Source organism: Denticeps clupeoides, chromosome 9 (genome assembly GCF_900700375.1).
Source record: "Denticeps clupeoides chromosome 9, fDenClu1.1, whole genome shotgun sequence".
Lineage (NCBI taxonomy): Eukaryota > Metazoa > Chordata > Actinopteri > Clupeiformes > Denticipitidae > Denticeps > Denticeps clupeoides.
This window is the reverse complement of record NC_041715.1, coordinates 19,449,236-19,521,056: the sequence shown is the minus strand read 5'-3', so window position 1 is coordinate 19,521,056 and position 71,821 is coordinate 19,449,236. Positions and strand designations below refer to the sequence as shown.

The window sequence follows — 71,821 nt, the reverse complement described above, 5'->3', positions numbered from 1 at the left end:
AGAAGTAAAAAAAAAAAACTTGATAAAAAGGCATCCAATAATTTATAGTATTTATATGAATCACTTGAACACAGGAAAATCCTTTCTGATGAAAATCCATGCCATAATCTGGCTGCTGATACAGAGCCAGAGTAGCACCTTCTCATGTTACAGTTCTCTTCAGATCAAGGCTTGGGTCGACTGCAAACATTAAAGTCTTCACACTAAAATCAGATTACGTCATGGCCACAAACCCTGTGGCATCCGTATGAAGATGGGGGAGGAAAAATGACTCCTCCTGGGTCCCGCCGTGCAAAAATTAGGCATTAAATCACCTTCAAAACCGGGATGTCCTCAATATTCAGTAGATTCAAATACAGAGTTCCACCAATTAGATCACTTGGTTCCGACAAGTTCCTGGTCCACCAAAAAAGGTGATCACAGGGCCATGTGCTTCTCGGGTGCCTGTTTGTGAGCGAGGTAGAGGAAGAGGATGCTGGACAGTGCGCTGACGAGGAAAATGACGTCAAACCAGCGGTGGTAGAAGTTGAACTGCAGTTCACCAAGAACCTCAGTGACGATGGTGCGGTACTCCAGTGGCATACTCATCCTCATGAGCAATACCGACGAAACAAAATACATTCCCTGCAGTCAGAGAGCGAGAGAGAAACACATCACAACCACTATATAATCTGATATCTTCTCACGCTTCTTCACTGTTCTCACCATGATTTGAGCGAGGACCAGGACAATGACATTGGAAGACTTGCTACTGGAAATGGCATAAAAAAACTGCAAAGGAAAAAAAAAAGGCTGGTTTTCTAGGTGTGGTTTTAAAATGTAAGCAATGACAGTCAATGTTGAAACCCACACAAAATGAACAGAACCCATCAAAATCAACGTTTCTGGTTTCAAGTCTGTTATCTTGTTAGTGAGCTACGCACCTTAGTGAGAGTAATCAAAAGACCCCGTATGGATGTGACAATGATGATGCCCACCAGGATGAAGGAAATATGCTGAGACCAAAACTTCACCTGGAGAGGAAATTAAGGGGACACACATAGACCATTTATCCAACAAAAGATCTAACAGACATTAAAAGCTTCCAATTTATGAGGCCTTTACAGGCTCCAAAAATACACAGCAGAGAGCACCACTGAAAAGAGACGTGTACTGTTCTTTAATCAACCATTTAAGAAGAGCCCACAACTTCTATATAGGGTTTAGGTCAGATGAGGAAGGAAACCATGTCATTATTCTGTCATTTTTAAGGGCTTTACTAGCTATACTATTCACAAGCAGTGAAGTACCTGAATGGAGCATTGTCCTACATAAAAAAACATGGTATTCTTAAAAGATGCAGACTTAACCATTTTCAAATAAAGTGGGCTCATGATTAATAAGAGCAGCCAATTTTTGCTTCAACAATTTTTGATGGTCCCCCCCAGTCACACCCTAATTTATTTGCTGCATTTCTTCGAAAGAGGAACTTATTTTTTCATGATTTTTTTGGCATAAAGAACTGCCTAAAAATTATGCACACCTAGATATTGAATCTGACCCACTGCAGCCACAATACATATCACCTAATCACCTACATTGGAGTTGGAATATATGCATGAAAACAAAATAATCACTTGCCCAATCATTTGTGTGTGTATTTGTGTGTGAGAATTCTTTGCAAGTCCCCAGTTATTTGTGTGCTTACGTCGAACTGAATGCCCAGGTAGTTTACAGTGATCTCGATCCCTCGTGTGACTGGGTCAGTCTTCCCTACGCGGTCAAACACAATGTTGATTGTGGCCTGAAGAGGACAACAGGAGAAAAGGTTTATCTCACAGCGAAAGTGAAATGATTGTCATAGTGAAGCACTCCAGCACGGCACATGGTGACAACAAAATGTGCATTTAACAATCACCCATGAAAGGCGCCCGTGGAGCAGTGTGTGGGGATGATGCTTTGATCGAGTGGACCTTAATGGTATCTTGGCGGTTCGGGATTTGAACCAGCAACCTTCTGATTACGGGTCCGTTTCCTTACACAGTAGGCCACCATGACCCAGTATCTTTTACAAATAAAAGTCAACTCACCATGAAGATTTTCCATACACAGTAGATGGAGAAAAAGTAGCCTAGGAAATTGAAGTACTTCCCCTGAAATGTCTTTGAGTACTCAATCCGCTCCTTCAGAAAGAAAGAAATTTTAAAAATGAAATAAATAGTAATATCAGTAATTCACATCATTTATTACTACTGTAATATTTTACTTTTGTAGCCTGAAGGTCCACAGTTTCCAGGAAAAGCTGTCGGCTGAGTTCCTCCAGGGCGTCCACCTCCTGCTGAATCAGAGAGAGATCTGGGGGGGATCCAGTTAAAGAATCATGTCCTGTTACTCTTTCAGTCTTATTAAAGAAATTACAGTCATCCAACATGAGTAGAGGATACTCTCGCTGCTGGATGGAGCAGATGTGACGCTCTTGATCATGCCCCAGAAGCCTGTCTGTTTGTTCTGGTCCTCTCCACGTTGGTACATCTGCCTCCTTGTCATGGCGATCCTGCAAGAGTCACAAAAGCATTCAGTGAAGTGTAAATAAAATGCCATTACCAAGAAACACACACAACAATGAGGGGAAAAAATCCCCAACTACCACGACAAACACAACCATAAAAATGACACACGGTAGTCATAATGAGAGCAACATTCAATGCAGACACTGAAACTACAAGCCACACTTGATTCTTGAACACAATTTCCCTATTCAGTGACTCCGAGGAGAATAAAAATGTGCAGTACAAATGAAGTGGTATCTGACAATAATCATTTATTAATAGGGTGGTGGTAGCCTAGTGGGTAAGACCCAGGTTCAATCCCCACTTAGTACGGAGCAGGACACTTAACCCTGAGTGTCTCCAGGGGGGACTGTCCCTGTCACTACTGATTGTAAATCACTCTGGATAAGGGCGTCTGATAAATAATGTAAAAGTACATTTTAATGAGTCAGTTTGGTAAAATGATCATTTTATCAGCCTGTAAAAATACATATATACCTAGTGGGGAATACCGAATCCCAAACTGCCAAGGTGCCACTGAGCAAAGTACAGTCTCCACACACTGCTCCCCAGTGCCTTTCTTGGCTGCCCACTGATCCCACAAGGGAGGGGTTAAAAGCAGTGGAAACATTTCACTGTGCGCACTGGGTGCTGTACTGTATCACATGTGACAACTTTCACTAAATATTTATTTATTAAACCATCTGAGAAGACACTCCTTTAAGAGGATTATTTTGCCTAATAACTCATTTAAGTTCACATGTACACAACATACAACAGGTGAATTATTCATAATTCTGCACTTCCTCTATCATTTCAGTCACCTTTTCTTCTTGCTGACTATCATATCCATGGTCTGCAGTAGTCTTCTCTCCAGAGCCAAAATGTCGCTATCGGTCACATTTCTGTGGGAGGGAGCATTACACTTCTAAAATGTGTGGCCAAATTATGCAATTAATACAATAAACTCATGTGCCATTAGGATAAATGTTTTAAATGCCACCTATTTCAAAATCAGACAAGTAAAACAATCCATTTGTACATAGAGCTGTCAATACATCGCTCATAACATTCTGACGGCCTGGTCTCTGCAGAACTTACCGGAGAAAGTAAGACATGTACGTGTACGGACAGTTGACGGCACCAAAGCCTGACAGCAGAGCCATGAGCGTGACCCCGATGACACCCACTCGACTGATCAACTGCTCAATAGACAGGATTCCTGAGAAATGTGAAATGAGAATGTGAGCTCCTCCGCAGCTCAATACTAAATTCTAATCTTTTTACTGTGAGGATTTTACCTCTGTACATTTTGTGCATAATAAATAGATACAGCATTTTTCAGAAACCTGCCACATTTTTCTCAAGTGCTTGGAAAATCCATCTAGTCGGTATTATAATCTTTCATATCATGATCATCAATATTAAAACTTGTTGTATTGCCTAGATAACAACTGTAATGCAAAGTCTGTTGATGGTGTGATTTTTTTCATGAGGCCAACAGAACAAAAGTTATTGTGCAAATAAATATAAGCAAAAAAATAAAACAACAGTGAAAGTGAAGTAATCGTCATTGTGAGACACTGCAGCACAGCACACGGTGACTCAATGAAATCCAATGTCCTCTGCTTTTTAACCCATCAGACCAGCAACCTTCTCATTTATGAGTTTGTTTCCTTACCCGCTTGGCCACCACTGTAATAAATAACTATGACAGGTCTATAAAAGTGACTTATATAACTTGATCTAATTATTGTAGAAAACCTTATGTATTTACTATTAAAAATTAGTCCATGTCAGATAAAGTTAGGCTTGAATCTAAATTTCCATGTAAAAGCATTTTGAAAACGATTGTTTTGATGATGGTACAAATGGGACGAGTATTTCTCGTATACTGTATTTTCATGGGGTTTTGTCCTTCTTCATTAGTAATGGAATATGCACTTAAAAAATAGACAAAGAAGGTAACAAAATGTGCTCTCACCGTGTTTAGGGCTGAGGATCGGGAAGGGATCGCCCAGTTTCCAGAAGAAGTACATGAAGGTGAACCAGACCACACAGGCAAAAAGCAGCCGCTGTCTCTGTACTAAACACACCGGTTCAGAGCTGGGTTAAGTGTGTGCGTGTGTTCAGTACATGGTGAAATTCCACCATTCTGGACAAGATACTTACAAAGACGGATGTTGCTGACCACAAAGTAGCCAATGTAGAAAGGCACTACAAAAATGAGAACTAGCAGGATCACATAGAGGTTGAGCTTCCAGTGGAAATACCTGGACCTGCGTCAGGAAACAAACGGCAGAGCAGTCAACCCTGGGCCTTACCAAGAACACCACGAATTTCATTCATTCGCGGCCCTCACGTGCTGCTGAGAGCACCCAGGATCTCGAAGATGATCAGCTCGAACATGGTGCAGCAGAGGGCAAACGTGACCGAGAACACCACCTGGACCACATACTGGCGGACCTGCGCGGGAAACACGAGCATCGCGTTTAGAAGCCTTCTAATCAGAAGCGCCGCAGAGCCGTCGCGCCGTACCTCGTAGTCCTTGAACAACTGTCGCACGAAGAAGAGCCACCCGCAGCCGAAGAACAGCACCTGCAAGGCGGAGCGCGGGGGGGCAGGTTACAGCGGTGCGGGCCGGAGATCGCGGCGTTGCGCCAACACTTACCTGCGAGGTGAACATTATGACCGAGTCCAGGAAAAAAGACATGCCGGCAGGCGGCGGTTCACATCAGCTGGACAGAGGCGGGAGGGAGAAAAGTCGGCATCGGCGCTGCGAAAAACGTCACCGGAGCCGACGCTTCCGGCGCGCTGTTATGACGCAACACCAAAACAACGCCATAGTCCGTCGCATGTGTATGACGTTTCAAACTGCTTGTACATGTCTATCCAAATTACATAAAAATAACGAAATAGAATTTTGTATTTGAAATACATGTGTGAGAAATAATGCCCATTTATTATACTATAATGCTACATTGTCAGTTTACTGTTGCTGATTCACAAAATAGTCAATATGATTGATATGGTCTCTAGTTATTCATTTTGTGACAAAGACAAGGAGTATACTGCATAAAACATTGGATTCCTGTACAGATAGATCACATAATGGGTTCATTTATCTCCACAGAATTTAGTTCAAAGAGAAATAGTCGATTTATTAAATAGGAGTCCACATTACATAAAAGAAAATGTTGTTATGTTTCTACAACTCACACATTTGTAATGATGCTATAAGTATTGACAAAGTATGCAAAGATTTGAACTTTCCCTGACTCATACATGTATGGCAGCATTATGGCAGACTTTTGAGTTAATTTATAAATAAAGAAATAAATTCGACTCGTCTAAGTATTCAATTAAACACTTTGTTCATTTGATTTGTTGTATTCTTTTCCTGCTGCTTATTGGATGTAGTCCCTTTACCCAGCAACAGAGGACACTATAAGTTTATACATTCACATTTTTTCCTTGGTTTTTCCCGTTTTGCTTTTCCAGACATTTTCCAGAATTGCAAATGATTTCCTGTTGTGCTTACACTGTCCTGCTGAAAACACAGTCTGAATTTAAGTGACTGTAACTATAATAATGGCAGAACATTACAGCCACTAAGAGGTGAAATGAACCTCTTTGATGATCTTGTTACTGTGGTACCTGGTATTGGGTGTCGTAAATTAGGAAGCAAGTCAACATATTGTTTTTGCAGTTGACATGTTGGAAGCAAAAAAACTAGTCAATCTGAAAATTTGACAGACTCTGAAAATAACCAAATTGCCATGTCTAGATTACTGGGTCATAGTCGCCTCCAAAATGGTTAAAAAAAGATTCAAGAATGGTTTTGGGAGCTTAATCCACATTCTCCAGATCTCAATCCAACAAAGCACACATACAATGCGCTAGAAGTCTAATCCATATAGCCTTCACCTCACAACATACAGGATTTAGAGGGTTTGCAGCTGATGCCAAATACCACAACATACCTTCACAGGTCTGTTGGAGTCCATGCCTCAACAAGTCAAGATTGTTTTGATTTCAAAATGTGAACCTATTCAATATTAGGTTTATGGCCATAATGATTTGGCCATGAACCAGAAGACCCAGGTTCAAATCCCACTTACTACCATTGTGTCACTTAACCCTAAGGTGCTCCAGGGTGACTGTCTCTGTAACTACTGATTGTAAGTCGCTCTGGATAAGGGCGCCTGATAAATGCTGTAAATGTAAATGTAAATGTCTTCGCATGCTCTCATACCATACCTCAGATTTCTGAAATTAGAATTCATTTATTTGATCTGGCTGCCCACTGCGTCAGGCCAAACACCACTTGTGATCGATTAATATAATGCCATATTTAATATAATGAGGATAATATGCTTCAAAATATGCCTATGCAACATAATTATGCCGCTAATATGCAATATGAAATGTAAGCTCCCTTCCCCCAATCTCACTCCAAGGATTTTGGAACATTTGGCAGCCCTGTATATCTATATATCGTTACCATAGAGTCTGACCCTGATGAACATTTCTGCCATGGTTTTTGGTTGTGTGAGACAGTTGCGTAATCTAACCGATCTCTCTGGGCACTAACAAGGGAAAGTGTTGTTGTGTTTCCTGACAGTCTCACAAAAACCGTCTAACAAAACCAAGCCTAAGGAAGCAACAGGAGAAGACGGTGGTTTACTCATTGTGCCAGTGCTGCTAACCTGATTTTCATGTGTCCTCGAGGAGATGACGACCCACTTGTGTCCCGCACATACGTGTGCAAAATGAATAGATGGAAACATAAGTGGATTCATCAGATTACCAAGCTGGAGTGTCCGACTGCTAAAGTGAGAAGGAAAGAAATCCCGGAAGAAACTCGGATTCAAGCGCAGATGAGGAGCTGGAGGAAGAGAGAGAGAGAGAGATTTTCTGCGTGCAGTAAATCAGAGTGGAGGGTTTATAATGGCACTGACATTTTGCTGCCTTATACAATTAATGTCTGTATTAGTCATGTCTTCTCCTTCTGTCCCCCATCATTCATCCTGCCCCATCCTTCTTTGCCGCTAAAGTTTTAACCCAGATGGGAGCCATTTCCTCTTCTCTCCTTCAGCACAAAAAAAAAACTGCAACAAAGTTCAAAGGCCAGATTGTTGTAGCTTCTGCCTTTTGAGTGTCTCTGGATACATTTATTACTAAGCCAGACACATACATACAGACCACATAAAACCTAAATAATGACTACATTTTCTGTATTCCTTTTTTGAGCATACCCAACATTTGGAGAACATGGATGATTAAAGATCATGGGCACTATTTTCAAACTTCCACGAACCATGGGGCTTGATTGCTGGTCAGACATGTCCTAAGGATTCGCATCAATAATAAGATGCAAGATAAAACAATAAGGTGATCTTTAATGATGTTTATGAACATGATGTATTAATGGGCATGGGTTAAAATCCTTCACAATGACTTCAAGCATCAGGTTCCTCCCATTTTAAAATAAAACTCAAAACCATTGTCTATGAGACAGAAATAGTTATAGTCATTTACTGTCAAGGTCCTGCTATAACTTTGTTTTACGCTCGTTTATCCAGACAGAATGGACTTGGATCTTGTTAAGCTGTGCCACTTTTCCAACACTTTTTTCCAACTATGTTCCAAACTCATTTTTTCCACGTATGGCAAGTGAAGCAGATCAGTTCATGGGCTGGAACAACATTGAAGGTCAGAAAAAATGTTCAGCTTAATGTGAAATGAGTAGACTATGACATATACCACTTACCACAGCAATCATTTCATTGCTATTTTTGGTTTGCTCTGCTGCTGTTGTTTGGACTGTGATGCAGAGCTTGGCATGATGAATCCTGAAGGAGGTCAGGCTGCCCCTTGTAGGCTGTATAGCTGGAAGTTTCAGGGTCTTGCATCAGTTTAGAAGAAGCTTAGAAAATCTGAAGAATTTAATTACTCTTTGAAGATCATATTTTTATTCATTTTCCCAAAACAAAACTTTTATTAAACAGTACAGTACATTTACAGCATTTATCAGACGCCCTTATCCAGAGCGACTTACAATCAGTAGTTACAGGGACAGTCCCCCTGGAGCAACTTAGGGTTAAGTGTCTTGCTCAGGTTCATTGGTGAGCAGTGGGCAGACATGAAAGGCACCTGGGGAGCAGTGTGTGGGGACGGTACCTTGATCAAGGGGACCATGGCGGTTCGGGAGGTGCCACTGAGCACTGAGTCCCATACCGTAAGGTACTGTCAAGGTACCATAAATGAAGCCTTTCATCGTCATGCCCCACATTCTGACCAAAAGCACAACTGACTGTTTGAATATTTAAAATGAAAGTGCCATGTCATGAAGGACAAACATTTCTCTACAGACTCTGGCTCACAAATGCAAAACATTTGGAATTAATGGAATTGCTGGGTCACACAGTTAATTTAATTAATGTCAGATTCATTCAGGCCTCAGCTCTCACTTTGGCATAATGACATATATATGACTTTGTTTTGCTTTAACATTATGTGGTTTTATATGGTGTGCAAACATTTCACACTGTAGGGTTATACTAGCAGTACAGTGTTTCATTCGCAGGTCACTTCCTGTGTGGCAATAGATGGGACTGAGGACTAAAGAGGCCTAAATCAGTTTGATGTCTCTATGTGTTTCATAATCATTCCTATTACCCCCTCCCCATTCTGTCATTTGATTTGGCCAGGCATTTTTAAATGCTCCCTTTGTCTCTTTGTGTGTGAAGTCAGTTTTTACTCCATTTCTCTGTAGTTTTCGTTAATTTATGTGTGATGGATCTCTTTTAGAGGCCTGGTTACAAGTTTTTTTCCTGGTCTGATGCTTGTACTTTGCGTTGTAAACCCTGTCTTGAGTTAAATCCTATGTCTTCTTGCTTGACTGTTTGAATTTGGGCTTTTGCAATGTCAGGCACATCGAATTAAAAAAATTAATTCTCTCCCAACAGAGCAAGATATGTGCAAAATCAGATGCCTGAAGTCAGAAATTTGGTAAAGCAGTTGAGGACAGCACAATGCAAGGTTGACATAGAGACCTAAACAATCAGTAAACAACTGTTTTCCATTATTTAGTGCTTTCCTAAATTACCTGTTCTATAGTTTTATAGTGAATCAAAACCTAAAGAGAACATTTGATACAACAAGGTGCTGGTGCCACCATCTTCAGCAGCTGGCACCAATACAGAAAGGGACAAGTTTGGACAAGTCACTCAGTTCCAAATACCTTTTCTATCAACTCATCTAATCAGTTAGCTGTTTCTTCCAATAATTTGTTGCTTCTGATCACTCAATTAAAGAAAATGTAAAGGTAAAACTTGAAAACCACTAAGTAGAGACTTCAAAGAGCTGTGCAAAAATGGCTTTTTCTCTTCACATACCAGATGAATGTATAGGGAATGGATAATAGCAAGAGAGATTGTGGTGATACAGGAAGGACTCTGTCCTCTGAAAGGACAAGCCAGAGGCACACCACCTGAGACGGCTGAGAGAGATAACACTGGGGTGTCTGCACCCAGCTGCACAGCTAAATTGTGTACAAGGGTACCAAAGACAAGACATAAATATTTAGTCTATCAACAAAGGGTATCTTGTTTTCAAAGTTCCTGAATACAAGGTATCATCACCTACAGTTTCGCTCACCTGTATGAGACTAAGGGACACATGCCACTACCATGGACCCACCCTTGGTTCTAAGGCCTACGCTGAGAGCAGAAACACTTCACAGTGCAGTGATTAGTGTAGCACAGCACACGGTGCACACAACGAAATGTGTCCTCTGCTTATAACCATCACCCTTAGTGAGCAGTGGGCAGCCATGACAGGCACACAGGGAGCAGTGTGTTGGGAAGGTACTTTGATCAGTGGCACCTTGCCGGATCGGGATTTGAGGTAGCAACCTATGGGGCTGCTTCATTAACCGCCTGGCCACCACTTCCCTGCTAGCCACCACTGTTAGCCAGGCCATAGACTTTTTGATCAACCATCATGCACTTTGGTGGAGAAAGTGTTCCATCACATCATTGTTCCTGAGCTACAGAATACAGTTGGTCTGAAAGTTGAATCATGGCAACTGGACTTTTTTCTTTAAGGTAGATACGTTTCATTCTGCATCCACAGACCTTTGTCAATCTGAGGGAAGTTGGCTTGTGATCACAAATTTTGACTGAGAATCTTCACAGACAGAATACAGCTGGCTTCAGTGGACAACTGGCTTTGGATTAATACCCTTGTCATTAACTTCCTGATGATTATCATTTACATCTACACTAATTAGTGAATACACATTAATTCGATTTCAAACCAACCTTTCTCAGTCCTTACAGCATCAAACGGAGGGTCAACTTAAATGTCACATTAATGCATCAAGTAGATCAGGGCTCTCAAGTCTCAGGCATTCAGCGTGAGACACATGCATTTCAATAAGTCCACATACCACACATGGCATTTCTCATGCAGAAACGTTTAACGTTTACTGCATAGGAATTCATATAGCATTCATATAGTTTTACAAATGAATCAAATCCTTCAGTTTCAACCACATGTTCCATGAATGCGTAGTGAAGAGAATCTGAGACACCCAATCCCTCCACCCCGCTCCCACCGCCAGAAATCTCACTCCAAGCAAACTTCAAAACTGATGCTCATCCAATTTCACCTTTAAAAAGGCTTTATTCATTCTTACCAGGGTCCATCTACCTAGACATTTCTCCAGTCTCTCCCGTCACTGCATGCAAAGTTGTGGTAACCATGGACAATCCACTTTCCTACTCATCTCACGTTGGCAATCTTTCTTGATTGTGTATATTTTTTGTCTTTAGAACATTAGGATTATTCATCCATTGTTATCAACACAGGCTACCAAGATACTTGTCCAATCTCTGGGCAATTTTCCAAGATTCTCCCACCTTGCTGTTTAGGAAATTCTTTGATTAAAATATATTTTTTTAAAACGCTGGGTTCTGAGTAATTAAATGAATGGTATTTACAGATCAGGTAAATGAGGCAAATGAGAGATTTTAGGGATGCACATTTTAAAGCACTTATGTAACTCACTCTGCATAAGACTCTCTCCCAAATGCTATAAATGTAAATGTAAATGGATCATCTCTGGCCAATTGTGGTTATCAGACACCCCCCATTTAGAACTATAAATAACCTCCTTTTCATGAATAAAAAGAATAACAGCACAGTTTCCTTTATACATCAATCTCTAACCATGCTCTTGAGTGTAATATATCATATTTGATACCGCAATGCTGACCTTGCAAAAATGAGGCTGTCTAACTGAGTATTTGCTGGTCACGGTCCTATTCACTCTCTTGTGTATTTATGTGCTTGACTGCATTCAGTGTGTAACTTTGTATTTGGAAATTTTGGACTCTCCATGTGGTTCTTGTATGCGAAGCAAATACAAAAATAATATTCCTCTAAGAGAAAACCATGAATATAAATTGTCCTGAGGATGCAGCTTCTTCAGCATTAATACTAAATGGTTTTACCATATGTGGGGAGACTCACATTCCTTTGCATGTGCACACGCAAGCAATATTATTACTGTATGAAAATACTCTTTAATTAGGTGCACATATTCACATATTAAACCTTTAATATAGGTGTGCATATGTGCTTGTGTAAAGCAGATAGACCATAGCAGCTAGACAATCTAGATCATCAGCACTTATTATAAAAGGATTTTTTTTTTATACGTGAAGTGATTGTCATTGTGAAACTCTGCACCACAGCACACGGTGCACACAACGAAATTTGACCTCTGTTTTTAACCATCACTCTTAGTGAGCAGTGGGTAGCCATGACAGACGCCTGGGGAGCAGTGTGTGGGGACGGTGCTTTGCTCATTGGCACCTTAGCAAACCAGCAACCTTCTATTTATGGGGCTGCTTCCCTAACCACTAGGCCACCACTACCCCACTCCTATTGGTCCCCTAATACTGTACTTGAAGTCTCTTTCTGAAATTCATCCATGTTGCAGAATTACAGCCACTTTGATCCAGTTCCACAATCTCAGGACGCGGTGGTTTCGTTGCCTGTAGCTTTTAATGTTAATGAGGACGAGGGGCGGGACGAGAGCGACCTATAGAATTTGAGGGGACATTCACAGAAATTACGTCATCAACACCATTCACCTACCACAATATTTGGCGCAGACAGGAAGTAGTGTCAGAGTTTTTCTATAAATAAAAAGAACCCACTTGTTCATTTTTACATCCGACCACCAAGCAACTGCAATGCTTTGCATGTTTGGAAGCCATGACTGTAGGTGGAGATGTTTAAGGGGAAGGATGCTAAATTCTCTGGCCAGACAAAGCATGAGAAATGGGAGGTAAACTTTCCCCTTATGATGACATAAGGGGACAAATTCCATATCCAACCATCTGAGCTGCAGCTTTCTGGACGGCGAAGCAGAATGGCCAAAGCACTCTTTACACCTATTGCCATTTCAGGGGCAGTGGTGGCCTAATGGTTAAGGAAGCGGAGGTTGATCAGAAGGTTGCCGGTTTGAATCCCGATCCGCCAAGGTGCCAATGAGCAAAGCACCATCCCCACACACTGCTCCCCGAGCGCCTGTCATGGCTGCCCAATGCTCACTCAGGGTGATGGGTCAAATGCAGAGGTCAAATTTCACTGTGTGCACTATGTGCTGTGCTGCTGTGTATCACATGTGACAATCACTTCACTTTATTCTAGACATTGCAGGACCATAGACAGGCTCACAAAGTAAAATAATCTCACAAAGTGAGATTTTCATAATAGGGGGCATTTATTAAAGAATTCTGATTGGCAAACTTGTGAATTCAACATTCCAAAACAACCACTTAGTCTTTGCACTTCTCCTAATTTTTTTCATAACCAATTTGCAAACACTTTTAAATGTATCTATTGATGCCCATCACAATTTTAATCTATCAAACTATACATTTTGGTATACAGCTAAGTAATCTCTCCAGCAAAGGAACTTTCATTCTAACAGGTTACCCTGACAATATTTGCCAAATTGTGCCAAATTATTATACAAAGTCAATATAAAGCACAAAATGTTTTTTTTTTTTTTTCCATGGAAGAGGACCAGCTACTTATGAATATATAAAGGACACAATCAGAGCTTCTGATTATGGAATGATAATGTAATGATGAATTCCATTTCCGCTAATTCTGAGCATGCACCCCAGCATGAATGTGGCTGATATCAAAATCATTGACTACTGCATCCTCAAATGTCAAATCAGTAAAAGGATAAATAACACTTTTTTTTATATTTAATTATATTTAGTCCCTGTCACCATTGCTCACCATTTGAGTTTGCTTGATTGGCAGCTTGGACAAATCAGATCAGTAGACACTGTTGTTTTGAAGTGGATCTGCTAGTCGCATCAAGTTAGAAGGTGTCTTATCTCAGTCCTCCAGAGTTTTACGTCAAGGACAGCATTTGTCAGCAGAACGCATTCCACTGCCTGGGGAGGTTTTATGGTTTCACATAACCCAGACCTCAGGAAGTCATTACAGGTCACAGATCATTGGTAACACTTTCTCATTTAGGTCACAGGGTATGCTGGCCTGTCAATTTGGAGGCGAACAGTATTTAAAAAATGGTGAAATATTAGGGTCCTGGCTTGAACAAATGATGGAGGCTATAAGGAAATGTGCCGTGCAGTTAAAGTGCAGCTAATGCACAGTAAAGTCAATGAGATAATAACTTAACATTAAACCAATATGTGTCATGTTTTCAGGATGTGCCAACCTGTTGGAACACCAGTGCTCTATATTAGTTATCAACCGCAAATTCATCTTACATCTCCAGATTACGACCTGTGCAAACTCGACTACAAGATTTGCTAATACCTCCATCAGCTGTAAGGGTTCTGCTAAAGGCCGTTGAAACATAGTGTTTGTGATTTTTGAGTGAGTGGCAGAACAATTTAGTTCAAAAGACTCCCTCTCAAATAAAGAATTTGTTTGTTGTTTCATTCCTTGAAGACACACCCACGATCTAAATGAAATGGGAGGATTAATGAGCACAGGGAGTGCCAAAGTGCTTCCTGTACCAGATCACAGCCTGGTTAATGACTATCCCATGCATTTCTCTTCCTGTTTCTTGAGAAAGTGCTGTGGGGGCAGAGCTGAGTATTTTCCTTCGAATAAACACTCTGTTACTTCAGAAATGGCTTTTCCACATCGACTGGATCTTCTAGATTATGCCCTGCTGCAGAAATTATTCGGTACAGGGCCAACAGAATATTTGCAGAATTCACTCTTGCATAAGATCTTGAAACGCAAAAAACAAATCCTGTTTCATTTGATTAATATGTTTATTGGTGTATGTGAAAATGCTTATAGCTTTTCAACCATTCCGGCAGTCAGTGGCATCCAGACAGGATCTCCATTCAGGAGTTATCAGATTAAAGAGGTGTGTGGCCAGGGCTTCTGTAGAGTTTAATGGTTTCCGAGCACCACTGAGAGGGCCACAAAGCTTACAAGTAATGAACACTGAAAACAATTTCCCCTTAACTGGAAAATACAGCAGGCTAGTAGAGCTGCACATAGCAATACAGCAATCATCCAAAACAACACACTCATACACCAGGGACGGCCCATGGTTTTGTGCCATACTGCGTATCATACTTTAAGCAAAGATTCTATATAACTGGCCCTGACTGATATGAGCAACACGGGTAAGAAGGGAAAACCTCCTGATCATTGCTGGTCTTAGATCGTACATACACACATACATACATACATTTTAACATTTAACCCAACTTTAACATTTAACCCAACTTTAACCCACCATAAGGATGTAGATTCATCAGATATAGATTGAGAACTAATGACCATGGAGGGGAGGAGAGGGCTTATCATACCATGTTGAACTACATTCATGTTCAAAACACTCAGCTCACAAAACAGTTGATTTAATTTTTGACGTTGTCACTTTATTTAAGAATTGTGCTAGAAGGGTTTTTTTACTTTTTTTGATACAAGAATGACAACTATATCTTCCTACTATGCCAGAAGAAGAATGGTTGGGATATGTTCATCAGCTCATCAACTTTCACCTTTCTCAGGTACACATCAACCACATTATCAAATGATGTCAAGTAAGGGACGAGTCTATCCAGCTAGAACCTTCTTCCTTTTTACAGGAAACGATCTGATATGAAACAATACAGGTCATTCTAACACAACATACATCATCATTTTATGCCCTCCACTGGGTTCACACCACAACCAAATCTGTAGAATATGTAAATATATCTACATAAAGTCATGCTCAAGGGTTTGTTTGAAGGTTTTGCAAATTATGACATAAATTGTGTGTTGGCAGAAAGTAATGTCTCTCTGTGCCAATGCAAATAACATTGTAAAGTACAGACAGTCCCAGCATTCAATTTGTTCTGCTAAAGATCTCTGCTGCATGGTGATTACCTGTAAGATGAAGACCCTATATAATCAGGCGTGGTTAATACAAGAGCAAACAATAAGTACAATGAGACAAAGGTTCGTTTGGAACCTGCCCACATACAAACATGCTAAACCTACCGCACTATGACAGAATTGTCTGAACATCTGCCATCAACCTGGATACCGTGATCTCTAAACACCTACACTGAGATTGTACTAAATATTGACTTTACGGATTTCCATTCAGTCCATTTTGACTTGAGCTCCTGATGTTTGCGAAAGAGGTGGATTTGAAGTTTGGTTTCTTTAACTCATTAGTTTTGAGGATTGACTGCTGATAACTTTATGATGAGTCACCGGTTCAAGTCAGCCACCATGGTGTGACTGAGCATTATGTGAAACAGTAACAGTCACTCAGAAGACTATAAGTCGTTCATGTAAATCCCTGGTCCTGTGGTTCAGCTAACTGGGGTACTATTGAACCTTGACTTGCCCTAGAACCCAACCTTAACACTGCTCGTCCTGACAAATACCCAGGAGCTCTACAATAAGGAGAGGGCATAATGACCAAATGAATGCATCATCCATCTGCTGACCTGAGTGACAAATGGACGACCATTATGTCCATTTTGACTCTCTGATAGAATGCAAAGTTTGGCAAGCTGTTGACATTTCTGGAGTGATCTAGCTAGGCTACCCACTGCCTAAGAGAACATAATGTGTAACCACATAATGTGTGACACAGCACTGTCTGTCACTGTAGCCTCACACCTCTCAGGTCAGAATTTCAAATCTGGATTGTGGCTTTGAGTGTGTGTGAGGATTGCATGTTGTCCTTGCCCTGACATGGTTTCCGCTGGGACCTCTTGCCCCAGAAGATGCACACCACTTGACTTGGCTGTGAGTGTTTGAGTGAATGGTGTGTGCATCCTGCCCAGGGTCCCTGTCCCATGCCTGATGTCCCAGGGTAGAACCTGGCATCTGTGACAAAAGTGGATTAAGTTTCTGAAAGCAAATGAGTAACATGTATTTCTGATCACACTAAACATATAGCTAAAATAAGACAAGATAAAAGCAGCAAAGTAACAATAGCATAGAGAATATGCCGAGTGTATAATATAAAAAATAGTCCTAGAAAACAAACAGTGAATGTGATTTGGTGTATAATTTTATAGCTAAAATAATCTGGCTAATGGTGGTTTCCAGAATATTCTTCTCAATTAATCTGTTAAAAATCAAATGATAATCAACTGAGTTTTGCTGGCATGTTTGTACATAACCTAAGAGGATGATTTCAACCAGAAAAGGGGAAATTGTTGTGCTTCCTCATGGTGAACAGTGTAAATGTAATGCCTGTTTTGTGTTTGTTTCCACTCAGAATTCCAAAGTGATCATCAAAGAAAAAAGTATTAAGTTCCCTATAATCTATTCATATTCAAAACCATAATTGAAGAGAATTATAAACATGCAATGACTAGTAGAGTTCATTTTTTCCAGGTAACAGAAACCTCAGAAGTGGCTCTGAAGATTTTACAGCAAATTGGTTTAAAACATAAAGGGGAAAATACAGAGGAACAGAATAAGGAAGATCTGACGGCAACAGCAAATTATCATATTATCATTTTTTTCTCATTACATCCAGATTGAGAAAATTTATTTCTTTAGTTATCAAACAATCTGTTCTTTTCTCCCTTTTCAGAGATTCATTATGCTGCAGAAAGGAGCACAGATGTCCTTCACTGGGCATTTCTTTCAGAATTCCCTGAAGCGGGGAAGCATCATGTTGTGCCATCATTATGGTCTGCAATGTTCTAGATAAAGTTGAATTCCAACTTTTACTATCTCTTGCTGTCACATTCACCCACATACCATCTGGCGTAGTCTTTTCTCAGATATTTTTTTTAACATCACACCCACCTGACCTGTTGTATAACAGAATAATGACACCTAGAGTGTTACCATAGCTCATTGGTAGGTTTCATATGTGCTTTAATTTACCAGAATATTGAAAAAGAAGTCCTCTCTGGTGCTCAGTGATTTCAATAATCCATTATACCTGGTTTTTCCATTATTTACAGGAAGAGAGGGTGTTTTGAATGTTTCCAGTAATTCCCTATTTCATGCTGGGCCACTACCCACATACAGGAGCCCATGTCCACGGCTGCCGTATTGCCATGGAAACAACCTAGTTTGTGACAAGAAAGGGGGGCAGTGGGCTATAGTCAATGTAAACATGGCGCCACAAATCTGTAGTAAATGGTATTGGTGAGGGGAGCATTTACCAAGAGAAGTGGGCTGCTGGGGGGGCTTCTATTAAAGGATTAGTTGGACATCATGGTCAGAAAGATAAGGTGAGGTTATTTTACATGTTTCTATGGAACTGATAATAGCTTTTAAATGTAATAATGGCTAGAAATGTAAAAGTCTGTCCGGATTATAGTATCGGGTACATGGCAACACACAATGCTGTATAATTACATAATGTTTTACATAATAAGATCTCAGTGTCCTCAGTCGAAACTGAGCAGTTCCCCACAGAAATGAACATGGGAACATTTACGGCGCTTTTACATTTAGCCCATGTCATTCTCTGCCAACTCGTACGCATCAGCACATGCCAAGTGAATCGTAAGAGGAACCTTCCTCATAGACCAGCTCTTTTCTCTTCCATTCCACATCATTCCGTGACCACTGTGTGCACAAGCCTGTCAGGGTTCACTGTTATGTTTGCCTTCGCATAATTTAGCTTTCATATACAGCAAAAGCTGCAATGCTTCATATGTAAGGTGATACTACAGCATATGTAAGATAATACTACCTAATACTACCAACCAACCAAAGCACAACCAATTATTAAATAGCAGGTTAACAAAATGAACTACAAACATGACAAAAATACAATTGGACTGAATAAAAAATTCTGGATTCTAAATACTGTTTGGAACACAACACAAAAAAGGCATAAAAATAATAAAAAGATTAGATTCTATTCTCAGGTTCTTTGATGGGACTGAGATGATTTGGCAATTTTCTTATATTGCTAGAATGATGTCCTGGTTAACTGAGTTTAACAGTGTACCCTTATAGGACCTTACAGGAGAATGAGGTTTAAAATATTTTTAGGTCAGCTGTTGACTGAGATGTTGAAATCGTGAGTTGTGCTGTCATTGTGCACAGACACACTGACCTCCACAGACATTAATTACACGTGGCTGATCTCTCTGAGCTAATTTTACAATGTACTCATTACAGCAAATAAGCTGAGTGTTTGGAAGAACTTCTGACACCCTTGGCATTATGGTAGGAAGGGCCTCTAAAAGAAATGTTGCACACTTGATCCTAGAAATGTGATTACAAACATCTAACATCATTAGACATAGATGTGTGTGAATGTATAATACAAGATCCATCATCCCATAGGAATTTGAAAATTTATTTTGAGGTAGGACTGAGGATTATTATTGGCAACATTTATTACACTCAAATGACTCACAAAACAAGTTTTGACGGTGAGTTATAAAATGTATATTAAAAATGGTACTCATTTGGGATTGTCATGTCTTAATAAACACAAAAAAAAACAGCACGATGGCCAAAAAGGAAACAGAAAAGGATAAATATGCGTGTGGCATAAAGGCCAGGAACGGAAACAAACAAGAAGTAAAAGGTCCACATGAATAAATATCACTGCATTGTCCTGCCGCAGTCTGCTCCCTTTTCACAGCAGCACTGGTCCATGGTTAGAGCGGCTTTTTGGCGCTAGTGTGGGGGGCAGGCGGCTGGCAGGCACAGTGGTGGTGGGTGTGTGCAGGAGGTGGGTGGTGGCCACTGATAACGGCGCTTTCGCACCCGATGCTGTTGGTGGGCGTGTGCGGGGAGCTGGTGTCGGTGGCTGCCGGGTAGGGTGGTGGATAGGTTGTCGATGAACAGTATCCCCCCTCCACCAGCTTACCCACGCACCGGCCACCTTCCTCTTCCTCGCTGTCTGCCTCGCTCTTTCTTGCACCTGGAAGTGGCAGGGAATGACGCTGGACTCCCGTCTGGTCAGGACATGCGAGGTGCATCTTCCGCTCACCAATCAGCCTCGTCATGGTCACCGGAGTAACCAGGCCACTGACAGTAACCATGTCAGTGTGTCCATGATGGAAGATCCTGCTCCTCCTCACACCTGCTCGGCCCAATTCTGGGTTCCGTGGATCATGTCAGGATAGCTGAGTTCATCCACCCGCCTTACCTCTTCGAGCCAGGTCGCGATCAGCTCCCATGGACAGTACTCTGGACATTCCTGCTCCCTTTTAACCTGAGTATGAGTAGTGTTGTTTTCAGTTCTGGCAATCGCCACACGCCTGCGGGTTTCTTTTTGTTCTCCCCTTTTATTTCCCCTGTTTTTGGCCATCAAGCCTGGTTTTCCTTATATTAATAAATCATTAATAAAGATGTCCAGCCTCTGCGCTTCCTTCCCCCGTCAGCTCATGGACGTGACATTTAGTTGGAATCAAATGTGCTTCCATAGATAAGAAAAGATTATGTTCCAGCACAAATGGGAACATTTTCCTTGTACCCACAAAGAAAAATACTCAAGTTAAACCTCTTTTACAAACTAAATGCGGCATTTAGGGTTATGTTTAAGGTTCTAACACCTTCTTACGCAAAGGCAGTTTAACGTTTCAAATGTTATTGTTGCACAGTTGCAGGTGAAGAGAGGATGGTGCAGGGGAGACAATGACAGTGCAATATAAACCAACTCTCACGTCAGGACAAACCACGCAAAATACGTCAATGCAACATACACAACGTCCACGGTGAGTGCCAGGAATACATTGTGTGTGTGTGGTGTCCCTGGGCAGCACGGCAGTGAAATGAAAGCGAGTGTGAAATTGGAACCACTGCTGCATGATAAAGCACTGCACATTAACAGGCATGAACAGGAGAGAGATGAAGGTGTAAAATCAGGACTGGTGCGTAGAAGAAGAAAGGGACGGCGAGCGGGAGGAGGGAAAAAAGCCAAAAAGGAATGGAGGGTGACAAGTAAAGTGTGAAGAGAGGCGTGGGGAACAGCGGGGGGTCTCAGTCTGGCTGTGTGAAAGCGCTGTGTGATTTGTGCAATTTTCACAGCGCACCAGGACAGGGATGGTGCGGGAGCGACATCCAGACGGAGATAGTGATAAGAATAACGTTTGGCAGCAGACAGGGTGAGTCTGGTGAGTCAGTGTGTGGTTTCCTGTAATGTAACCGACTCAGTTTCCCCTTGAATTTCTAATACATCAGGAAACCGACACCTGCCTTTATTCCCCCATGCACCCACCATATAGGCTGCCATTTGGCCTCTCACCTAATCACCTGGGGGGGGTTCCCTTTGCCTTTTACCCCCATTGTTAGTTCCATGAAGAGACATCAGAAACAGACACAGAACACCCTAAAGGAAAGGACAGTTTGTTAATTCAAAGACAAGGAACTACAGTAAATACACACCACGTCCTTTTTGCTAGAGTACCCCTCCTTTTAATGGAAGGAACCCTCCTTTCCATTTTACATTTATGGCATTTATGAGACGCCCTTATCCAGAGCAACTTACAATCAGTAGTTACAGGGACAGTCTTCCTGGAGCAACTTAGGGTTAAGTGTCTTGCTCAGGGACACAATGGTAGTAAGTGGGATTTGAACCTGGGTCTTCTGGTTCATAGGACAGTGTGTTACTCACTAGTCTACTACCACCCTTGACGATTGAGAGCTCTCACACACCACACTTTCTTATTCATGCAAATTTTAAAAATATGCCAAAAATGTGCAAGACTGATGAAGCCATCTGATAAGTAATTAACCGTTGCAACTATTAGACATTCATAAATAAGAATGTCACAACGGGCAATTATACCCAAAATATCAAATGGGAAAACTGCCCAATTTGGCAGCACTGCAGTGAAGGTCCTGTCTCTTCCCTTCCTCCTCTGCTCCCTAAGGTTATAGCATTATAGCATTTGTTATAGCATTTGCTCATGTTACAGGGGTTTTGAGTTCACACTGCCATGTTGTAGACATTGTAGGACAGACCAATAGCGCTTTTCATGTAGAATTTTGATTGCCAACTTGCTAGATGAAAATATCCTCAGCTGAATGAAACCATGTTGCAGCACCAGGAGGAGTATCCATAACCTTGGTAGAGGTTAGTAGACCCTTACCTTGTGTGAGACCTTGAAATACAGTTAGTTTAGGATTTTAACTTTTTTTTTAAAAAAATCCATCAGTTTGGCACTATGTTTCTTTAGCTAGTCATGACATGCAATAGTATCCTATTTATTAGCGTTTTTACCAGCAAAACAAGATTATATATTAACCTAAAACTATTAACCTATTAACAATATGATTTATCCAGGTCAAGATGCAAATGAAAATCACCAGTCCTGGGTTTTTCAATTGTCTTTTGTTTAGTGCTGGCTTCTGGGCACTGATTTGATCATGGAGGCCATTTCGATACAGAATCCGACAAATTGTTCTGGTTGACTCAGTTCGTGGAGCTCTGCTGCAGTGGAAGATTGGCAGGCCTTGGAATTTCAAGCCAACAAACGGTCCTCTCAAGCAGTTGTCTTGCAGGGTCTGCCTGCCCTGGGCTTGTCAAAAGTCTCTCTTCAGATCTTTTTTTTATCCTCTGTACTTGACGCTGAGACACATTGAAGGTGTCGGCCACATCAGCAGTGGTTCTGGTCTTCAGCCTCTTGATAATCAACACTTTATTCTCATGTTTGCAGAGGTCTAGTTGCAGTTGATGTGAAGGTCTAGTGTACTGGGTTTTTTTTATACACACCTCAGACCTAATTGATCCATGATTAATTACAGATGAAGCTCATCTGACAAGTCGACAACACTTACGTCTTTGCAAAAATGGACTTGATGGGCTTTACCAACCTTTGAATACTAGAATACTTTTTGACAGTTTTGTTTTGCACTGAAACATGATTACAAAAGCTGTTGTGAATAAAATAAGCCATTTCTTGTAAAAAAAAAAATCTTTATTTGTACACAAGCGACAAGACTTTTGTCAGGGACTGTATGATTTTGTTGGTGTCTCAAACATCAGATTACAATAAACAGTAAAGAGAACAAAATATCACAACCCACACAAAAAAAAACAATAAAATACACTGTACAATCAGGATCATATTTACAGACTTACAACAGACAACACATTATACATAAAATGCATTAAAAAACAATGTATTGTTTTGTATGAAGTATTGCGTGTATAAAGTTTAATATTGGGCATGGATCATGATGTAGCTGTTGTGTAACAGATCAGCTGTATATGAAGGAATGCAGACTTCTGTATTGTCTGCCAGATGATAATTCCAGTCATATAATGACTCAATAAATAACAGTTGCCTGAAGGCAGGCATTATAAATGGTGGCTGCCGCAGCAACAGTGTTATAGTACAAGGTGTAGTCAGTTTCCAATTAAAGTTCTAAGGACCCAGAATTCTTGTTGATGATACATAAATTCTGTGTGGCAGTCTAATTGATGCTCAGATGGAAAGGGCAACATATGTGCCAGGGCACAAACCCTCATTTCATCATGTGCACAGAGCCATTAGCCATTTAAGACAAAAAGCATGATAATGTTTCTGATGAGTCTGTTCAGTATAGAACGATATTTATTACAAAATAGGCTTGCTGGTTGATGACAGCTCTGGTCAAAAAATTACTGCTCCCTAATTATTCATACACTCTACAAGACTCCAATCTCTGGAGAAATAATAAGGGTGTAGGAGTCATCCAGAACGACTTATGTAAGTCAGTGAAAAAATTCTTATACTGGTTCACCAGGATGGTCAAAAAAAACTTTCGGTCATGTTTCAGAATTACAGCCACTTTGATCCAGTCCCCCAAAAAGATTCCCCCAGGATGTGTGTAGCTTTAAATGATAATGAGGAGATTATTCATGGGAATTACGTCATCAACACCATTCATTTGAACCACAATGTTTGGCGCAGAGAGGAAGTCGTGTTAGCATTTTTACCAGAAAGGGACTCTTTACACCTATCGGCATTTCTAGCCACTGCAGGACTATAGACAGACTCAGGGCACTCGCATTCATTTTAAATAATATCACACAGTGAAATGTCATAATTAAACATGCTACTATTTTGCTGGCAAATGAAATGAATTAGGAAAATTTGCAAGATAATTAATATATTTATTAATCAGAATTATATGATTATATTGATGAGGGGTATATTTGTTGGATCAGATTTTTGATGGGATCATGACCCCCTTTCATGACCCCCTGTCATGCCATCTGGGCTCCTTCCTGCCTCCTGCTTCCAGCTACATCAGGTCTTTCGGCTGAGGACACACTTGTGGACTGAACAGGACTACTTGGATGTTCAGAAGGAGAACAGGGGAACGTGGATCACCGGCATTTGCAATGCAGGAGCGAGATAGCAGGTGAGGGAGAGCAGGGCCATGAGGTGCTTTGCTCAGTAGCACCTTGGCAGCTCGGGATTCGAACCAGCAACCTTATGATTACGGGTCCGTTTCCTTGCACGCTAGGCTACAACTGCCCATTTCTGCCCAATTTGGCCAAGGTTACAAAAAAGTTCTGCTACACGTAAGGTCCCTAATAGCAAGTGGCCTCCATAATCCTTATTTAGAAGATGTTTAGGATGACCAGAACCCTTCATAGAGCTGGCCGTCCAGCCAAACTGAGCTATCGGGGGAGAAGAGCCTTGGTGAGAGGTAAAGAAGAACCCAAAGATCACTGTGGCTGAGCTCCATAGATGTAGTTTGGGAGATGGGAGAACATTGTAGGAAGTCAACCATCACTGCAGCCTTCCACCAGTTGGGACTTTATGGCAGAGTGGCCCGACGGAAGCCTCTCCTCAGTGCAAGACACACGAAATCACGCATGGAGTTTTGTAGAAAACACCTGAAGGACACCAGACAGTAAGAGATAAAATTCTCTGGTCTGATGATACCAAGATAAAACTTTTTAGACCAGGCACTGCTCATTACCAGTCCAATACATTCCCAACAGTGAAGCATGGTGGCGGCAGCATCTTGCTGTGGGGGTGTTTTGCAGCTGCAGGGACAGGACGACTGGTTGCAATCCTGGGAAAGATGAATGCGGCCAAGTACAGGGATATCATGGCCAACAACCTTCTCCAGAATGCTCAGGACCTCAGACTGGGCCGAAGGTTTACCTTTCAACAAGACAATGACCCTAAGCACACAGTTAAAATAACGAAGGAGTGGCTTCACAACAACTCTATGACTGTTCTTGAATGGGCCAGCCAGAGCCCTAACAAACATCTCTGGAGAGACCAAAAAATGGCTATCCACCAACGTTTATCATCCAGAACTGGAGAGGATCTGCAATGAGGAATGACAGAGGATCCACAAATCCAGGTGTGAAAAAACTTATTAGATCCCAAAAAGGCTGTATTGGATTATAAGGATGCTTCTTATAAATACTGAGAATACTTAAGAAAATGAGATATTTCAGTTTTTCTTTGTTAATAAATCTGCAAAAATGTCAACAATTCGGCATTTTTCTATCAATATGTGGTGCTGTGTGTACATTAATGAGGAAAAAATGAACTTAAATGATTTCAGTAAATGGCTGCAATATAACAAAGAGTGAAAAATTTAAGGGGGTCTGAATACTTTCTGTACCCACTGTATTTAGGAGGCAGAGGCAATCAATTGGTCAGGGATATAGAGGTGGCTCAGCATCATCGGATCAAACATGCAGTTCTAGGGGCGTTCAAAAATAGCAATAGGTTGTGGTACCTCTGGTAAAGGCGAGCAGCAGGGTGAAAAATTCAGCAACCAGAGGATGATGTCCAACACGGCCACTGGGGTTTTATATGAGATGCCGACCTTCACCTCATCTTCTTCCAGGTCGCCTGAGAGATTTTAATGCTGCAACATAATTATGATATAATCTATTATGTTCTGCACTGCATGGATGCAGAATCCATGCAGTGCAGATTAATGAGATTAATGAGATTCATTTCAACACCCCTAGTTTAAGATAAACTAGAATGAGCCCTGTTGACAATTTGGCCACTTCAGCAGCTTTCTCACTGACTACGGAAAGAGAAGCCACTGTGGAATGTGCCACTTTGAAGACAGACTGATTATGTCTGGAGGTCGTGATGCGAGACAGAGACAGTTGATTGCAGATGTTGTGAAAGAAAAGGGAGAAGTAATATTGGTCTGCAGTTTCTGATGTCGGTGGGATCAAAAATCTTTTTTTTTTAGGATGGGAATATTCCTGGGTCTTCTAAATGCTGTTTAGAAAGATGAGAAGTTCGGAGAGACAAGAAGAATAGTGAAAGAAATAAGGAAGAAATGTGTGAATTTTTTTGTATTAAATTACATTATTGTTCCTATTTGTGGTGTTTCAAGTATATCCATTTCAGGTCAATATTTTCATACTTCCATAACATTTCACTGAATAGGACAGCTGTTACTTGAGACTTGGACATTGTTGGACATCTTATTGTGCACATGACCCCGTCGATGGTTCACCAAGTTTCCTTCATTGGACCTCTTTTGGAATGTCCTGATCACTCATTACGCCTGCCATTGTCTTCTGCCTGCAACACATCAACATCACTGCCAGGCCCATTTATCTCCAGACTGCTGGTGCTAACGCTGTGGCCTTTTCACCCACAGAAAGTCTGCCTGTATGTCGTGAGCCCAGTTTGGATAAATCAGGACTGCAGGAGCTCAGACGTGGTGGTTCATACAGAATGAGGTCCTGCCAATGTCGCATTTAACGCATGCATTACACGCACCGAGATAGCAGGGGGTAAGGGCCCAGGATGGAGGAACGGTGAATGGGCTCACGGGATCCCGGTGGGACGCGTGGAGAAGGGTTCTACATCAGGGCGGGCGCTGGTGGAGGGGGCGGAGCCACCCGAGCCTCCCGCCTCCCGGCGAGACGCGGCGAGCGACAACGTGACGGTCTCGGTCCCCACCTCGATCCCGATCCCGCGCGGAGGCATGGCGCTCGCGTGCAGCCCGCGGACGCGGTGAACAAAGGGCGAGCGGCGGCGGCGTTTCACGGGTAAGACCTCTTATCGCCGCTTTGTCGCGCCGCGGCTTGTCGCGCTCCTCCGGCTCTTTGTCTCTGGTGGCGGTCCGGGATCGTCGGTTGCGGGTCGTGTCGTGTGGGCGCAGCGTGCGTGTAAAACAACAGCCGGAACCGGAGCAGAAACCCGCGTCGTGACGGTGCTGTCCGTGCTTGGTGCTGCTTCAGCCCTCCATCAATCCGCCAGAGGACAGACAAAGCCGGGAAGAAGTTGTGATTTGTCCCGCCACAGGAAAATGTCTGGCATGGATGCCAAACCTGTCATTTGGTGTTGAACAGTAGGACAGTGACAATATGACAAAAATATCTTGATATGTAATATATTGATCAGTCATGTCCATCATGACGGTTGACAGTATTTTTTTTATTTCGATTTTCTTTTTTTTTTTTGTCTGGGGAGTTGTCTGGGGCAACATATATACCTGCATGAAACTAAATGGCCGTAAGTGAAGTGATTGACATTGTAATGTGTCCTCTGTATTTAACCATCACCCTTGGTGAGCAGTGGGCGGCCCTGAAAGGCGCCTGGGGATGGTACCTTGATCAAGGGGACCTCACCGTGGCGGCTTGGGGATTCGAACTGGCAACCCTCAGGTCCGCTTCCTTACCCGCTAGGCCACCACTGCCCCAATCGTCCTGGTAATGAAGGACAAGTATTTATTACACGCTACCATTCAGTGAAGACAATTTACAGGATGCTACAAACAAAAAAACATTTAATTTTCTGGGTCTTAAGATGCTGTGATTGACCAAACTTCTTCACCGGGAAAAATGAACTCCATTGAACTTGACCAGACAATTGCCAGATCAATCAGCTCTCAATGGAGAGAGGTGTGGTAGAGGGTGGTAGTAGCCTAGTGGGTAACACACTCGCCTATGAACCAAAAGACCCAGGTTCAAATCCCACTTACTACCATTGTGTCCCCGAGCAAGACGCTTAACCTGAGTGTCTCCAGGGGGGGACTGTCCCTGTAACTACTGATTGTAAGTCGCTCTGGATAAGGGCGTCTGCTAAATGCCGTAAATGTATCTTGGAGAGGTGTGTGTTTATAGGGTGAAAATATACCTTCATGACCTCAACACAACCATGTGTCAGAACTCGGCTGCTTTTCCTTTTCTGTGTTTTTTTAAGTAAAGGAAAGCCCTCAGTGGTGAAGGCTGACACACCGGGAGTGAGAAGGGAATGCCAAGGACACTCGCGCACACACACACACACTGCCTGAAGTCTGTCACATGAGGCCGTGAGGATGGGACGGGAGTGTGACTCATGGAGTAACCTAGTTGTGTCTGAATCCTGTCACTCTGTATAAGCCGAGTAAATGAAAAGCCCTGAATTCTCCCGCCACCTGACATCTCATCGTGCCGCACCAATGCGCTTAAAGATGGCCGCTTTGGTAGGATTATGTCTGATGTTCAAGAGCCGCTCGCGTTTGGTCTTTAGGTTTAAATGTGCAGATTTAAAACACCCGGACTGGTTAAAGAGATTTTGCCGTTATGTGGTGTCGGGCGGATACCTGGAACCGGTGGGTTGGGGAGGTATTCCCGACATGATGGCCCGACATGAGTTTTATTCCCAGCCCTGTACATATCTTCGTTGGGTCGTGGATTGTTGTCCTGTATTGGTGTGTGTTTGTGTATTCTGTATTAAAGCCCCTATTTCAAGACTTTTTTTTGTCATTGTGCAGTTGCCTGGACAACAAAATTAGCTAGCAAGGCCACAATCAAGTGTTTGTTCCATGTCGTGCGAGTGCGTCCCTCTATGCACCCTGTCGGCTGGGACAATTTCACGTTTATTAACCATCACCTAATTAGTTCTAGTTTTTAATGCGGTAATTAATCCAAAAATGTTTCCTGCCACCCTGGCTGTGGAGACGTTAGTTCCAATGTCATCTGAAGCAGTAGACCTGCTTGTGGCAGCACTGTGATCATGTAAATCAGGAGAATGTCCGGGTGCGTAGATTGAAGCCTACCAGCCGAACACCTCCGCCCTCTTCCACGCCCTCTTTGCCGCTGTGTAGATTTCGCTCCTTGGCTCTGGTATTATTAGGACTTGGGGGCTGGTGTCCAGGCCGTTTCTTGTTTCTGCCACTGCGGGCGGGTGGCCAGCTCGCCTGCAGGAACGTGTCTGTTCGTGTTGCCCGGTGATCCTGACTGCTTTCGGATTGTAATGTGCCGATGTTGAAGGGGTCTGCTGAGGGCGGAGGGTGTCGGGTTTTGGGCTGTAATTTCAGATGGTGGTTGACGGGCTGCGAGCGGTGTTGACGAGGGGACTTGGTAGTCAGGAATACAGATTTATGAGGCAGACGTCTTCAAAGGCCAGTGAAAGAAAACCAATCTGGGTGTAGCTGAAAGATGTGAGCCTTTGAAAGTCCTCGGTGGAGAACAGAGGTTTCATTTAGGAACACAGAGGAGGAGGGGCTGATGGAGCTGTAAGTACACAGTTGTAAAGCGCATTTTGGTTGAGCTAGGTCATTTGGTGCTGTCTTAGATTGTCCCTTCTTTGCGAATGACATGCTGGCTTCACATTGAGACGTTAAAATGACAGAAACCATGCTTTCGAGTGGACAGTGCTAAAGGCAAGTGCCACCAAGGTCATTATTGCTGGGGACAGTGGTCTTAGTTGCCTACACTTCATACATTATGTCCCTCAGCAACAAACTAAAACCTGGTTTTTACACAAGGAGGTCGTCTCTGTAAGAACGGACTGAAAGTAAGCCAGTTTGTATAAAAGCATCTGCAGGGTGAACGTATCTCAACTCAGTAGCATGGAAATACTCAAAAATAATATAAACAGGAGCAAGTCATAACCCATACAGTAATCCACTAACAATGGACAAACCTTGAAAATCAAGATGTTACTTTTAAAGCTGATGGAGGTTTTGTTAATAGCAGATTTTGTCACGTTGCCACTGGCTAGAACAACAAAGCGTCTCTGCTGTATACGCGCAGAAAAGGGCACGTCAAAAGCAGACTCTTTTTTTTTTTCTGTATTTTGAATGAAAAATTGGATGTAAAGTTCAGAATGGCGCCTGTTACGTTTCCGTATGTTATGTTATGCTAACTGCTGTGCCGTTAGCCCCCCTGCGTTTTTCCTACTTTTGTAGGTGGAAAGAACGTGACGGAAAATATCCGGTGCAGTAATCGTTTCAAGATTTACACGGCACCTTATCTGCTTGCTCTCGTCCGGATAAAATTCCCGTGGAGCAGCCCCACTTTGAGCCAGCGCTATCAGCGCATGTTAAGCCCGCTGATATAATTAGCTTAAGTCCTATTAGCTGCTGGCTTCAGCATATGGCCGGGCAGACCAGGCCTCCGTTCCCGCTCTGGTTTTTTTAATGCCGTGGGTCCATGTGCTGTTGTTTTTTAGCTAAAATAAATGTGCTGATGACCCTGTGAATGAGTGGTATCACATGAGCATGGAAGGGAGGAGGAAACGCAGTTCATTTCATTCGCTATAGCGCACTACATAGCGGTCATGATGCACATGAAACACTCATACCCTTCGCACGTTGGTCTGTCTAGTTCTGAAGAAGACGGTGGCTTTACCCTGAAGCTGCGAGTGTAGAATGGTTGAGAGAGTCTGGTGTGAAGGTAATAAACCTCAAACATCTCACCTGTTCAGTATCTTCTCTCCTCCTCTGCTTCGTGAGCAGTATTTGACAAATGACTAAAACAGCAACTACAGGAGACACCGTCTGATTAGAAATTCACTCTCCTTGCACATAAGAGAGCTGTAATAAAACCTATTGCGAGATGGCTTCAATCTGTTTACAAAAAAAGTATATTGAATATTGCCATACAACCACCGTTACAGCAGCCCCCATCCTGCTTGGTTTGATCTTCAGGCACCCAGTTCCTGTTCTGACAGCGCTGTAAAGGATCTGCTGCGTTTAGTTTCATTCTTTTCACAGCAATCTCTTCGGATGGTTCTTAAATAAGAAGCATGCTGGCAAGTGCGAGAATATAAAGTTGAGTTGTGAAAAATATGCTGCTTTGTTTCCTCCTTTTGAAGTTTTCTGCAAATGTATTATTAATAATTGGGCATACGTTTTGCTGATGAACCATATAAAGTGTGTTTCAGTGTGTTCACACTGCACCAGCTAATAAAAGCAGTACCTCCTTTTGGCTGCATCAGGAAACCTCCTCAGGAAAGACCTTGCCACGCTGGCAGCCTGATCCTTTTTGAGCGATTCATCCTCTTGTCAGTTGAAGTGAAAGGATGTCATCTAGATGGGCCCTCAGGCTAATGTACTGGAGAAGGATGCGCCATGAAGGTCAGGCGGGGCATTTTAGCTTGCAGGACGCCGTTTTCGCCGTCCTCGAGTCCTTTCATGTGTTGTCAAATGGGCGCCATTAGCACCATCATTTTTGGGGAGGGATAGTCGGCCCTCGCATCTGACATTATTTCGTTTTCCCTGTCGTTTGTTGGCACAGTTCGAAAAAGGGATTTTTGGAAAAGCGCCCAGTGTATTCATTTGGTGTTCAAAATAATTCTAGCTGTCTTCCCCCCTGTGTGTGTGTGTGTGTGTGTGTGTGTGTGTTTGAGAGCATGCATACTCCTGGTAGAGGAGATAATGTGTCAGGCCCGGGCTTGTTGGGAATTAGATGAGACGTGTCCTACAGTAATTATAGCCAGAGCCGGTGTTGGGTGGGGACGTGTACGCTGGTGCCGTGTGGTCGATGGCCTAGCTGTGTCCAGGTGGCTGCTAATAATAACCGCGTGTGTGGTTGAACGTGGGCTGATACCCAAATTAATGCAAGATTGGAGCCTGTGGCATAATAGTAATTACAAAGTCACGGAAGTGGCTGCAAAATCATTTTACTGAGAGCAGCAGTCATAATTACTCTGTTCTATTCACAGTGTTCAGATGATGCGAGATGGACACGTGTCTCTTGCATCACCACAAATCACATCCTGTATGTCACAAACAGCTTTACTGTCAAGAATTGGAGATTTTATGTAGATATGGTTCTGTGTGTGTGTGTGTGTGTGTGTGTGTTCTGATTTTCTGACAAATAGAACAGACTCCTGATTCAGCAGTTGCTGTGTGCTGAATCATCAGGAGGACAATAGCACTGACATGTTTTTGAGGTGCTGATGAATTAGAGGTTTCCTGTAAGGACTTCCTGGTCTAAAAGGCTATTTTTGCTGGGAAAGGTTATGGGAACTTTTTAGTTTTAGTGTGTAATTTTACTCCCTGCACATTTCGGGGCTGTATGGTGTGCTGAGTGTCATATTACATTTAAATACATTTGAAGTGTCTGTCTTGTTTAAGCAATTTCGGACTGATGCGAAGGATGGGAGGACTGGAGATGTTGGGATGGTGGACCTGTTTGGGACAGGAGACGTGAACAGATGGGGTAGGAGGAGGGTGATCACCCAACCGAGAGAGATTTGGTGGGCACTTGCCTTAATCCGAGGCTGTTGGTGTATAGTGGTCACATGGTCTGTGAAAGTAGCGCAGGGTAGCGATGGGCACGGCAATAAAATTTTGTTTAAGGGGCTGATTTCACATGTACATTTTCAAGCATTTGGAGGCTGAGGGACATTCATGCCAGTAGAGGAGCAGGAATGATGCTGGCACAGAACAGACATGGAAAACACTGGGCTCTTCCTACAGTGTTCTGACACGCATGCAGACATGTACAAAAATGATGAGCTCATACATGATATGAGATTAGTCTTAATCTCCTTACAGACATTGTGTGGAAGGGTGCATCAGGGCTTAAATGTTTCTGATGATGACAAGATATTCATGGTTTGTTTTTTAAATGAAAGGTCTGAGAAGAAATGTTGGATTACAGTGAAATTGTGCATTTAGGGAATTTGTTAGACTAGTGGTCTGTTTTTATTGGCCGGTACTGTTATCCTGATGTTGGAAAATAAAGCGTTTTGTAGCGTAACTTATTTGAAATGACTACCTGCATTATCGCTTGATTTCATTCCCATAATGGCTCTTATCTGTGAAAAAAATGTTTTAAATGTCTTGGGGAAAGGGCATTGTCCACCAAATAAACCCAGCCTACAGGAGCCTAGTTTGTTCCGTTTTTCCCCTACCAGTTTTTCTTGCTACCTACCATAATCTTTCCGAATTGGTGGTTTATAAATTTTCACATGTAGAGTAAGGTTTGGTATTTTGAGAAACATTCTTAAAGTGAAACAGCACAGCACACGGTGCACATAACAAAATGTGTCTTCTGCAATTAACCCATCACCTTGTGAGCTATGAAGCATCATGTATTAGTTTTTAAAATTTGTAGATGGTATCCGATCATTGAAGGCGCAAGCTTTGACCCGACCCGAGCCCTACTAAAATGATTAAAATCGAACCGAATTAAAATTGAAGCCTGAACCGAAATACTTAGACAGTACCGATAGAGAATATAAATGGACAGATTTTTTTTTACAAACCTACTATGCATCAGGTCACAAATTTCATTCGGTTATAACGCAAGATTGCCCTCTTCCTCTGTCATTTAATGAGGCTCAAACTGTGCATCATATGACTTCTCGGTCCACACTCACCACCAAGCTGGAGCACCTGGGACTCAGCTCATCTCTCTGTCAGTGGATCTTCCTAACTGGGAGACCACAGGCAGTAAGGATGGGTGGACATGTCTCAGCCTCCATCACTCTCAGCACTGGAGCCCCCCAGGGCTGTGTTTTGAGCCCCCTGCTGTACTCCCTGTACACCCATGACTGTACAGCCACTACTAGCTCCACCACCATCATCATCAAGTTTGCTGACGACACTGTCGTGGTGGGCCTGATCTCTGACAACGACGAGACGGCCTACCTGAGGAGGTTGGAAATCTGTTGAACTGGTGCCAGAGGAACAATCTCCACCTGAACGTCAGCAAGACAAAGGAGTTAATAGTGGACTTCAGTACAAAGCAGGAGAGGACCTACCAGACCCCTGTCATCAACAGGAGCCCAGTGGAGAGAGTGGACAGCTTCCGTTACCTCGGTGTTAACATCACGCAGGACCTGTCATGGTCCTGTCACATCAACACCGTGGTGAAAAAGGCCCGGCAGCGTCTCTACCACCTCAGACGCCTGAGAGACTTCAGACTGCCCTCCAAGGTGCTCAGGAACTTCTACTCCTGCACCATAGAGAGCATCCTGACGGGAAATATCTCAACCTGGTTCGGGAACAGCACCATGAAGGACAGGCGAGCCCTACAGAGGGTGGTTCGATCAGCCGAACGAATCATCCGTACCAAGCTCCCTGACCTTCAATCTATCTACAGAAAACGGTGCTGCACCAGGGCCAGGAAGATAGTGAAGGACCTCACCCACCCCAACAATGGACTCTTCTCTCTGCTGCGATCAGGGAAGCGCTTTCGCTCCCTGAAGTCCAACACAGAGAGAATGAGGAGGAGCTTCTTCCCGCAGGCTGTCCAAGCTCTCAACATCAAGAGTACATAGAACTCCAGCACTTTTACCTCCAATCACTCCGGACTCTTTTGCACAAAACCACTTTGCACAAAATGACGCTTTTTAGGTCCTTACTGCTCTTTCTTTATGGCTCTTTCTTCTTTCTTTAAACATTGTAAAAACTGTAACTCATTTGCACACCTTCACCCTACCAGTTACACATATTTTATGTTAAAGACGTAAAAGTGTAATACTTGGTTATGTTTGCAATATTTGCATATTGGTTCACTGTTCACTTGCAACATTTGCAATACTGTGGTCTGTAGCAGTTGCAGAAAGCATTTCACTGCACATCATACCGTGTATGACTGTGTATGTGACAAATAAAATTTGAATTTGAATTTGATTCATTTGGCCTCCCTGCAGAAAGTACTGTACATTCAGAGTCCTCATCTAACCAAAGCGTTCTGCTCACATCACTCCGATTTCTTTGACTTTTTAGTCATTTGTCATGCACTACCACTACACATTGTGTTGCTCTTTTTTTTCTCCAACTCCAATATTAGGTTGTGTGTGTGTTTTTATTGTGTCACAATAATGCATTAAACACACACAACAGTATGCATGCTTCTCATTTTAGTCATATAAAGAGAATTTTAACATTTCTGATAGTTGAAACAAAACTTGTAAATGTAGTCTAGTGACAATAGAAAAAAAGCATGGCAAGTGTGGTTTAGTACGGTTTCCTGTTCAGGCAACCCGGTGAGCTGTGGCAACGGTCTGTGCAACCTCTTTCAGTTGTGCAGCTGGTTAGAAAAAACGCAGGCTGCTGTAGTCTTGTGCATAATCAGGTGATGTATTTATTCCTCTGTCTAGATAGCCAGCTTGTTGGCTGCTGATGGTCTTACTTGTCGCTCTGTCTGTGGTCCTCTTGGCTAATGTTTCTTCTTTTTGACGTTTTTCAGGTTTTCGTGTGCCCTGCATGATAAATGGATCCGAATAAATAGCAGGAGCAGTGCATCTGAGGCAAGTTTCCTCTCCCTCTGTCGCTCTCCCTCTCTCTCACACACACAGGTTGTTAGGCTGTTTTATTAGGTCATCCTCATAGTCATGACAAAATGACATTATTGATTGTTTTAAGAGGAACTTATTCCCTTCACTGAATTTTTTCTCATCTTGTTTTTTTTTTTTGTTTTTAATAATTTACCCACCATTAAGTGACCAACAAGAAGCCACAGGCGATTATAGCTCATTATAGTTATTATCAGTGCAGAGCTCCGTCCTCCTCGGAGACCTGTCAAGGTCTGAGGGGGAGGAAAGCAATAATGTTACAGGCTGTCTAGGGCATGCAGAACATCAGAGCATTTAGTGCGATGCAAAAAGAGCGCAGCCAGCTAATGTCAACTTGGTTTTTACCGTGTATGAACCTTGATGTGTCTGAAGGCCCATGAGCATGTCCGTGTTAAAAAGGTGAAGTCATTTTCCTGGTCTATTGCTCTGAAACATTTTTTTTTCTCAAATTAACGATTGATTAGGACCCTGGGACCTGGTGTCTGGGAACAACTTTCTGCCGTGATAAGTGTGACTTTCCCATCTAGGAGGAAGGAACGTGGACGTACACAATAAATGTGTACTTATTTACGGTGTGAGAAGTTCTGTATACAACCAGACCAATGTGTGCTATATACACCACCACAGGACCCTGAACCAAACCCACACAAACTATATACAACACCGGCACAGAGCCAAACACAGCGACAGCAGGGAATCCACGCACATACAAATACACACGCTGGCATATTGCTATAAAGAAAGTTTTATTAATATCTTAGTTTGACATGAAATTGTCAACATAATGCATTCATCGTGTAGAAAAATTTCTTTTATGTTATACTCTACAATTATTTAACAGTACTTTGTTAGCTGGTTACCATGCGATCAAACTTGCTTTATAGCAATAGTAAAATCAACCAGGAGTACAAACAATAAAACGATGTTTAGCAGTGGTAGAGAGTAGTAGTCTGAGCGACACCGACCTTCTTTGGTATGTTGTGTTTGGACCAAAAACAGCCAATCATATTTAACTTCTTCTGGTCTGTGATTGGTTTTGTGGCACATTTGTAGAACTTTGACAAGAGTTGAGCGAGTGCGGAGGGCAAGTTGAATGAACGCAGAAGTGAGACACTGAGCGATCGAGGGCGAGATCAGGGCTTGGAGAGTGAAAAGAGAAGAAATTAATAAAATATACACATTTATATGGATGATAGTAGACAACATGTCTGCTTTTTGAGCACAGAATAAATCTTTGTTTGCTCGGTATTAGATTTTCTGTGCACTGAATATCGCATTTGTATAACACCATAGCTCCACACCATGCCACGTTATGAGCACTAGGCTGCTGTCTTCCATTCTCAGGCCTCTTCATATGCTGGCAGCAGACGAATCCCCGTACAGCGGGTGGAGCCAATAATCAAGATTGCCTCCGCTTCAGTGATTCAGAGAGATTCACAGACACAGAATGATCAGTTAGTTTCCTGTGGTATGCAATTATCTGATCGCACTATAACAGCAATGCGCCAAGTCCTAAGATTCACCAGGTTTTAAAAGATTATAGCAGGCTGTGCCCTAAACATCCAGCAAAATTTTGCAGAATAAGTGCAGCCCTTTTGAACCGTTCACTTGACAAAAGTGTATTATTAAAAATACATATACACAGTCTATTCTTGCTTCTTGACAGCCACTTACTGTTGAATGAACCAAAAACGATCACAATTAGCCTAGCAGATGATGCATTTTCTTCAGCAACTCATCAATTTACAAAGTTACTGCACTGACAGGGACATTCCCATCCCTAAAGGCGATAACCTACACATTTCTGGATTTGTGGATAACTTACAGTTGTGGCCAAAAGTTTAGAGAATGACACAAATACTGTTTTTCACAAAGTTTGCTGCTTCAGCGTTTTTATATATTTTTGTCAGTCGTTTCTGTGGTGTATTGAAGTATAATTACAAGCATTTTATAAGTTTCAAAGGCTTTTATTGACAATGACATCAAGTTTATGCAAACAGTTAATATTTGAAGTGTTGGCCCTTCCTTTTCACAACCCCTGCAATTCAGCCTAGCAGGCTGTCAATTAACTTCGGGGCCAAATCCTGACTGATGGTGATCCATTCCTTCATAATCAGTGCCTGGAGTTGGTCAGAATTGGTGGGTTTTTGTGTTTCCACTCATCTCTTGATGATTGACCACAAGTTCTCAATTGATTAAGGTCGGAAAAGGGGATTCATCAGATAAAATGTCTTCACCCCAGTCCTCAGCAGTCCAATCCCTGTACTTCTTGCAGAATATCAGTCTGTCTTTGATGTTTTTCTTGGAGAGAAGGGGCTGACACCAGGCCGTCCTCCAAAAGTCTTCTCCTAACTGTGCATGCAGATGCACTTAAACCTGCCTGCTGCCATTCCTGAGCAAGCTGGTGGCACCCCAATCCCGCAGCTGAATCATCTTTAGGAGACAGTCCTGGCACTTGTTGGACTATCTTGGGCACCCTAAAGCCTTCTTCACAAAACCTGATCTTCTCTCCCTGAAGCTTTTGATGATCTGATAAATGGTTGATTTAGACGCAATTTTAGTAGCAGCAATATCCATGCCTGTGAAGCCCGGCTCCGGGTTTGCAATGAATGCAATGACGACTGCACGTGTTTCCTTGCAGGTAACCATGGTTAACCATGGTTAATGATTTCAAGCATCACCCTCCTTTTAAAGCATCCAGTCTGCTATTCTAACTCAATCAGCATGACAGAATGATCCTCAACATTCTCACTTGTGTTAACGAGAGTATCACTGAAATGATCATCAGGTCCTTTTAAAGCTGGGCAGAACTGCTGTGGAAATGTTTTTTGGGGATTAAGTTAATTTTCATGCCAAAGAAGTGCTTTACAATTCATCTGATTACTCTTCCTAACATTCTGGAATATATGTAAATTATCATAATAAAAACGGAAACAGCAAATTTTGTATTTCTGCTTTGTCTATACGACTGTATAAATCTACTGTTGATTAAACTCTGATTCTTTATTAGTGAATATTAATCATGGTTTTGCAGCAAAATACATCGCAACCCAGGCCACATGGTCTCCCTCTTTTATATTGGGCAACTTTGAAATATAAGGAGTATGTAGCGCCAGAGGAACTGATAGATGTTAAAGGCATACCGCCTCTTTCACATCTTATCTTGGTTGGACTCATAGCTGATATATTGATGAATGGTCATTAGAGGTGTATCAATACAGCAATATGTCGCAATATTTTACGAAGTGATATTGTATCAATACAGGGATGACAATTATCAATATTTTTTTAACAAATTCAGTCCACCGGTTGGTGCTGTTGAGTGTTTGCTTGAGTGAGCTCAGCAGAGATGAGAATCAGCATGTGACTACAACCTCCACTCCTGTAGACGCAGGAGTGAAATTGCAAAACATGATAGTCTAATCACAGCATCTTGTATTTCAGCTCTTTTTTACATTTTTAGAGAACTGTAGAATATCGCAATAGGTACAGTATCCCATTTATTGTGATATAATTGAGAATCGTGACCCATGTATCGTGAGAACCTTGCCCATACACACACCTAATGGCCATGTTCAGCTGGGACTGAGTTGAGTTTTACAATGATACCACTGATTAATTGGATAATTACCTTGAGAATGGGCATCAAAAATGCATTTAAAGTGTTAACTGGGAACCATGTTTATGACCTTTCAGGCCGTGGTGTGGAACAGGGCCAGACTGAAGTGGACTGGGCTGTGCTGGACCAGGCCATGAAGTCCTGCTTGAAGCAGTGGCGACGCCTGGGCCTGTGGCTGATGGTGGCCTGGGCCCTTTTGTTCCTGATGCTCTTCTCCTACTTCATGGAATCCCGTGTGGAGCAGTCCCGCTCTGCGTCGGTTCCACTGTCCCATGGTGAGACTCGCCACCTTGCCTCCATCGTCAACCACCAGCGAGCCACCATGGGCTCCTCCCGGAGGGAGCGTCCGCCACCGGCCATTGCCAACATCGCATCCACCTTCAGCACCACCACGACAACCTTCAGTTCTGTGGAGCAGGAACAGAAGATAGGCCTGGAGGAGGAGGAGATCAGGCTGGAAGAGGCAGTTCTTCTACACCACCAGACCCAAGACATTGTATCCCGTAGCCAGGAGAAGCTGATTCCGAAGGACAAGGATGAACAGAGGGAACAGGGAACAGAGGAGGAAGAGCAAGCTCCAAGGAAGACCACCAGGAGGCGCAGCTGGGAAGATACAGACAACCTTGTGGAGTTCAGCTTCTCCAGGTCCAGGTCTGTAGTGCAGCAGCTGTGGAAGGGCCAGGTGTCGGTAGGAATGTTAAGCCCCCGACTCCAGAAGGCTGTGAAAGACTACCTGGGCTCCAGCAAGCACCATGTGGTTTACAAGGGCCGCCGACAGCCAGGTCAGACTGCAAAGCAGGTCCTGTGCGATATGAAGAGGCGGGTTAGGGTTCGAACGGTGGACGGGTCTGAGGAGCCCTTCTCCAGTCTGGGCTGGGGTAGCCTGGTGCCACCGAGGCCTCTGGATCAGCTGTATGGCTCCGGGTTTGGCTCTTGTGCTGTGGTGACCTCAGCAGGGGCTATACTCCACTCTGGCCTGGGAAAGGAGATTGGTGAGTTTCTTTTCTGACTTTCCAGGCTGTTGTAAAATCTGCATAAAACTCATAATGTTACTTCCTCACCGTGAATTAGTCAAAATGTCACGTGCACAAATATATCAAGATACAGATAACTAACCAGGAGGTTCTTTCATGTTAGTTCTCTTTATTTCTGTAAATCTTAAGGAAGCCTTTGACTTTAGTGAAAAAGCCACACTCACCTAATGCCAGTTGGAAAAAGACCTGTTTTATTGGACTGACAAAATTATTCAATAGTTATAGTAAATTTTAACATATTATGTTTCCTAGTTAATGACAAATTTCAGTGTATTGTTATACTGTATTTATGGTATAACGATTCTCGTAAAAAGAACACCCCACTTTACCAGGATTCATCTGTAAATCTATGAAATTATTTATTGCCTTATTCATTTTGCGATATATTTTGTGGTAAGTTCAGTAAAGATTAATTTAATTAATTAATTAAATTATCTACATGAATGATATCATTCCTTATTTATTGTGTCCTATGGGATTGACCACATTGTGCAATTTTCACATTTCTTTATGGAAGGCTGCACTGATTTCTTGTGGCCTTTAGCAGGAATCATGTATGGTGGCAAGTTATCGACCTCCTTGTTTGTTCCAATATGAAACAACACATGGTCTGTCATCCAAAGAACAAAATGAGTGAATCAATGGCAGAAATCAAAGAACTGAATCATGTTTGTTATCATTACCTCACCAACAAATGGAGTGATGAAGTAGTTCATTGGCAGGTCAGCATAAGTGTGTGTGCTGTGGCGGTTGAATAATTCAGAATACCTCCTAAGAAGGCCTTGGTTGACATACATATTTTAAATGGGACCTCACATGTTTCTTAAAGGTTCATTTGACTGTTTGGTTAAATATTTTTAAACCGATATTTCTAATAGTTTATTAAATGGTTGACTCGATGGTTAAAAGTTGTCTGAATTCGGTTTAATTTGAGGTAATGTCCTGTATGAATAATCTACTGTTTGATTAGTGTTTTGTGAGTGTTTTATTTTTTTGGGATATGCATATCAGAGCTGTTTCTGATACTGTACTTTTACTGGATATGTAGATGTGCTTCTGAATGTCATTCACTCTACAGGGACGTTCCACTTTCCTCCTACGTCTCTTTTGCGAAGAAGGGCTTTGTTGCCTTATGCAATAGCTGCTGCCTTTAAATAATGTAGGACAAATACTTGAATCATTGACGGGGGGAAGTCTGCACAGCGGCACTTGATTTCCTTTCAGTGGCAGAGAAGCTGTTCTCATATGGTGATCTTGTGATGTTTTCTAGGTCTCAGTGATGTTATTTTTGCAAATGACCATGCAGTTATCTTGCCTCAGTTTTGAGTTTACTATGCCTTGAATAGACTGTGTAGGACTGAAATAGAGAAAGACAAATGAAGAAAATTGGGGCTATCGAAGAAAAGTAATAACACTAAGCTTAATGCAAACTGCCATAAATATTGATCCATTGAAGGCTACTATTATTACTACTACTATTGAGTAGTCATCCCCACCACTAGACACTAGAATCCATCTTCAGTTTAAGCAAAGCACATTCATTAATTAATGTCCCGCCTCCCGCCTTGGTAACAAGCAGGCAATTGAAAAGGAACTTGGTCGTCTCTGACATGACTAATTATTATTCTGTTCTGGCTGATTATTGCAATACAGCACTTCTTTTTAAACATTCAGTTTATTAGTACCTGCTTCATGATATATTTATTTCATTTTCAAATTTTCATCCATGCAACATGACAGTTGCCTTCCATGACTAATGGTTTCCAGATTTTTTCCAATGTTTTTGCTTTATCTTTTAATATATAGTCTTCTCTGAACTGTTTTATTTGAAATAAAAGGCACCTTTTAATTTCAGTAGTTTTTGTTTCTAGTTAGAAATATTCAACTATAGTGAGCAGTTAAGTTCTTTCTGAGGCCTTTATTGGAGGATTGATGTCAATACCTTGTACTCAATATTATTAAGTGCACAACAGTGGCCACACATTCTAGCCAACAAGCAGTATTATTCCCGTACAGTCACAATATTTTGACTTATTTTCACGGCCAGGTGCCTGTAGATGATTTCTCCAGAGGGAAGGTGGTGGGTGAACTCCCTGCAGTTTTTGATAATTGCTGTGTGATTGCAAGCTCAGTAGGAAACACGAGCATCACTTTCCGGGTGCAAATCAAGATGCAGAAGCATCGTGTCTCCAAGGAATGCAACGTCACAATAAGCTGCTGTGTGTACTTTTTTTTTTGTGAACTACACTGCGCCTGGACAGAACGGTACCTGGCCAGGTGAAAAATAACCAAATGATAAGAGGCTCCTATTGATGTTTTTTTTACAGTCATGTGACATCTGTCCTTATCTTCTTTATACTTATACATACATACATACATCAGATGTATTTGATTATGATGAGGTTGTGAGTTCATGCATGCTCTCCCTGTGTTGGAGCGGGTTTATTCCGAGTTCTCTTGTTTCATCCTGCCATCCAGAGGCAATAATTTTGGTGACACTTGGTGACAATGGTGACACTTTCAATTGTCAGTGGTGCATTGGCCGTAGTTATGTGTGTGAGTGAATGGTGTGTGTGTGTCTACCTGCCTCTACCTTGTTTAGGAGTACGTGGTTACGGATGGTAAGGTCAGGTGGTTAAGTGAGTGAGTAATTATTATCATTTCTATATTTTTATAATACCATTAACATGTGGAATATTGTATTATATTCTAATAGCATTCAAAACAGCCATTGTAGTATGATGTCCATTTTGAGGAAAGTCAAAACGAGAGAAATGCACAGATTTAGTGCAGAGACAGTAACAAAACAGCACAGCCTAATATATACAAAACTGGTTTTAAAAAATCAGCTTCTGGTTATAAGTTATTACCCTGTAACAGTGAGCCTATGGGTTTCACTCTAGGTTCACAACATTACCTGCTGCTGCCCCCTTGTGGCAGTAAAAATGAGACGCACTGCTGCTCCATTGCTGAAACCAGGGCTGCAGTAAAAATCATAGTAAAGTCTCAGTAAAAAATAAGTCAAACACGTCTGGAAATGACTCACAATGGCAGACTTGTGAGCAGCGAGAAGAATGGTGCCAGTTCAAAGTGCTTGATCCACTGTGTATAATCCATTACAAAGGTCTTGTCACTTGTGTACAAATTGACCGCAAGTGCCACTGAAATATATTTCTGATCAAGTTTTTTTTTCCCAATAATGTTTAGGTGCAAAACAAAACGGTCAAAAAGTATTCTAATATTCAAAGCTGGTAAAGCCCATTGAGTTAATTTTTGCAAAGACATAAGTGTTGTCGCCTTGTCATATGAGCTTCATCTGTGACTAATAATGGATCAATTATGTGTCAGGTGTGTATAAAAAAAACCCAGTACACTAGACCTTCACATCAACTGCAACTAGACCTCTGCAAACATGCCTGAGATTCACCCTGAGAATAAAGTGTTGATTATCAAGAGGCTGAAGACCAGATCCACTGCTGATGTGGCCGACACCTTCAATGTGTCTCAGCGTCAAGTACAGAGGATAAAAAAAAACATTTGAAGAGACTGGAGACGTTTTTGACAAGCCCAGGTCAGGCAGACCTTGCAAGACAACTGCTCGAGTGGACCGTTTGTTGGCTTGAAAATCCAAGGCCTGCCCATTTTCCACTGCAGCAGTGCTCCACAAGACCTGGTCACCTGAAGTCCCTGTGTCAACCAGAACAGTTTTTCGGATTCTGTATCGAAATGACCTCCATGGTGGAATCAGTGCCCAGAAGCCAGCACTAAACAAAAGACAATTGAATTTGCCAAGGCCCACAGCTGGAAAAGTGTCAGAAGGTTTTCAGATGAATCTTCTGTTGAATTACACCACAGTCGCCGCAAATAGTGCAGGAGACCTACTGGAGCCCGCATGGATCCGAGATTCACCCAGAAAACAGTGAAGTTTGGTGGCGGAAAAATCATGGATTGGTGTTGCATCCAGTATGGGGGTGTTCGAGAGATCTGCAGGGTGGAAGGCAACATCAATAGTCTGAAATACCAAGAAATCTTAGCTACCTTTTATATTCACAACCATAAAAGAGGCCAAATTCTGGTGCTCCATCACATACTTCCATCTCCACATCAAAGTTCCTGAAGGTGAAGAAGATCAAGATGCTCCAGGATTGGCCAGCCCAGTCACCAGACATCATTGAGCATGTGTGGGGTAAGATGAAAGAGGAAGAGGAAGACAAAACCAAAGATATTGATGAACTCTGGGAGGCATGCAAGACTGCTTTCTTTGCTATTCCTGATGACTTCATCAATAAATTGTATGAATTTGCTGACATATTTTTGTATTTGCAGTAAATTTGTCCAATTTCTGTATAGGCGACAAAACTTTTGTCTTGGCAAAATTTGACCTTTTTGTCTTGATTAAATGATAAATCTTTTTTCAGTGAAACTAATTCATTTCAATGCATTAAATATCTTTTGATAGGATGTTATCTTTTCATATGAGCTATTTCTAACACCAGTTGATTAATTAAAAGTCAGGTTAATAGCAGGGGTTTCTACAAAATACATAAGCGACAAGACTTTTGTCAGGGACTATACATTTTGTCAGGGACTGTACATAGTGTTCGGAGAGCCTTGTTACCAATGTAATCAGGTCTACTTTAAAGTTGAATGCACTGCAGGGCAGCAATTGCAGATGTGTTGTTTGATTTATAACGCTCAGTATTGTAAGTGAAGATTCAGACTTTTTAATGTATAAACACTTGAAAGGAATGTAGTTATTTGGTCGGGTCATTTAAAAAGACTGTATGCTATATTACATAGAGCTCTGCAATAATAAAGTAGCAATAATGAAGCCTACGTAAGCACTAAAGCTATATTCCAGCTATATTCCACTACATTTACAGCAGCATTTATCAGCATTTATCAGACGCCCTTATCCAGAGCGACTTACAATCAGTATTACAGGGACAGTCCCCCTGGAGCAATTTAGGGTTAAGTGTCTTGCTCAGGGACACAGTGGTAGTAAGTGGGATTCGAACCCGGGTCTTCTGGAAATGCTGCCACTAGAGGGCAGCATTTCCATTTATTAAAAGGCATCACCATCCATCAGTCTGCTTCAACACAGAATGCTGTATTTTTATTTGACTGGTGTCACAGTGACTACCACACATATCCACCACAACAATTGAATTAGTACGCTGATATTCTGTATGTTTCGATGTACGGTGACACCCCTGTGGTTATGAGTGAACAGAACAGAGGGCAGTGAGGGACTAGCATGGCAAGAAATCAGACCCTTATCGGAAAGGTCGTCACAAGGTGAGGTCCCCTTGATTGACCCCACACCCTGCTCCCCGGGTGCCTGTTGTGATGTTTAAATAGAGAGGACACATTTCACTGTATCACCCTGTGCTGTGCTGAAGTGGGCATGGGCATGTGATGCACCGACTGAAACTGGTTTAATGTAGGGTGAACATGCTTTCATCCTAAGTCCAGTGTAATTATAATTAGTTTATGTATTAAGTGTGCCATGGCTGCTATGTTGATGCTGTGTTTTTTGTCCCTTCTATTATTATAATTGAATAATTTGTTATCACAAGCTGCCTCTCTGTGATCACTCATAGTCGTACATCACCTATGGCCCCAGTTTTTCCTGAAAGATCATCTTTATTTTATTTGCCCAGAGATCTGTCAGCTTTTGTTTCACAATCCTCTAGTTTATGCGTAATGAGCAGTCAGTAATGCTTGTTAAGGAGCCGCCTGTAATCTCTAACTGCCGCTGTTATTGTCTGGTAATTTATTTCCTTTCCCATAATTTACTCAGCGCTGATTTCCCCAGGCTGTCCCTTTCAGAGCCGTTCTGCCGTAATTACCCATCAGGAGGCAAACATTGTGTCTCGATGTTTAGTGCACTTCATCCAACAAAGTCCGACCTAATTTACTTTTGGAATAATCTGTTGACAGAATGGCAGCGCAAAAAGCAATTATGCTTCTTACTGTCCCTGCAGTGCTGATCCGTCGGGGAAATGTGTGTCTGTCACACACACTCTGCAGCTCTTAAACACTTTCAGGGTCTTTTTGTTTTTTGTTTTTTGCAGATGCCCATGATGCCGTTTTGCGCTTTAATGCAGCTCCCACAGAGGGCTATGAGAGAGACGTGGGGAAGAAGACAACGATACGAATCATCAACTCTCAGGTGTGTGTGTGTGTGTGTGTGTTTGCGTGTGTGTGTGTGTGTGTGTGTGTGTGTGCTTTGAATCCTCTTTCTGATTTAGTAAATGTCTTTCACCATGTTTACACTCCTTTCTACAGATCCTGGCCAGTGCCAAACACAAGTTCAACAGCAGCTCACTATACCAGAACGTCACTCTGGTGGCCTGGGACCCCGCCCCATACGCAGTCAACCTGCAGAAGGTTGGTTCTCTGCCCCCTGCAGGGGTTAAAAAATCTTTAAACAGTGAATGTCTACATGGTGTTACAAGCCGATGTGCATTTCTATACTAACGTGTTAGAATCAGGCCACACAAATGGTCATTGTGCCTCAGCAAACATGGAAAATGTGCAATGTATACAAAAGGAGGATTAGAGGATGTCCTTTAATTCTAACTTCTTTTATTATTTACACTTTGGGAGGAAAAGCATGAATTTGAAATAAAGAAGAAGCCCACAATTATAATTTTTTTATCCTTTTTGTTAAGTAGACGTCTGACTTTTTGCATTGAACAATCTTTTTTAATTTATGATTGTAAATTCAGAACTAATAAATCGAACTTGATTATAAAAATCTGTTGGTAAAGAGCGGTGCAAATATCCCACCGATCATTTTAATACTTTATTACAGTCAAACTGCTCCACTGATGCAAACACAATCATCTGTGGACAGGCAAGCTGCTCGTCCCTTTGTAGGATGTAGGATCCCTGGTCTTGTCTTTTGGGCCCCAAATTAGTCCTATAGTAATTAGTATTATTATTACTACCTATTAATTTGTGAATCACTCTTTAGGTGTTTCTTCAGATTTTGTAATTTTGTGTTCTTCATCTTTGTGTCTCTCCAGTGGTACAATAGTCCCGACTACAACCTGTTCACGCCGTACGTGTCTCACCGAAAACGCTTTCCCGCGCAGCCCTTCTACATCCTGCACCCCGCCTTCATCTGGCAGCTGTGGGACGTTGTCCAGGGGAACACGCTGGAGAACATCCAGCCAAACCCACCATCCTCCGGATTCATAGGTGAGACACAGACAGAGAGACGCCATGCGACAAGATTTTGGTGAAAGGTTACAGAAGGTTTTCTACAGCATGGGTGCTGGTTTCCTTCATTTATCCATCAGTACACTGACTTTTTTACTGAGAAAAATCTTTGAAGGCAATTTGAAAGATAATTTTATAGTTTTTTGACACATAAGATACCTATGAGATTAAAATGTGTTGGATAAAAAGTCCTATGTTTTTCACTGAGCACTTGTTGAATGTTAGCAATGCGTCCACTAGAGGGCAGCAGCATTTTTCAGACAACAGCAACAGTAGCGAAGAAGAAAACACTATTGTAACTGTACATAACTACACCCATGACCTTGGCAGAACCTTCAACATGACTGACCAGAGGTTAGAATACTTCCTGCCATGTGGCACTGTGATGCTACAGTACAGTGTGGCCCGTCAATAAAACATGAAAATTCAAATAAACGAGCTATACATTATACAGACCGTGAGTACTGTGTATAATGTGCATTCAAGTGTAGTTTGAAAATATTCTCCAAAAGGTCGTGTGACATATTTCCTGTTCCTTTGGAGACAGAAATCTTAGATTTCTTAGATTAGATCTACCATAAATTCACACTATAACTGGTACATGCGAATCCGAAGTATAAATGAAACTTCGGGTGCAGAATTGTGCTCCCAAAAGCCCTCCCACAAGGCCGAGGTTACAGCTGGGTCCAGGAAATTCACCCAGAAACCCTTGTACTTTGTTTGCAGTTAGCTGGAGTTATCTGGACAAAACTAATTAAGCTTAGTCCCTAAAAACCGAACCATTTCACAGATGAAAAGACAACCACAAGAAAAACTTAGCAGCAGCAGACCAAGAAACTTCAGAGATTAGCTACAGAGGCGAGACAGAAGTTCTTAGAGGTGAGACAGAAGTCATGCATTGATAAAAAATATTGTTTTTCTCATGTTTTTTATTGTATTTATGGAATAAAATAACATTTTGTTAAAACTTGTTAGGGACATGCCTGACTTTAACGAAAGAGTTTTATTTGCATGTTTGAAGGAGAGACGGACGAAATTGACTAATAAATAATAAATGACTGAAAACACAGACATTGTATTATTATTATTTTTTTTTTTATCTTTAACGTAGTGTGATGCATAGGAATGGTGCTTTGGCGTACTGTAATGGTAAATATTTTTCCACCCAAACGATAAATTCTTTTCATATTATTTAGATACTCCAAACACAAACACAAGCATGCAGACATGCAAGAAGACGTACAACCATACAGAGCTGTTACCAACAGGGACTATGCAGGAACTACCACGCCGTGTTGTCTACTGGTTTTACTGGAAGATACTCGTGAAGCTTTCAGTGAAGGCTTCACATTAAAGCACAAAATCCACATATGGAACCTTTTAAAGACAGAAAGGCAGAAGCAAACGTCTAAAATGAAATGACAGGTGGCTGAAATGTCCCGAGGGCACACACAAACACACAGAAGGGATTCATGTCTCCCTTGTGCGTCATATGGCAGTTCTGAAGGTCGGCGTGGGGGCGCGCTGGGCCTTGAGTGTGGAACCTCAGTCTGGTCTGGACGTTTCCTACGTGACAGACGTCGGGTTGGTCCTCAGGGTGGCGGGGGTGCTGCAGCCCTGCTCACCCAGGGCAATGGTGGCAGGGGCAGTGCAGTGTATGCGTCGGTTAAGCTGCATGATGGTGGTCTTGGAGGGCATGGAAGAGGGTCCGCTCTCCACCAGACTGCACTTGCAGCCAAACAGCGCTAGGAAGCAGCGATAGAACTAGAAAAGGAGAAGGGGGGTAGAGTTGGTGAAGAGCAACATACGAAAAAAAAACATTTCTGTTTTGGATTCTAATAGTATTTTGTTACTCTGGCAAGTGTGCAAGACATTCGTGACAGTGCTGGTATCTCATGGTTTAGCTCTCCCTATAGTTTTATTCTTGCTTAATTATACAGTCCCTTCTGGATTTTAGGGGGGGATTGTTCAGTGTTCATATATAAAAAAAACAGCCATATATTCCATACAGTGTGGTCAGGTCATGCTCATCTAAACCAAAGTGTTTAGAGAGTGGTCATCTGTCTTTCTTTTGGGACACTTCTGACATCATCTCGGTCAACAATGCATCTGCAGTGATTGGATGAGAATAAAGTGGCTTGTCTGTGAATGTTCTGCCCATCTTTACCACCCCACTCCTCTGTGTGTGTGTGCAGGCATTCTCCTGATGATGGCGCTGTGTGAGGAGGTGCACGTGTACGAATACATCCCCTCAGTCCGCCAGACCGACCTGTGCCACTACCACGAGCATTACTTCGACGCCGCCTGCACGCTGGGCGCCTACCACCCGCTGCTGTACGAGAAGGTGCTGGTGCAGCGTGTTAATGCTGGCACGCAGCGCGAGCTCAGGGCCAAGGGCAAGGTCACCCTCCCTGGCTTCAGCAACATCCACTGTGACCCCTGACCCCTCTCTGTCTAACAATGTGATTGATTTTTTTTTTTTTTTGTTGAACAAAGAGAAGTCTTCTGTGGGACGGGAGAATGTCGAACTGCAAATATTCAGATGAGGAGCAACAGCGTTTTTATTACCACTGTGTTCTATTTAAAAATGTAATGTTTTAGTGTCTGAGTGGACTACGGAGGAAGACCAGTCATCCACACTGAATGTCACATGTACCATATGTGAGGTTATAGGATAAAGCTGGATTTCATGTGATCTTAGTCACTCACTTCGCACTTTCCCTCCAACATTGTACAAAAATCCATAATATTCTCAAGCCAGTCGCAAAATGTGTTCAAGTCTGAGAAAATATTACTTTTTGTGATTTTATGTAAATATTTATTCACTTTATGTGACCAAACTGCACTAAAAAAGGTCAGCTATGTTCAAGTCATGAAGCGCAAAAAGGCTACAGAGTGACTGGACGATTACTCCTGTAAGAGAAGCTTAGGTTGCATGTGAGAGATTAGTGGAATATTATGGGGCTGCGAGTCAGTACCTACATGTGTATGTTAAGGCTTTGATAGAAAGCAACAGTTCTGTTTTGCCACTATGAGGTCATACTGCCTCTTAAAAAGTGAACATTTCAGCCATTATTGAAACAGATGGTGCATTTTTAATGTACAGATGAACAATGTGCAACTGAGGAGTCAGTAGCAGATCATTTTCACATACACTGTGAGGTTTAAATGTTTTGTACTTTTTATTGTTGGTGTTTGTATTGTGGAAATTTAGGGTTCCAACTGATGGACTGTATAAAGCAGTTACTGTAAAAACAAAACTCAGGCGTATGATATTCCCTCGCTAAAGGCTTGATTTTAAGAGTCCCTGGAGGATTTCTTTCTTTGTTAATAATGTTTTATTTAATACAGGGTGGAAGACTGTAAAAAACGGGCACGAGTGGCCCTATATGTCTTTGACGCTGAGCAGGATCAATGAGCAGTGGCTTTACTTTTCTTCTTCCTTCCTTTCCTTCACATTGTGGTCCAAATGATGGCTAAAACAGTAACATTGACCTAAAAAGAAAAACATGGACGCATGTCATCCATCATGGGTTTAGTGCTCCTGCAGGCCTGGCTTCTTCACAGGCCTCTTCCAGCCATGACTCTGATTTCCAGAAGGCAATGGAGTCATGGTGTGGAGATATATATATATATATATATATATATACACACACACACACACACACACACACACACACACTTCATATAGTCATTGTAGTCCTCAGCTGATGCCATCTGCCTGTCAGGAGCTCATACATTTGTTCTTTTCTTTACTGAACACTGTAGAGGACACAAGCCACCCATGGCAGTATGTCTGCCTTATGTGGAATATATATATATATATATATTACTAGTACATCTTCTTTCACGCTGGTGTGCTGCTCATAGTGTTTTTGTGAATAAATTAAAACTGTATGAACCTTTGGAAAGCATGCCGTGGTAAAAGAGAGTTTTATGTATTTCAGTGTCCCTGTCTGGAACCTGTACTTTGTTGTCTGTGGTGATTCAGTGTTCCAGAGCTGCTGGGTTCTGTAAATGTTCTGAAAGTACTGGGTAGCACTTCCTGTGCGGTGTGTACTGTTCCGTCACATAACCTTCTTCCACTTCTGCTCTCTATCTGTGCTGTATAAAACACAGTCCCTGCTGCCACCACGCTGCAGCCCGTGTCCTGTTTGATATGTGCAGGTTGACACCAGGCCTTGCCCGGAGGGGAACTGTTGCTCTGTGGCGGTAGAGTGCTGATGTCGTGTTTCTGTGAGAACTGTGCCAAATCGGATGGTTTATTATTATTCTTTTTTCCTCCCTTTCTTTGATGGCTAAGATGCTGTGAGAGTATCTTATGTGTGGGGGAAAATGTCTCTTTTGTTTCTACCTCTTTTTTTTTTTTAACACCACACAGCCTTTTTTTTAATTGTGTTTTAGGGAAATCTTACAGACATGTCAACACTGATCATATATTTTTTTCTGTTTCCATATTTGTTTTTATTATGTTGACTATACTGTATCACATTGTTCTGGAATTTTTATACTTAATAAATAAAGTCATTGCACATAAATCCCATTAAACGTGTTTTCAGTTTATGACAGCATGGTGACATCACGCTACTTTGATGGGATTTTCAACTGGACCACTTTTACATTGTAGAGTAGGCGGGGCCAAGTGTGCTGTCTGTGAACTGTCTGTAGCAGTCTGTCTCCTACTTGTATCTTAACCAAGTAACAACCATCAATATGAGACCCACATATGTTTGGTGACGGTTTTACGCAGTAATGCTCCCAAAGAAATGCATCCACTTGAAAAATAAATTACATTCACATACTGCATTAAGCAGATGAATAATGTATAAATTCATTTTCTTTCCAATTTTCTAAGATGTTGGACTTTATTAGTGCACTTATTAAGAAATGCACTACATTTTTAGATGGTCAAGAACTTGCTCATATGCAAACTTCAGAAAATGGCATACCAGGGTACATGAAACCTTATTAGCAGTCAGTTAGAAGGGTACAACTGCATGAACAAGATATTACAGATCTTTGTATTATTATTTTTTTGTGTGAATTTTAAACCATCAGCAAACCATTCAAATCCATTAACCTTGATTTGTACATCTTCTCACGATCTGCTAGCAGTCCCCAAGGATGTGGGATTAAAAGATTGTAATTCTATGGAATGCTAATCAAGGAGGACAGATGGCTGAGAAATGACAAAAAGAACCATATCTGGAGAACAAAACACTGAAAAAATTATGTTCTTCAATCAATTGAAGGGTAAAGAGCTGCATTGGTAAAAATGCATCAATTCAGTCAAAAGTACATTTTACTTTACGTATGAATAAATCGGTACATACACCCCTGGCAAAAAAATAAGAAAAAATTGAGGATATATATTCATTTGTCTTAATTTATAGCAAAAAGTACAAACCACAGATAAACATTCAGGCTTTGTAGAACCTACCACAAAAATGTATGAAATTGATGTAATTAATGGCAGATATTTTTCAGATGAAGTTTAGGAAAATTAAGGAATCACTCAAGGATGAAAGGATGAAAATACAAAAATGAAATGAAAATGAAATAAATAATACAATCACCTTGCAATAAGCACGTCTATAATAATCACCTTCACCATTTTTAAAAATGGTGACTGCCACACACCCCTGTGGTGTACGGTGGTATGGTCCTTATGGTATTACAGTTGAGTTGCAGTTGAGTTGTAGCGTTTCACACCATTCATTGCTTGTTTGGTCTGTGTGCATACAGTAGGGTTGTCAACTTTCTCAAACCCAAATGAACCCACACCCCCCCTTTTTTATACGAGTTATCAGTATTGCTGAAACCAACCTGAATTTTACTTGGCATCTGATCTAAAAGGAAATCAGTGGTATCGCACATCCCTAGTGGAAACTGCTCCTGTACAGATTCAGCTGCAGTGTAAACATTGCATTCGGCAAAGCAACGGAAGCAGTGAATCAAAACTGCGCCCACAAAACTGCTGAAGCTGATTCTGATCTGATAAATCTCACAATGCCTTTGTCCAAGATCCTGAGATTCTTAAACTGTCCAACCCCTCACCTGGAGACAACAATCCAGCAGGAAAGAATAGTTTTGAGGTGCTGATTCTCATTCCAGCTTCTTCAGGGTTGGGGACATGAGGACATTATAATCTACAAATAACAGTAATGTCACCTCCAGGTCCCCAAACCAGACTCCCTTATGTGCTCAGCTGTGTCTTTATGTCCTATCCATAAATTCGAAGAACAGGAGTGGTGACAAGTCTCTTGGCTGATGCCTACATTGAAAAAAAAATAATTTATTGCAAATACATGTCATACTGAATTCATATAGTTACAGCTCTAAGCCAATTGACATTACCATGGAGGCTGAGAAGTTGTAGCACACTCTCTGGTCCCTTTTCAAATAAGGGAACCACCACCCCAGTCTGCCAAAAGACACTTTACCAACCTTCCCTGTTACACTGAAGAGTCACATTAACCACAGTGTATTAACCTACATTGTCCAGTGCTTTCAAAATCTCTCGATAAATCACATCCACCCCTGCAGCCTTGCCACTTTAAAAGTGCTCTGTTCAGAGGGCATGTCCACCAAGGGTTGGTCAGTACATCCCCATTCTTTGAGACTTAGGTATGATGAAACAACAACAAAATCAAACAACAGCAACCCTCTCATCCACTGGTGCAAACTCCAACTGTACTGCCTGCAGCTGGAGAATTGTGAGCCTCCTCACACCTGAGATCTTGTCAATACCAGTCCACCTCTTGCACCAGCTCCAGCTCAAAGTCCCTGAAAGCGAGGTGAGGTTCCATGTTTCCATTCCTGTGTTCCAGTCCATCTTGGTCTGTCCTGCACAAGCCAGGGTAGATGGCAAGACACCTCAGGACAGATCTCAGTCCAATTGAAAATGTTTTGTGGAAAACGTAAGAGAAATTCATGCCTCAATGAATTCAACCTGCCAGAGCAGGTGCAACCAAGTACTTATTGTGCACTTATTTTTTGGTTTTCAGATTGCCCTTCTATCATTTCCCCCCTTGACTTGATCTTAAAAAGATTTGCCATTAGTTTCATTGATTTCATTTAGTGTCATGTTTTTTAAAAGATGTTTTGTGTCATATTTGTGATTTATATTTGCTTTGAAGTAAAACAACAAAATAAATATTGTCCAAGTGAAGTGGTTCTATATATCCATCAAGCCAGTTAGGCAGATAGTTACAAATCTTGTGATTGCAGGCATCCTAATGCACCTAATAATGTAGTATAATGCAAAAAGACTACTGAACACATCAAGTATTAATAAAAGAAAATGTTGCACTATATCCACCTATGGCCCGGTGCCACATGGGGTCCGTTGGTCTTTTTAATATGGCACACCGAAGATTTGTACAGAATTGCCTAAATAAAGTCATAATTATGACTGTGTTCCACTGAACCTGTCCTGTAATACCTGCTGTCCCACCAGGTGCCACATAAGGTGCAGATAGAATTGAAGATCTTTGCCCGAACATGACGGGTGATGTGTTTCAACCAGTGAGAAAGATGCTGAGGAGATGCAGAGTTGAAACGAACTGTCAATTACGTTTTGGTTGAACCAGGGTCTTACCATGATGTTAGTAAATGTATAAACTATTAATTTTTGACAAAGTAAAAGAGCTGTGTGCATGCGCATATTTGAATAATGTAGCATGCTTCTGCTTGGTGCTCATTCTGGCTTTAATAAGAGCTTTGTACTATTTGGTACAAGCTGGTAGCCTAAGTCACCAGCACAACAAACCCAATTTTTACTTACTGACTAGTGAGAAAGCAGCTGCTTTTATTCCCTGGCACCACACAACGAGGACGGTGCCTAAGCACCCACCTAAACTAAACTGTGTTTAATCGCCTCCTTCTTAACCTAGCAAAGTGAAAGCTGATCAGCAACACAGTTCCCACTAAACATGAATGTAAATATTAACACCTGGAGGTAGGACTGAAGGGTATAAATGGTATAAACTGTCACATGACGGCATTCACGTGACCCGGGGAATATGGAAGTGGGAAAGTGAAGTGATTGTCACTGTGGTACACAGCAAAGCACACAGCGCACACAACACAATGTGTCCTCTGCTTTTGAACATCACCCTTGATGAGCCGTGGGCAGCCATGACAGGTGCCTGGGGAGCAGTGTGTGGGGTCAGTGCTTTGCTCAGTGGCACCGCCCTCTCATCATGGGGTGGTCTGCCCAGTCATTTACATTTACATTTACAGCATTTATGAGAAACCCTTAACCAGAGCGACTTACAATCAGTATTTACAGGGACAGTCTTCCCTGGAGCAACTTAGGGTTAAGTGTCTTGCTCAGGGACACAATGGTAGTAAGTGGGATTTGAACCTGGGTCTTCTGGTTCATAGTCGAGTGTGTTACCCACTAGGCGACTACCACCCCGTCTGGGAAACACGAGCGGCTGATCGGGGTGGCGAATTCTGCTGGGCAACCTGCCACCACAACTCAAACTTCTGCCTTCAGTCTTCTTCTACCTGAGTTCCTGGAGTGACGAGCTCAGGCCCTGAAGTTCCCCACCTTCGTTGACACCGAGGCCGCAGGTAACTTCATAGATCACTCTGTTCAACAACAGCACATTCCACTCAAGCCGCTTTCGCAGCCGATTACCATCGGTACAGATGGCCGGTGCCGGCCGGAACCATTACACACCAGACTGATCTCGTGTGTCTCCGCCAGGACACCCATGTGGAGACCATCAGCTTTCTGGTCACCACTATCATCATATCACCTCCTCCTGGGTTTTCTCTGGCTGTCTACAAACAACCCTCAACTCTTCTCGTCCTCGTGTCTGGTGTTGAAGTGAGGCCATTTAAATTGCCTCAAGCCGCTTCCTCACCGGTATCACCTCCTGCCACTCCTCCACAGTCTCTCGTCTCCATCCCATCCTTTACCACGATCTGGCCGCCATCTTCAGTACAACCAAGGCATGTTAACTCCCACGACATTGCCCTGGAGACATGGCCATCAATCTCCTCCCTGGATCAGAACCCCCATGTGTTCATCTATATTCACGCTCAAACAGTTTCAAAGGTTCCTTGGGTTTGCAAATATCTATTGTTGCTTTATCTGTGTCTGTAGTACAGTTGCAGCACCCCTCGCCGCACTCACAAAGACCTCTGCATGTCCCCTTCACCTGACCCCAGCTGCCATCCAGACCTTCTAGTCACTCTGCCATCGCTTCATCACAGCTCCCATTCTTCAGCACCCAGATCCCACACTCCCGTTCATTGTGGAAGCAAACACACTTCAACACGGTCTGGACCAAAAATGCCATCCACGTTGCTTCTTCTCCTTTAAGTTCACATCAACTCAGCAGCAATATGGGGTAGGGGACCATATACTGCTTGCAGTGAAGTGAGCGCTGGAGGAGTGGTGACATTGGCTCAGAGGCAGTGACACTTCCTTTCTGGACTGGACTGACCACCAGAACAGAACGGGCGCTCTGGTGGCACATCCATTTCTATGTTGATGCCTGTAAGGTGTGTGCCTGGGCAAAGAACGCCATCACTGGTCCCTCGTCATTGCCTGCTGGACGATGGGTCTAAACACCATCCTGACCATAGTGGACTGTTTCTCCAAAGCAGTCGACTTGGTTGTCCTGCGCAGTCATACGTCTTCCACCACAACTGCCACGCTACTCCTCCAACACATTGTACATTTACATGGGTTCCCCCAGGACATCGTCTCCAACCAGGGACCCCAGTTTGTCTCGGCTGAAGTCATTTTGCCAACTCATCGGATACCACCCACAGTCCAACGGCCAGGTAGAGAAGGCCAACCAACAGCTGGGAATGCCACAGGCAGTAGCCCATTTGAGGTCTGCTATGGCTACCAGCCCACAATCTTCAGCCATCAGGAGCCTTCAGGTGGGGTCCCCACAGCATATCAATTGATCCTCGCCACTACCCATCGCTCGGCCAACCAACACAACCGGTGAACGCAGTGCAGCACACAGATTGAAGGCTTGTTTTATTTCATTTATTGGGTCTGCAGTATTTTTAAGATCTTTAACTTTATATTTAAGGATTTAATTTTAATGACACTTTAATGATGTTTAAGACCCTATTTTTTGGAAACTCGAATTTAGGACTTTTTAAAGAGTCAAGCTTGTACGACTTGGTGCGGAGATGGAGACACTCATAGTGTTACTTAAATATTTTCTAATTTTTTTTTATGTAAACTCTTTTATTTAAAATTATATATATACATATAACCGCATCATTCAAATACCTGGTATTTCACTGGCCTTATGGTTGTGACAGTAGAACTGCCCAGATATTGTTTAATCTGGTATACGGTTATGTTATATGTTGATGTATCTGTAAAAAAAAATTCATTTAAGCAAATGCATTCCAATTTCAGTCAGACTGAAATACTAAAAAAAAATCCACAAAAAAGTCCTTGCAGTGGCAGTGGTGGCCTAGCGGTTAAGGAAGCGGCCCCGTAATCAGAAGGTTGCCGGTTCGAATCCCGATCCGCAAGGTGCCACTGAGCAAAGCACCGTCCCCACACACTGCTCCCCGGGCACCTGTCATGGCTGCCCACTGCTCACTAAGGGTGATGAGTTGAATGCAGAGGACAAGTTTCACTGTGTGCACCGTGTTTGGGATAGATGGGTTGTACATTTGCAGAACAGCACTGGCAGTGACTGGGACATTACCTGCTTATTCATGAGAATGTAGATGAGGGGATTGATCACGGTGCTGGTCTTGGCGAGGAGTGACGGTACAACACTGGCCACTGGGGAGATGATGCCTGGCTGGCCGAATGTAGCCACCAGTGCCACTACACCATAGGGCAGCCAGCAAATCAGGTAGCAGGCTACAGTGGTGAGGACCATGAACAGCACGTGGTATTCTCTGCGACGGACTGCACTCTTCCGGATTTTTCCAACCTGGGGATGATGCAATGGGCAGATTTTTGTAAAAATTAACAAACTACCACAACCAGTACATTTCAATCCTCCAAAATATTCTCTTTAGCATGGGGTAATGTAATGGTTTACAATTTATATTAGCAAGAACGTAATGCAATAAAGGAGAATGTCATCCAAATTTTTTAACATTTGATCATCCACTGATAGGATAGCCAATAGTTTACCCATGATAATGGATGAGAATAATATTATTACTGGGGATGCTATGATCTTGCAGGACTGTTGCCCCCAATGTGATCATGAGAGAGAGATCATTACATGAACTGTAAAATTGTTTAATTATAACACATTTTCTTCTTCTTGTATAAAAAAAAAACATTTTCACACCACAGTTTAAGTGTGATACCCTGACGCTGGATACCAGAGCTTTGATAATGTTTCACTAGAAGAATCATTGATATTTAAAGATATTAAAAGTAAAGATTATTTGCAGCAGTTGCTTGAGGCCAGAAATATGCATTCCATTCAGCATACATAGACCCTGCAGCTCATGAATACCCACTTATAAAAAGTCAATTTCTGTGAGACCAATTGATTCATTTCAGTGTTCACATTCATAAAGTGACACACAGGTGCAAATTGCCTCAGTTAGCAATGTGTATATAGCGGCTGAGGCAAGCGGGACTGATGTTTGAGAGGCTGCGGAGTAGAAAATCAAGATCGGCAAGAGGTGGCTGATGGGAAATAGAGGGGAAAAGCACATTCTCTCATATGTTCACCCACTTGGTTAAACTTGGTGTCAGATCAAGATATTCCTTAAAACCAATCCCAATCTCTCAACCAATTAGTTAGCAGACCCTTGTATAGAAAGCCCTCTCTGAACCCGGGTCAGGATGAGAATGAAAACACACATAGTAGTCTGGTGCCTCAACAGACACACACAGTAGTATCTCTGTACATCTGAACACCCCTTAAAAAACAAATAGAAGTCAATGGATTTGGAAAAGCCAGAACCAAGAAGATCTATACTGGTACCACACGTGACATGACAGACTTAAAGATAAAACTAAAACACAGACAGATATTTCAAAAGACAAATTTTGCATATTCCACAGAGTGCATTAGAGGTGGGAATCACCAGAGACCCCACGATACGATATTATCACGATATTTAACTCACGATACAATATTATTGCGATTTTAAACATTCTGCGATATGCTAAGTATTGCGATACGATATATTGTGATAATCACGTTTTTTTCCAACTGCAAATTATGTCCATAAAGGTAAACTTTGTCAAAATACATTTAATCTTACAAAATAGTCTTTAGTCATTCACTTTCATCAATTTTATTGCTGACAAACTGTTACTGACATAGAATTACAGGTACTTTGAACAGTATAAATTGCAAAAAGTTATGCAGCAACTTCAGCAGCTTAATAATTTTAAAGTAAATCTCTGTTAAATGAAAATAAACTAAAAATGTAGATTTGCATTTACTAAATAAAAATGTTAAACGACAATAAAATTAAACCTGTTCCCTTAAATTAAGATAAGCAAAATGACCTGTTTGTTGATACCTGGGTTCCAGCGTTTTAAGCATGTAAGAGAAGCCTTCGTTTTCCACAACGTTGTATGGACGCAGGTCTTTGCAAATGAAGTACGTTATGGAGTGTGTTATTCTCTTAGCTCGCTCTGAATTGGGAGGTAGTTTTGTTAAGCTAAGTGTGTCCAGCGTTGGTTGATTTTTCAGTGGAGCTGGTTTAGCTTTGCCGTCCTCAGCTAACAATATCTCAGGATGGTGGCGGGTGAGATGAGCCCTCATGTTCGTAGTATTTCCAGAATACTTTACTTTCATACGACACTCCTTGCAAATCGTGTGTGTCATATCCATCTTTTTTGTCCCATCCTTGTCAAAAAATCCAAAATACATCCAGACGTTTGACTTAAACACGGACGGCGCTTTCCTAATCTCTTTCTCTGCCTCCATTTTTGTTTTACCGAATTCATCCCACACGCTGACTCTCACCTTTGCTGACCTCACTAAAGAAAACGCCCAACAGCACCACCCGGTGGAGTAAAAAATGTATTGCTTTAATCATTGTACTAACAGTTTGATTTGTTTATTTAAATTTGTGTACAAAATATCAATATTTGGTGTCCCTGTATCGATACAATATCACCATGCAAAATATCGCGATACTATGCTGTATCGATTTTTTCCCCCACCCCTAGAGGGCATATGGGACATCTTGCATTGTACGTGAATTAAGACTCAAAAATGAATATTATAATGCATTCAGCATTCTGGCAGAAATGTCCAGCAGCACAGTACCCCAGTACCTACTTAGATTTCAGCCAGAAACAAATCTTGCAGATTTGTTTCTGGCTTCTTGCAGAAGTACTTCATAGTCAGTAAAAAAAAAGACTGGGTGAGCACACAAAAATATGGGGTTTGATGGTTGCAGGAGCCCTTTAATAAAAATAAATCAGCGTCACAACGTATTACCCATCCATTGTGTTTGCTTCCCAATGTAGATAATGCAACAACAAAACCAACAGCCAGTAAAACTAGTGCCTGCAAAAGAGACTGTGGATGCAAGCGCTAAGTCTCATCAAGTGGCTGAGATGGTAAAACGTCTGTCTGCATGTGTGTGAAAGAAGAAAATGTTGTGAAATGTATTCCAGACTCCGCATCACCATAATGTAACATTTCGTAGTTGTCAATGTGCCTCTCACCAGTCTCGGTTTGAAATTCAGCACAGAATCAATAGTGCATATTTTCCATCTCAAATGCTTATTTTCTATTGGATACCAAGGTATAAGCTTTCCAATTCTATAACCACAAATAAAAGAGTTCTTTTAGTAGTGTGGTACAGCAAATGTAGTAGGGTGGTAGTAGCCTAATGGGTAACACACTCGCCTATGAACCGGAAGACCCAGGTTCAAAACCCACTTACTACCATTGTGTCCCTGAGCAAGACACTTAACCCCTCCGGGGGGGACTGTCCCTGTAACTACTGATTGTAAGTCGCTCTGGATAAGGGCGTCTGGTAAATGCTGTAAATGTAATTGTAAATAGGAATTTGTGTGATGATGACAGTCAGCATTAGCGTATCAGTTATCATCTAACAGGAGTTCTGTGAAAAAATAGCTGAGAAAGTTAAAATATAGAACACATTGTAGGAGATGGGAGGGATGCGGGGTAGGATAAACTCATGTCTCTCCACCAGAGTGGATGAACAGGAAGCAGGGGAATCTAGCACTATGAAATTCTACACAATAAAGCACAAAACCAGTGTCCACACCACAAGGGTGAACTGGGCTTGAACCGCCACACTAACACACATATGCAGTCGCTGCTTCTAACACCAGGAGTGCAGTTGTCTAAAAGAATCACCAACTCTGAATATATACTTAAAGAATATACCAAAATATCAGATATATCAAAATATACCAATCCATTTCCACATTTTTTCCTGTTGAAAGGGAAGGATTTTCTTCCATTGGAGATGTAAGCCCCACACACCCCTCACCTGCTTGACGGCATGCAGAAGGCGGGCGTAGCAGTACATCATGACCAGCACCGGAAGACCCAGGCAGAAGATGAACAGGCAGATGACGTAGGAGTGTGACTGGGCCGTGCGCAGCTTCCAGGACACAGAGCAGCTCGTCCCAGCGCCCTCCAGATCATAACTACTCCAGCCAAGTAGGGGGGGCACCGTCCATATGAGGGAGTACAGCCAGGACCCACCCACGGCCAGGAGAGGCTTGCGGTAGTCAGGGCCTTGTTTTTTGTAGACAGCCAGTGTGCTGTAGCGGTCATAGGAGAGGACCACCAGGGAGATGAGTGAGACGATGCCTACAAGAAAACAGGGGCCATTCAGTAGCTGTGGGATTCATCTGACCTTAGTCATTTTAATGATTTTTTTATCAATGTTTTAAAATGATTGCGTCCATAGGCATGATTGACAGCTGTCAGGCACCCTACTCCTATTTAGATGTACATTTATGGAATTTATCAGATGTATAAAAAGTGGGTAGAGAACCGACCAAATAACTCTCTCTCTACACACAAAAGCACTGTATTCAAACCACTCCAACTTGATGTTACCTGGCAGAAAGATGTGTGGCACAATAGAGGTTAAAAAATGAACAGTTTCTGATTTATTATTTATTATTATTGCAGTTACATGTGAATATTGTATGTAAAAATATACCAATGTTACAGAGAAAACAAAAATGAGAAGAAAGAGTATAGAGAGAGAGAGAGAAAAAAAAGTAATGAGAAAAAATGAGAGGATAGAGCAGACTCGAAAACCGGAAAATCCGGTTTCGATGGAAAGGCAGCTGGGAAAGAAAGTGAAGACCCTTCCCCACATGTGAACAGATCTTTATACCCCTGGCCTACAGGAAGCTGTCACAGACCAATCAGAACCTGTTGTTTCTGACGTCACGCCCCCGGTGCCTCCCGTCTGGGGAAGGTCCCGACGGCCGACACCTCACACGTTTGGCTCGGGGTAGGACCTGCAAATGTTGCAATGCCGTCTGACAAAAGACATGTAAAACGGAGGTGTTGAATCTTCATGCACAACAAAGGCACAGGAATGTCATGGCTCCGCGACATCTCTTCTTACAGACGGCCGCTATGCAAAAGAAAAGCATAGAAAGGCCATGGTCCTGTGACGTCCCATCTTACAGATGCCCTTATGACTTATGATCAGTAGTTAAAGGGACAGTCCCCCTAGAGACACTCAGGGTTATTGGTAGTAATGGTAATGGATTCAAACCCTACTTACCACTCCATGGTAGTAAGTAGGGTTTGAACCTATGACTTTGTTGTCGTCTACATCATGAACAAGTGTGTTACCCATTAGGCAGTGGTCGGCAACCATGCATGGGGTGGTAGTTGCCTGGTGGGTTGTTATTTGCCTATGAACCAAAACAGCCTTACTCACTAACCCCCCTGAGCAAGACACTTAAGCCTGAGTATCTCCAGGGGGACTGTCCCTGTCACTACTGACTGTAAATCACTCTGGATGAGGGCGTCTGATAAATGCTGTAAATGCAAGTGACTCTTTCACCCTGTGTCTTTGGAAAATAAATAACAATTTAAGTGTATTATATTGTATTGCAGATAGAATTTTTAAGATTATTGTGATCTTGTAACATTAAAATGCAATGTGTTTAATTTTTTTGTCATTCAAAATATGTCACAAATGCTGGATAATGCCATATATGCATATATTCAATGCCAGGTAGGCAAAGCCACCCTTGAAATCTGATTGGCCGCCCCACTAGAGCTGTTAATCAGATTGTTAATCATAATTTCAAAACCTGACACCTCTTGGGATGAGTAAACAGTTGTTTGGAATATTTAGGGTTTAATGATTTGCATAAGTTAATTTGAAGTTGATAAAGTTGTTCCAACTTTTCCATCATGCAAAAGATACAGGTGCATTAAAACAAGGACAGACTAAACAACAGCTTCTACCCTGTGGCCATTGGGGCACTTAATGACATTGAATCCATTTTTCCACCTCCAATTCAATTTCTTTCATGTGCAATAAAGCTTTAATGTGCAGTAAGGTTTCTATCACACCCTGGGGCAGTGGTGGCCTGGCGGTTAAGCAAGCGGCCTAGTAATGAGAAGGTTGCGGGTTCGAATCCCGATCCGCCGAGGTGCCACTGAGGTACTACTGAGCAAAGCACCGTCCCCACACACTGCTCCCTGGGCGCCTGTCATGGCTGACCACCAAGGGTGATGGGTTAAATGCAGAGGACACATTTTGCTGTGTTTCACTTCACTTTTTATTTTATATATGTGCTATTTGTCTTCCTTTTAAGGTAGCTCTACTTTCTTACTTGTTTTTACACACAGTAATTAAGATACCTCTCAGGGACTGTCAGGATTGCCTGCAGCTGGGCTCCACACCTGACTCCAATCCTGACGCCCCATAAATGCCGGAAGTTTCCGCCCCTTCTAGGTCTCCAGCATTTTCGTGAACTCAGACATGAACTTGACTTCAGTGAGTGAATGTCTTTATGTTTTTGAGTTCTGGCAATTGCCACACGCCTACGGGTTAGTTTATGTTCTTTATTTAAGTTAAATTGTTTTCGGCCACCGCGCCATTGTTTATTTGTATTTCTTTATTGTTTGTTAAAACAATAAAGAAATACAAATAAACAATGGCGCGGTGGCCACAATAAAGAAATACAAATAAACAATGGCGCGGTGGCCGAAAACAATTTAACTCCCCTTCCCAGCATGTCAGACCTCTGCGCTTCCTTCCCCCGTAAGTCCGTAGTCGTGACAGGGACCACACATATATTTTTTAGAATAACATTCTGATTGTGATAAATAAGTTAGCATAGTTAAGGTGACCAGATCTCCTCTTTTCCATGAACATGTCTGGTTGGTGTTTTTAGATTTGTCGACTGAGTAAACATTCTTTGCGTCATTGACTGCTACGTACACATTATTTGCACACCTGAAATACGTGTGTGTGTCCAGGGTTTTTAGGGCTCCATGATTTCCAGATTCATAGATTCATTAAATTTTTTTCAGCATCAATTCAGAATCATGCATTCTTTTCCATGGCTCTCCTCCTTGGTCTCTGCCATAAGCAACTCACAGTTCCACAGTTGCTGCCAAATGTGCACATTTCATTCAATTAATGACTGAACTGGTAAAGTTGCATCGTAAGCACCATGATAATATGGCCCACATACACCAGCACACAAAATTCACTTTTAAAATGTTATTAAAGCCCTTGTGTGTAAAATTCTTCTTATCACTGTTGTTACTTAAAAGAAATCTGTCCTGTCCAGCAGCCCATTGATCACCTGATTCAGGTCTAAACCATTGAATCGCATCAAGAAATGGTCCCTCTTGGATTTTCTTTTAATTCTAGCTGTGAAATTCAGTCACACTCCGGTTTCATGACCAGACCGCATGCTGAGAGCCCTTCAGGCCTCATCCAGATCCCTGAGCTCATTGAATCAGAAAGCTCTGCTGACATTGATTAGATGGATTAGACAGGATCTGTCCAGATGGGTGCCTGTCCAATGACATGTAAATAGGAGACAGAGCTGTGGGAAGTCAGTCCCCTGGTCTCTTGAGTTAAAGTATGCACTAATTAGTGACAATGATCAGACATCAGGGTCTGTGTGCACCCGTGTTGGGTACATGTTACTTTAACAATCACAGCAAAATGCAACTCAAATAGCTAAAAAAAAAAAAAGAATTTTTGTAAATTACACCTGACATTCAGTAAGAAGAGCAAGTAAATTCAGAGCCCCTCAAGACCAAATGTCCAATTTCCCATTCCATGCACTCACAGGACCATTTTCCTAGTTCTCAGTCAGCAACCTGGAAAGGCTGATTTGCTTCCTCTTTTCTTGCACCAAACTATACATTAAGAAGCAAACCCTATCCTTGTTTGCATTTTATAGTGGCAGAGTCAATGACTACTTTTTTTAGTCATTGACTTTGAATTTCTCATTATGGAAAGTACATGATATGATCAAAAGAATCTGCTGAATCCGCTGGAAATCAGTATTAGATGCCAATTATTTTTGTTCCTTATGCACTTAAAACAGGCTTATTTCGTCAGGGGAACTGCCATTTGAAATTCATTGTAGATATCAGGCACACAGCATTCTAAGGAGGACAAGGGCCATTCAGCCTGTAATCAGTACTCACTTCAAAGGGTATGTGCAGTGCAGTAGAATCTATGGAATTGGCGCCTGGAAAGGTACCTTCAGTGCTGAAAGGTAATTACAGGTCCATCCACACTATATTGTGTGATGTACATTCCAGCAAGGTAATGCTTAACACACTGCATGGATTAGAACAGTGTGGCTTCACTATAGAAGAGTCCACAATAGACACATTTGGTTTGATTCAATGTTTCACTGTGAATAAACTATTCCTTCATGGAATTGTGTTTTTCTCGGATGACTCAATTGAGGACCTGGGGTGGTATGAAGCCATGTCAGTGACGAGCAGAGGCAGAATGAATGCTGAGACTTCATAAGCAGATGTGTTGCCCAAGGGCTTCAAATCTTCTGGAGAGTCTCATACTGGGCAAACAGCCTGGATTCTGAAATCACAATCATGCTTACTGAAGATAAGGCTTACACTGAAAAAAGATTTAAATTAAAAGCAACATTAATGATCAAATCGACTCAAAATAACTGTGTCCTTGATTTTACCACAATCACACATGTACTTATTCCTCATTTCATGTAATTACAAATAAATAGAATATTGAGCAAATCCAGTCTAATATAACCAGGTATGCACTTCCTGTTGTGTACGTTATTGAGTTTCTGTGTTTTTTTTTTATGTTCTCTGTTTAAACCTACTCATATTTAATGGATCCTCAATAAAATGTTTCATTTATATTAATGCAAACATACAGGGAGTGCAGAATTATAAGGCAAATGAGTCTTTTGTCCACATCATCCTCTTCATGCATGTTGTCTTACTCCAAGCTGTATAGGCTCGAAAACCTACTACCAATTAAGCATATAAGGTGATGTGCATCTCTGTAATGAGAAGGGGTGTGGTCTAATGACATCAACACCCTATATCAGGTGTGCATAATTATTAGGCAACTTCCTTTCCTTTGGCAAAATGGGTCAAAAGAATGACTTGACAGGCTCAGAAAAGTCAAAAATAGTGAGATATCTTGCAGAGGGATGCAGCACTCTTAAAATTGCAAAGCTTCTGAAGTGTTTCATTCAAAATAGTCAACAGGGTCGCAAGAAGCATGTGGAAAAACCAAGGTGCAAAATAACTGCCCATGAACTGAGAAAAGTCAAGCGTGCAGCTGCCAAGATGCCACTTGCCACCAGTTTGGCCATATTTCAGAGCTGCAACATCACTGGAGTGCCCAAAAGCACAAGGTGTGCAATACTCAGAGACATGGCCAAGGTAAGAAAGGCTGAAAGACGACCACCACTGAACAAGACATGTCAAGACTGGGCCAAGAAATATCTCAAGACTGATTTTTCTAAGGTTTTATGGACTGATGAAATGAGAGTGAGTCTTGATGGGCCAGATGGATGGGCCCGTGGCTGGATTGGTAAAGGGCAGAGAGCTCCAGTCCGACTCAGACGCCAGCAAGATGAGCTTGTGGGGCCTTTGTGGGTTGAGGATGGAGTCAAGCTCAACTCCCAGTCCTACTGCCAGTTTCTGGAAGACACCTTCTTCAAGCAGTGGTACAGGAAGAAGTCTGCATCCTTCAAGAAAAACATGATTTTCATGCAGGACAATGCTCCATCACACGCGTCCAAGTACTCCACAGCGTGGCTGGCAAGAAAGGGTATAAAAGAAGAAAAACTAATGACATGGCCTCCTTGTTCACCTGATCTGAACCCCATTGAGAACCTGTGGTCCATCATCAAATGTGAGATTTACAAGGAGGGAAATGTATATTTGTGAATGTGGAGATGTTATATTGGTTTCACTGGTAAAAATAAATAATTGAAATGGGTATATATTTGTTTTTTGTTAAGTTGCCTAATAATTATGCACAGTAATAGTCACCTGCACACACAGATATCCCCCTAAAATAGTTAAAAATAAAAACAAACTAAAAACTACTTCCAAAAACATTCAGCTTTTATATTAATGAGTTTTTGGGTTCATTGAGAACATGGTTGTTGTTCAATAATAAAATTACTCCTCAAAAATACAACTTGCCTAATAATTCTGTGGTAGTAGCCTAGTGGGTAACATACTCACCTATGAACCAGAAGACCCGGGTTCGAATCCCACTTACTACCATTGTGTCCCTGAGCAAGACACTTAACCCTGAGTTGCTCCAGGGAGACTGTCCCTGTAACTACTGATTGTAAGTCGCTCTGGATAAGGGCGTCTGATAAATGCTGTAAATGTAAATGTAAATGAATTCTGCACTCCCTGTAGTTATATTTATAATTTGCTTCATTGATTATATATGATTTATCTTTTCTTCCAGTGCAACCAGAACCCTCTTTTTAGTAGGTTCAGCTGTCAGCTGAAACACTGTTTTTTCTGATATAAGGCAGAGAAAGAACTGACCAACAACAAGATCGATTAAAAATGTTGAGGATGAAGGACTGTGTCAGGAGGAACGAGGGTGAATTAAAGCCAGATGCTTTTTCATGCCCGATGCAGACATTAAAAAACCACGTTGGCCTGGCAGGTCATCACTTCTGCAGATTAATGACAGGATTAATAACAGCAGACATTGCTCAGTTTCACATTATAACTCATTACAGGGCTGACTCCCCTGGGAAGACCTAAACTAGTTCTGACAAACAGGGAAAGAGTCAGGTGGTCATTATGACGTCACGAAAATGTCACATTCCATGAGTGTAAAGAATGAGCATGAATGAGTTGATCTGGAATCAGGTTCTGTTGAAAAGAAAGCCCTTCAGAGCTCCAACATCACAAAATACAGCTTCCTGGTGTATTCATTTAATTTCAGACAGAAAAGAATTGAACACTGGCTAACATCTAATATTTTAGCATTAATGTAATGTGGATAAAACCAGGTAAAAGAAGATTTGATTGGTTTATTTACTTTATTTCAATGTTAAAATATTAGGTCTGACAGATTAAAGGTCCCCTGACATGAAATTTTCACTTTGTGAGCCTGTCTATGGTCCTGCAGTGACTAGAAATGGTGATAGGTGTAAAGAGTGCTTTGGTCATTCTGCTTTGCCATTCAGAGAGCGGCAGTTCAGATGGTCGGATCTGGAATTTGTCCCCTTATGTCGTCATAAGGGGAAAGGTTACCTCCCGTTTCTCATGCTTTGCCTGCCCAGAGAATTTCATACCCCTCCCCTAAAACATTATCTCTACAGACCGTCATGGCTTGAAAATGTATGAAACATTGCATTTGCTCAGTTATTGAATGTAAAAATTAGCTCAAATGCCCCCTCAACTTCTATAGGCCGCTCTCCTCCTCGTCCCGCCTCGCTCCTCCTCATTAACATTTAAAGCTACAGACACTGAAACGGGAAATCTGGGAAATCTCATTGTGTGACAGGATCAAAGTGGCTGTAATTCTGCACCAAGGCTGAATTTAGGAAAGAGGTTTCAGATACAGTATTAGAGGACAAATAAGACCGATATTAAAGCAAAAAAAAAAAACATTTTCATGTCATGAGACCTTTATTAAATATTTTTAGGTTTAGGTGAGGTGCTAGTAGTGTAGTGGTTAAAACACTCGACTATGAACCAGAACTCCTAGTTTCAAATCTACTACCATTGTGTCCCTGATCAAGACTCTTAACCCTGAGTGTCTCCAGGGGGGACTGTCCCTGTCGTTGCTCTGGATAAGGGCGTCTGATAAATACTTGTTCTGCACTGATTATTCAACTCGGCCTTCATCTGCGGTCCAGCTCTGAGACTCACATACAGCTTCCCAGCGCCACACACCTGTTCTGACAACTTTCTTTCAGGACCAGCATTCACATTTCACCTTGTGTCAGCCAGACCATTACAGTTTTCCCACCAGGAGCACATCAGCTTGGTGGTTCACTTGTTCCCTGATTTACCTATCTGTCATGCTGGTTGGAAGAAGGACGCATATGCACGACGTCATGAAACAGGGGTTTAATACATGGTGACCGGGACAGAGGGGACATCACCAAACAACGACCTGGCCGCGAACAGATACCAACTGGGCAGCTTTATACAGGGAGAAACAGGTAAAAAACTATCAGGAAACATAATAGCACAGGACCAACATGAAACTCCGGAGTAGCCCCTGCCGGACCGAATCGTGACAGATTATCAATCATTCACCCCACCTGTCCATCATTCCCATCATACAATTCACAGAACATGTCCAACACATTCAAAAGATGTCCATTTGTTCATGTGCGACTCAACCCCACTGTTACCTTCGGCAGAAAGAAAACGCTGTTGAATGCAACGTACCGAAGCAGGAGTTGATGAAGCCGTACCAGCTGCACCCGCGGCGGCCCAGCAGCCAGCGCCCCTGGGTGCTGGAGGCGAAGCTCAGCGTGGTGCCCAGCAGACAGACCAGCATGTCGCTCACGCTGATGTTGAGCAGCAGCATGTTGACCGGCGTGCGCAGCGCCCTGAACCTGCAGAACAGAATCAGCACCACCAAGTTGTTGAGGAAGCCGAAAGTCATGATCAAGCCCAGCATGACGGACAGGACGATGAAGCCCGTCCCGGACAGGGTCTGGGTCGGGGGGTCGTTCCAGTCCTCGTCCAGGAAGGGGTCCCCGTCGCTCACGTTGAAGCTGTAGTTCAGATCGGCCAGGTCGGAGAACATGGTGCGACCTTGGAAAACGGATCGAATCTGAGGAGTTTCATCCCTCAGCGGTGCTGGTCTTCATGGTCCCACATCCTGCTGTTCCCTCTCCGGGACATTCTCATTCAGTTGCATTTCATGACTCTGGGTGACGTCTGAAGTGCTTTTTATTCGCAGCTCCGAGCGCAGGCTGGACGCGCGCAGCCACAGCGAGCGCGTTTTAACGCGACGCGACGCGTCACGGCGCGCGTCAGACGCGCGGACCAGCTGCTCGCCGCTGGATCGCTTTTATATACGATCTGCATGTCTGCACGTTGTAGGTACTCTCCATGATTCATATTCATGGTTTTCATTTTGCCACGTGCCCATGTATAAAATTACAACTGGAGAGAAAACGCAGAGAAAGCTGGACAGCAACAAGCGGTTTAATGTCGCGATGAATGATGATAGTTCCCTGTAGATTATAAATGATGCAGAAATGTTTGCGCGCAGCTCATGTGTAAAATGAAGTGATTATTGGCTGTTGTCTCATCAAGCGAATCGACTGCACATCGAACTGATAATTAGGATGAAAATCCCAAAATGGATTCCAAATTCCCTGAAGATCAGAGCTGAAGTAGGAAGCACTGTTGGTAAGAGGGAGTGTGTATTCATAAATATATGTTTATGAGTGTGTGTGTGTGTGTGTGTGTGTGTGTGTGTGTGTGTGTGTGTGTGTGTGTGTGTGTGTGTGTGTGTGTGTGTGTGTGCATTGTTACAATTAGTCTTATTAGTCCATTAGTCCATTGAAAGTGAAGTGGTCATTGAAAATGAGGTTGGTAACACACTCGCCTATGAACCAGAAGACCCAGGTTCAAATCCCACTTACTACCTGTCCCTGAGCAAGACACTTAACCCTGAGTGTCTCCAGGGGGGACTGTCCCTGTAACTACTGATTGTAAGTCACTCTGGATAAGGGCGTCTTATAAATACTGTAAATGTATTAGTCCCTGGTCATTGAAAGTGAGTTAAAGAATATTAAGGTTTCTGAAAAAAAAATGTAGTATAAAAATGTCTATGAGTTATGGGTTTGAATGTTGCTTGCAGCCCCCTTGTGGGTTCTCAGTTTTGTCCCCCAGCAACCCTGGTGTGGTGATCAGGGTACCCTTGGTGGTTTCCTGTCGTGGGGTAAACACCCAGTATAAAGTACAAATAAATCTCAATAAATCATTCACGATTCATGTGCGCACA

The 71,821-nt window shown here is 42.2% G+C and overlaps 3 protein-coding genes across 7 annotated transcripts in view; 1 reads left to right on the top strand and 2 right to left on the bottom strand.

The window, feature by feature from the left end:
- Nucleotides 1-5,356, bottom strand: part of si:ch73-390b10.2 (Golgi pH regulator) — a 5,922-nt gene extending 566 nt beyond the window's left edge. The window contains exons 1-14 of one of the 2 annotated variants that reach the window (XM_028991882.1): nucleotides 5,200-5,356; nucleotides 5,067-5,126; nucleotides 4,891-4,994; nucleotides 4,701-4,807; nucleotides 4,513-4,614; nucleotides 3,630-3,750; nucleotides 3,353-3,433; nucleotides 2,424-2,533; nucleotides 2,246-2,334; nucleotides 2,070-2,162; nucleotides 1,688-1,783; nucleotides 924-1,013; nucleotides 706-771; nucleotides 1-624 (exon numbers count right to left, since the gene is read on the bottom strand). The exon at nucleotides 1-624 is cut by the window's left edge and continues 566 nt beyond it. In XM_028991882.1, coding sequence (XP_028847715.1) covers nucleotides 418-624; nucleotides 706-771; nucleotides 924-1,013; nucleotides 1,688-1,783; nucleotides 2,070-2,162; nucleotides 2,246-2,334; nucleotides 2,424-2,533; nucleotides 3,353-3,433; nucleotides 3,630-3,750; nucleotides 4,513-4,614; nucleotides 4,701-4,807; nucleotides 4,891-4,994; nucleotides 5,067-5,126; nucleotides 5,200-5,241 — 1,368 coding nt within the window. In that variant the 5' untranslated portion in view covers nucleotides 5,242-5,356 and the 3' untranslated portion in view covers nucleotides 1-417. Of the gene's footprint in view, nucleotides 625-705; nucleotides 772-923; nucleotides 1,014-1,687; nucleotides 1,784-2,069; nucleotides 2,163-2,245; nucleotides 2,335-2,423; nucleotides 2,534-3,352; nucleotides 3,434-3,629; nucleotides 3,751-4,512; nucleotides 4,615-4,700; nucleotides 4,808-4,890; nucleotides 5,127-5,199 lie in introns of both variants that reach the window. The other variant, XM_028991881.1, reaches the window with a different exon arrangement.
- Nucleotides 5,357-26,794: 21,438 nt separating this feature from the next.
- On the top strand, nucleotides 26,795-51,932 carry st6gal2a (ST6 beta-galactosamide alpha-2,6-sialyltranferase 2a). Of its 3 annotated transcripts, none has more exons than XM_028990845.1 (7): nucleotides 26,795-27,033; nucleotides 35,401-35,461; nucleotides 39,203-40,117; nucleotides 46,237-46,334; nucleotides 46,451-46,552; nucleotides 47,194-47,368; nucleotides 49,585-51,932. In XM_028990845.1, exons 3-7 carry the CDS (start codon nucleotides 39,259-39,261, stop codon nucleotides 49,830-49,832), a joined length of 1,482 nt encoding a protein of 493 aa, XP_028846678.1. In that variant the 5' UTR covers nucleotides 26,795-27,033; nucleotides 35,401-35,461; nucleotides 39,203-39,258; the 3' UTR covers nucleotides 49,833-51,932. The 3 variants fall into 3 exon arrangements, with proteins under 3 accessions (XP_028846678.1, XP_028846681.1, XP_028846679.1); XM_028990848.1 differs by lacking the exon at nucleotides 26,795-27,033 and adding an exon at nucleotides 29,135-29,486; XM_028990846.1 differs by lacking the exon at nucleotides 26,795-27,033 and adding an exon at nucleotides 35,227-35,286.
- Nucleotides 48,315-70,768, bottom strand: tmtops2b (teleost multiple tissue opsin 2b). 2 transcript variants are annotated; one of them, XM_028990849.1, is made up of 4 exons: nucleotides 70,249-70,768; nucleotides 61,844-62,169; nucleotides 58,090-58,323; nucleotides 48,315-49,153 (listed from the first exon to the last, which is right to left on the bottom strand). In XM_028990849.1, exons 1-4 carry the CDS (start codon nucleotides 70,610-70,612, stop codon nucleotides 48,956-48,958), a joined length of 1,122 nt encoding a protein of 373 aa, XP_028846682.1. In that variant the 5' UTR covers nucleotides 70,613-70,768; the 3' UTR covers nucleotides 48,315-48,955. The 2 variants fall into 2 exon arrangements, with proteins under 2 accessions (XP_028846682.1, XP_028846683.1); XM_028990850.1 differs by lacking the exon at nucleotides 58,090-58,323.
- Between the last annotated feature and the right edge of the window lie 1,053 nt (nucleotides 70,769-71,821).

Coding starts and splice junctions, on each gene's coding strand:
- tmtops2b (XM_028990849.1), bottom strand. CDS start 70,612: ATGTTCTCCGACCTGGCCGATCTGAACTACAGCTTCAACGTGAGCGAC. Junction 62,170..70,248: donor CTTCATCAACTCCTGCTTCG/GTACGTTGCATT, acceptor GTTTTCTTGTAG/GCATCGTCTCACTCATCTCC. Junction 49,154..58,089: donor ACATTCTCATGAATAAGCAG/GTAATGTCCCAG, acceptor CTCCTTTTCTAG/TTCTATCGCTGCTTCCTAGC.
- st6gal2a (XM_028990845.1), top strand. CDS start 39,259: ATGAAGTCCTGCTTGAAGCAGTGGCGACGCCTGGGCCTGTGGCTGATG. Junction 46,335..46,450: donor TACGAATCATCAACTCTCAG/GTGTGTGTGTGT, acceptor TCCTTTCTACAG/ATCCTGGCCAGTGCCAAACA. Junction 46,553..47,193: donor ACGCAGTCAACCTGCAGAAG/GTTGGTTCTCTG, acceptor GTGTCTCTCCAG/TGGTACAATAGTCCCGACTA.